This window comes from Clinocottus analis, unplaced genomic scaffold (assembly GCF_023055335.1).
Source record: "Clinocottus analis isolate CAN_PGR_092001 unplaced genomic scaffold, fCliAna1.0.p SCAF_17, whole genome shotgun sequence".
Classification (NCBI taxonomy): Eukaryota; Metazoa; Chordata; class Actinopteri; order Perciformes; family Cottidae; genus Clinocottus; species Clinocottus analis.
In genome coordinates, this window is record NW_027175898.1 from 5,579,995 (window position 1) to 5,640,942 (window position 60,948).

Sequence of the window (60,948 nt, forward strand, 5' to 3'; positions counted from 1 at the left end):
TGTTGCACAGAACGCTGACTAACTTCAATTTTCGGATTCAGACGCTGGATCGAAACTGCAATGTTATCACTTGTGAGAGTCAACAGTTGGCAGGAGGGCAGCTGGAGGATGAGAGGTTTTTTTCGTCAGATTTTAATGTAAACACAGCCCATATTTGCTGTCACATCCTCACTGACTTGTCTGTGACCCATATAACCCTTCCTGAAGAGACAGAGAAAGTGGCATGTCTGCCCCGGTGCATAAGTCTGGTTTCCCCTTTGCTGCAGTGGTTTCACTTCTCTCGTAACCTTGACAGGCCGCCAATGGTGAAAAATACGCCAGATAGTCATCATCCCCCCAAGGACTCTTTTCCTTTACCATGTTAGGCCTGGGGTCAAGGTATGTTTGTCTGTGCATATTATCTCAGCGTGAGACATTTAACACATTCGTGGAGATGGCTGAGTATAAATGTTCTCTTTTTTTTGTACGAGTGTTGTATCTTGGCCAGCATCTGCCCCCCATAATTATCTGTTTGCTGTGTTTTAAAGAAAGGAATCCAGGCTTTGACTGCCTGGATCAGTGTCAAGCCTGGCGATTAGAGTAACAAGGATGTTTATCAGCCCATCTGAAGAAGTGATCCATTGCAGGTCTTTCTTTTAATAACCTTCAGATTGACTCTTTTAGCATCTGTCTTCAATTAAGGGGCAAGTTGCAGATTCCCATGCGGGCAGTTCATGCTGCGGGTAACGCAGTCATCAGCTGTGGGAACCAAGTGCTCTCCATTTGAGGGAAATGGCAGCTATTTCAAGGACAGGTGGTCAGCTTGGTATGAATGTTCGCCTGTTGGTAGTGTTTTCTTTAGGATTAGAAATATAGCGGTGCCCCCGCTCTAGAAAAACAAGGATTTGGAATTGCCGTATGTCAGCAAAACAGTCGGTGAAAGTTAACGAGTTACGATTGTTGAATTCTGTCCAGATGTGTTAAGATGTGGGGTTACACTGCTTTATCATATCCTCAGTCCCTCCACCAAACCATTCTCAACACCGACCAACAGCTTTTGATAAGACTTTAGAAAAACATTGTAGACCCAGACGTGTAGAGCATGTCTAGGTTTTTGAGGCCATTATTCCGAGGCTTGCCTTTCATTGACCAAAGACAGATTAGTTTTGGTCTGGTCATAAAGCGGGGTTAGCACAGAGGTCATAGTAGGTAGGATTAACAGAGGATTTTTGAGTTCACTGAAACAAGTTCAAAACCCTCGACAAGAATACTACTCCTGCAGGCTAAACAAACTTGCTCACCACTTGAAAATCAATTAGTCAACGGCTGTTTGAGGCGATTGTTGTTGCGGTGCTGCATTGACTGAGCGTACATCTGTGTATCTCACACCATTGGTTTGCTCTCTCTTTGAAATCAATAATCTTGTTGCATTTTTGAGTGCAGTCAGATCCACGTCGAAGGAAAAACGGATGAAAATGTAGAAGAGCTTCTTTGTCAACTGTCAATTCATCATGAAACCATAGAAATTGATGATAGTTCATAAGTCCAAAGAAAAACCTGCATTATTTTGTTACGGTGGATACGATTATTTGTTTGTGCTTTGCTGTAGGATGAACAAAACAATATTTGTATGGCTACTGACTTTCTTGCCTAGTAAACCACCTCTCCTCGAGTCCAGGCTCCAGCTGCAGGGACCCTACAGTGAAGCAGTGATCCTAACGTGTGGATCCAGCTCTGTGACTTCCCTCCTTGCATTCCTGCACATCTTAATTGGCGAACCTCCTGGCAGTGGTCTCGGCTTGGCCTCGGCTGGCCCGGCTGTCAGCTCGGCACAGTGGCCAGCAAACGCACCATGAACAATGCCCATCCTAATCCCTGAAGAATTCCTGCGCCTCTGATCTAGCTGGCCGAAGAATGTAATGTTTAAAAGGCTGGAGGCTCACTAGGAATCACAGGGAGAGAAGTTCTCATGCGCAGTCTTTCATGTTAATTTATTGTGAGGAGCCAGAGAGGCAGTGATGTGAGAAACCGGCAGCACAGTGGCTCTGAAACGCCGCATCAGTAACAGCACCGCAGCCTGCCATGAGGGATCAGAACAGTACTTAGCACCAGTTGTGAACCTGTAATCCCACCGGGCCGCTGCTCTGATAATGAGAGACTTATTTTGATTTATTTGAAACACTCATGAGACAAATGTATACATGCAAGTTTTTGTTAAATGTACTTGTTTTAGTTGGGCTCTTGTTTAATCTTTCAGTAATGTTATGCAGCAGACATATTCATATTTATACTAGTGACTTATACTATATATATATATATATATATATATATATATATATATATATATATATATATATATATATATATATATATATATATATATATATATATATATATATATATATAGCTCAATAGGCAGCCAGAGAGGCTCCTTAATGTCAAGTCGTTACCATTTGCTTGGTCGCTGCTGAAGCTCTTGCGTGTGTCCATTCTTGTTAAGTTAGTCTGCTGTCAAACCATCTGGCTCTATTTCTACTGATTAGCATGAGCTCATGTCACTGCTGCCTCCACTTTGCATACATACTTCAGCCCCAGCTTTGTGGAAACCGCTTATAGCGATCATGGTTACAGTTTTTAACTGCTTATATGGATTAAAAATGCTTGGGACATAATCATTGCTATTTAAATAATAATCCACTTGTCTGCTTACAATGAGCCGTTGGGGTCTTTTCGTGTGACAAAATATGAGATTTAAAAAAATATATTTTACTGATACTGATGAACTGGATACTGACAACAGTTAGCTATTGATAGCCCGCAGTTTATTTTCAGGCCAGTTAAATATTTAGGATTGAAACCATTCTTAAGCTATGGCGTAGAAGCCCATTTGCACTATTGATGTTACTGTATTTGTAAACTGTAAGATACTGTTTCAGGCTATAATCTGACTATAATTTTAGGATATACAGCATATATAGTTGTATATACTGCATAGTACTCATTTTATTATAGGGTTAATGTGTGCAGTCATTTTTAAAAGCCTTTAAAATGCTTTTCTGTATTTTGAAACCTTCAATAAAATATAAAATGTATGTAATCAATATACAGATGTCAATTAGATTATAATTAGCATGAGAATGAAGACAAACACATTTCTAGTAATCATCTTCTTCTAGCGTTCAATCGGACCCAGACAGACGCGATAAGGTTTCTACTGGGTTTGCCAGTAGCGAGCGTGAGCCAATGGCTCACTCAGGAAGACAAACTTAAAGTAGAGAAACATTCGGGTGTTCTTCAATGTGAAGAACCTGGCCATGTCATACGTACTGTATGAAGTGCCTAAATCCTGTTTGACCCTTCATGTTTTGTTTTGTCAGCTCCCGAGGCCTGAGTGCCATGCCAGAGGGGTCCCATCCGGCTCTCCAGCAGGACCCAATGGGGGAAGGTGAGATCAATGTAATTATACTGAGTAGGACCCATGCTCCTGAAATTGCTGCCTATAAATTGACCAGTCTTTACGTTGAGTTTTTAATAAGTCTGGTAATTCCTAATGGTGTATCAGCGTACTAACACAACACAGAAGTACAGCAGAGGCACATGGAAAAATGCTGTAATTGGAGGAATAGAGGAAATGTAGAGGCTTGAGCTGAGAGAGCCGTGAACTCCCCTCCTACAGTCCAGACGGGCAGAGAGGCTCTTTGTGTGGCGGTGGAGCTCGGCCCACCACTCTCATGCAGCTGAAACCCCGGAGCACTCGCACATCAACCCAGAATGTGTCAGAATCTCCGACAGCCAAGATGGTCCGTCGAGCCAGCGGTGCTGACCCTGTATGCTGGGGACCGCTCAAATTACATATTATTTTAGTGTTCATTATATTCAGTCACAGAGCCACTGCATTGACACAGGGCCTCTTTGTATCTGGTTCCCCGCTCTGTTCCTCAACCCCCCCCCCCCCTAACACCGCACACACACCACCCCCCAACGCCTCCGCTCTTCTCCACTGAACTCATTTTGCGCGAGGCTTCCACTTTGGCTGAAGAATACCAGTGTGTCAATGGTTCCCTTTTTCCTCCTCGCCTGTCCCTTTGGTTGAGCTTTGGCCAGAGGAGGCTTTTGGCTGGGGGAGACGTGTGCCGCCCTCATGTAAATGTGTGTCTCTGTTTCTTCAAAAGGCCACTCTGCACATTCACACGGCTCATTTTGCAGCTCTGATATCCTGGAAGAAATCACTTTGGGATGACAGAACAGCAACTTACAGTTTAAACATTTTCAGACTGATTTTGTTGGAGTTAAAGTGTGACTGATCTCCCCCCCCCCTCTGCTGTGAGTGGACGGATGGTAATTGAGGGGCAGGGCTGCTGGTAGTGTGTTATCTCCATGAGGTGCTGAGTGGATGTGGTTAACGGGCAGGAGGAATGCACATGGTGAGAGGAAGCCTCCCGCTCTGGTCAAGCTAAACAATAAAAGGTTTTGTGGTGCCAAGCTTCAATGCCATAAAGCGTCAAAGAGTTTTGAAGTGAAAAGAAGCACCAGCATCCTTTGGATGGCACTCTGCATTATATTGTTTGTTGTTATTCTGCACTTTAAATTCCCTTTTGAAGAATTGAATGAACCTAAAAAAAAAGACCCCTCATAACTTCCACCTAAGCGAAGCTGTCATCAGCACATGTCAATCCAATGGCATCAAGGCATCGACGACCTGAGGCCGCATGAAGCATCCCTTTCAAAGATAAGAGTTCCCTCTGACCTACTTAACCCCAGACAGGAATGTAGCTGTGTGAGCAGAATGTACAGCTTTAAAGGGATTCTGGGGGACGGACGGATCATCTCCATTCACTGCAGCTTTTCCAGACCAGTGGGCAGAGGGTTGAGGATATAGATGTGTGATGGCAGGGACGGTCGCGTCTTTGAGTGGAGCTCCAGAACTCGTTCTATGCTTCATTGCCTGTAGCGGTAATCACAGCCTCAGGTTAGCCAGCAGCTAAATCCTGCTCTAGTGTTGAAGTCATGCTCTGGCACTCACTGAAACCCCTTATAGTCAACGTACTAGTGCAGCAAGTCATTACGTAACATAGCTGCTATTGTTCTGAGATTCTACATTCAATGTATTTAATTGAATTGTTCCTCCTAATCCTAACAAAAGAATGTATTTCAATGTAAATTGTTATACAGCCTCCCACAATGGCATTCCTCCTATAGAGGTCTTCGTTGCAGGTTCTCTGCTTTAGGTGCTCCTGTTCGAAGGCCTATTGGAAAGGCTTTTGAATCAATACAATAATTATCCATAACTATTTAATTCAGTTGACAAGTGATACTGCAGATGAGGCGTTAAACACATTAATAGTTTAATAATGTTAATTGTATGCTCTTGTAAACGGGATACATGTAATTAATGCGGTTTCCTGTCATTTATTATTGCATAACAAAACCATATCCGTTTATTAAAGCATACAACAGACAAAGAAGTAAGTGCCAGAGCAAACTGGATTTTGGCTGCTGTGTCCAGTAAGTGTTAAGGTGTAACCATCGGAGGGACAGCGTCACACCCTTAATTATGATGCATGTAATAAACGGCTTGATGTGAATTCAATGAGGTGTTCCTATCTGACCCTCGCCACACTTCACTCAGCTGTCCTGCCACCAGCCTGCGTTGACTCTGCAGAAAGGCGCTAACACGACAGCAGTTTGGTTGTAGGCTGTCAAATTGGTGGTAAAGTTTACAATGGACTCACACCTCAGGGCCCAGATGGTGAGTGTTGTCCAGAGGAAATGTAAGTTTTGAATGGATCCAAGCTGTGCTCGAGCCTTAAGGGCTCTTAAAGGAGAAGGGGGGGGCTTGTTGATGGAGGAGCTTCCTAAGTGGATCATCACATGCCTATGCACTGAGGTCAGCTGGCACAGCTGGATCCTTCAAGATCCGTGGTCCAGCGCAGGCGAGTTTTATAGGATTAAATTTGAGCTTTTTGAGGACTTGTATCCTTTTTGGGACTTGAAGAATCCCGTCTCGCTGAAACATGTCACTCTTTAATGCCGGTGAAGGGATCTTGTTCCTTTCTGTTTTATATTGTTAAAATGTTGAATCCACAAGCATGTCAACGTTTATCTTACTTTATTTTCTCGCCTTTTCTTAATATTTCGCTATATACCTTTTGGTTGTCTGATATGAGAGTACATTTCTTCCATGCAGAACTTTGCTCTGTCAATCAGGGATTTTTGTAGACTACACAAAGTACATTTAGTTTCACTTTGAATTCCCCTAAAACCTTCCAGCACAACGTTTTGACCTTGACAGTCTATGTGGAATGCAGGTTCAGTTTTTGTATGTTTACTCAGCCTCTGTTGTCCAACGCTGTCTATTTACCAACCTTCAGGCTAATTATTAACACAGCATTAAAAGCTCCTTGAGAGGCCAAAGGCGGGTGTAAGTCAAACCATCTTGTACATATAAAGAGGTGTTTAAATGAGGAAACCCTTAAAGTGACATGAAGTCTTTCCTGTAAAGGATAAGAAATGAACCCAGGCCATCGGCCTCACTGTCTAATCGGCAGTGCTCTGGGTCATGCTGTTTGATAATGGTCTGTGAAGACTCAGGGACTAATCCTCGGAGGCACCCTGTGTGCTCGGTCCTCCTGCCCTCCCGAGGGGCAGCCATTCTCTGTTTCCAGGTGGGGAGGAGTTTTTCCCAAGGGGATCAGTGTAAGACGACCTCCCTGTCTCCCAGCAGCCACCGGGGGAGGAGTTGTGGAGGGGTGTTGAAGATGGAAGTACAGAGTGGATCTTGAGGGGCGGAAGGGCTCTATAGATGTACTGCAAACCACGATGGCCTCTTTATCCTCCGAGGGGAAACAGGGTCACACTGTGCACTTGGCTCTGACAGAGTGAGCAGATTAGCAGTCGCCTCAAGAGCCGGTTTGAAGATGTTGTTGGACATACAAATCAGCCAATTAGCAACAAGGATTGTTCTCCTTGTTACATGAGCAGGGAAAGTTTTCTTTATGGCAAATTCACCCAAAATGGTTATTACCCTTTGCTAGCAGACGTGACTATGTTTTGCATTCTTGTTGAGCTAGATGAATGTATGTTGCAAGAACAGTTATAAATGAACTCTTGAGACATACATTGGTGTAGCACAACCTTGTATCCTCAGGGAGTGGAGTAATGTATGAAGCTGCCGAGACAAGAAACAAGGAACGCTCTTCCCAGATAAATCTGAACACTGAAATGACCAATATTTCACAATGTTCACATCATTGATCATGAAGTTGCAGGTACAACCGAGCGTGGGTTTAGAGGAATAACTCAACATGATTCAAGATGTGAATCATTGTCCGCTGGATTCAAATTCATCTCCTTTCTGATACATGAGTCAGAATGAGTCAAGCAGGAGCGGCTGTGTGAAGTGTTACGAACAGAACAGGCAAAGGCTTGTTTGTTTCAGGGGGATGTTCTGTCCACAGGGCTTTCTGACACTTTTCTATGTCTTAATACTGATGCAACTCTGACTGGCTTTTGTTATCTGCTAAAAGTTTTCCCGTGGCGAGAGAAAGTCTGTTCCGGCTGCTTTAGGATAAGCATTTGCATGCTATACACATATATAGTCTGTGTTGTTCCTGTTTCTTTGCCCCTGATTTGGTTAGAAAACAAAAGGCCTCAAGCCAGACATAGCAGCACAGGAGCAACTTCAGCACAAACTCTGGGTTATTATTTTGTTTTTTGACTCGGGGCCCCAGTTATTCATCTGAAATAGTCATACGGGTGTGTATTTCTCCGAGACAACTTGTCGTGCACACTCGTCATTCGATGAATGTGTTGACACAGGAGTGGCCGGGATTGAAGAAGGTGACCTAGAAATCCTTCTGCAGGACACCTTGGTCTTTCAGGTTAGTTGCTTTAGTGGATGAATCTCAGCAATTCTATGTATGCGAGTATGGATGTTGTGTTACAATATTCTGAGTGTATATATAGTTTTACTGTTTGGAAATATTTAAAACATGTAGTTTAACTTGACATCATTATCAACATCTTTTGTTGGTGCTGAACATTATCCACTGTCCGCTAGCATTTTTAGATCGGCATGTTGCCGACGTGTTATTAACCTTGTTTGTCTCGAGTTTGTTTCTAAGTCAAGTAGACATTGTCTACACAAAGATGTTTTTACTGTCATCCTGTTGTGAGTGCAAAACACAAGTTCTCCAGGTACAGGTACGGGGCAGTTTCGGACTTTAGAGGAAAGAAAGCTATAGCGTGTCCTGGGTAGAATTTGCATAGACGCTGGTTTGCATAAACTGATCATCATCACACAGTGAGAAACAAAACACCGACGTCATAGCTGTATGCCCTCGTGTTCTCAGAGAAGAGGGCAAAGCTCAGCTGCAAAATATGCTGCTGTGGTGTGATCATGTCAGTGGACGCTACGGTCGGGACATACTGTATGTGACTGCGTTTTTAAACAAGTCTGCCATTACTCAAGCATGCTGAGACAGTTCATACGCAAGCCAGAGAGTTTTCTTCATCAAGGAATGCGTTGTGTCCCACACACCGGCAACATTTGACGGACACAGATCAACTCTGTCGCACATGCGTATGTAGTCTTTTAGGAAAAGTTGATAACCAGGTGCCGAGGTGTTCTTCTCAATGCTTTTATTCACCTTCTGAAGCACCTTATTAGGTACTGCATGTCATTCATACAACCATGATGTCAGAGGCGGACACGCTTATGAAGTGTCTGCTTTGTTAGCGGCATGATCAGCTCAGTCTGAAATGGAAACAAGTGTAGACTTTGCATTATTAGTTCTAGACTGATTAGTCATCGAGCCCCTCGGTGAGTGAATGCGCTGTCTGCTTTTTGCCCTAAATCACCTGTCATCACTGACGCCCTTCTCTTTAGCAGTCGTGCCCTCAAACTCACTGGTTTTATAGTCAAGTCAAGGGTCCCGGACTGGTAAGCTCTTTTGTTTGACTCCTTCTGAACATAAACGACCACACTAACATTACATGATTATTTGGTTACGTGTTGCATACGCCAGCGCTGCATTAAAATGAGCTGCTGTTCATGGGATTTGGATCAAAAGAGAAGGAAAAGTCATGCTTGTAGCATCAACGCACCTTTGTCTGCTAACCTTGGCTTAACGGACGGACAACTAGAATTCAAAGAATTACTGAGGGGGTCGGGAGTTTGTTTTTATCTGGAATTCCAGACATTTTTCTCAGCGTCAACATTAGTAATATGTTCACACACACAGACACACCATCACTAATGTAATTGGTTCACAGTCTCGCTGGTGACTTTGTTGAGGCTTTGAAAAACTGCTGAGAGTTATTGAGGCTTAGGTGTTGCCTGAAATGTAGTCCAAATACTGCACTATCTCTGTAGCCTTGACGGGGTTAATGTTTATGTCTGTGAGTTAACAACTGTACTGATGTGGTGCTGAAACAAAGGAGAGTGTTGTGTTTTGTTGAGGTGGTGTACTTTGTGAAATTGTGGTGTGTATATGTGAAATTCTATGGCTTGAGGGTTGAGGGTTGTATTGTGCAACCGTTATGTGTAAATTACAATTCAACATGTCGGTACACTGAGCTGTTGAGAAAGAAGTGGTAGGAATTTGTTTTTTAAACGGATACAAATACGCTGCTTACAAATTCTACATCAAAAAGGTCTAAACTATGTCGATATGAAGCAATCATTCCTTCATGTTGCTTTTATTCTGTCAATTTAATCAAAACCTGAAGCACTGACGGCTCACTTCTACATGCACGTTTTAGCTTTGATCAATGTGCTATATTGTGCTATTTTTTTAATTTTAGACACTATTTTTCACTTGTGTGTTCAGAGCAGAAACCGTTAAGACTAATTTAACACCGATCTCTTAACCCGTCGGGTATCAGTCCGTCCACAGATAAACACAGGGTTATATCTCATGGGCTCCTCTTTGTTTCCTTGAGACGTGAGACTGGACTTGGAGTTAAAGGAGACGAGACGAGTAGCCGGTTTACAGGCCAGTTTTACATCAGCGAAAAGCAAAATCTTCGCCAGGCGATAGATAGCGAGCGGATCTAGGATTGCATTTCATTCAGTGCCTGCCTCGTTGGCTCTCCACGCGGATCATTTAGCTGCGTTTAACCATAGCCTGCTCAAACTTGATAAGTTAATATTCCACTGACTTCAAGAAGTCTTCCAATACAAACATTTTGTCCTGTTGCCTACAGAGCCTATCGAGATTAATTTAATGCTGAAAGACAAATTGTTTAAAGATGTTTAAAAGTGTTTGTGTGCAGATGTTATATTTGACTAGCCAGTTTTGTAGAAAACAGATGGTTGGAACTAGTTTATGCTGCTCACTGCCCCTTGTACGGTGGTTTCTTTTTATAGACATTTCCCTGCACTTATTGCCAAAACATCGTTGGCATTTGGGCTTTAAAGGATTATTTCCAAAGAACCATTTTCCCTAACAATAAAGTGGCTGCTAACAAACGTGGTCTTAAAGCAGCCAGACAACTTACCTTTGCTCAGTCTCAGTTGCTGCTGGGAAAATTGCCTGAACGTGACAATATATTTAATTTATTATGTAGTGTGTATTCATTCTCCTGATGTTAAGCATCAAGGAGATTGCATCAACACTGCAAATGCATCAACACATGCGCAGCCAAAGAATACAAACAAACCGGTCACAGCTGACACACACAAACGCATACCGTATACACATGTACATAGATCATAAAATACAAGATTTGTTGAAACAAATAACTTGAAAAAAGCCTATTCATGCCTTCTTGAAGTTAAAACGTGACTATATATTGTGTATATTTATTACCAGACACTTAACAGTCTTCCCAGCTGACAACAAGGCACACATGGCTACAGATGTTTCAGAGATTAGTGATAAATGTTTGCAGATGCTGAAGAGGTTCTGCTTTTACATTGTCTGTGCAATAATGGTTTCTTTATGAGAAGTATATGAAGAACTTCATCGTCACTGGTGAAGAACAACCACATGGATGCATATTCTTCAGAGTTTTATTTGTCCTGAGCGACAGGCAGAATGGAAACACTTTGCAGTACATCGCGCCGGCCTACCTACGATCAGCGCGTTGAACAGAGCGTTTGCATTCCTTTGCTCGGCCTGTTTCAGTAAAACCAGCAAGTGGTGCTGCTGTTTTCCCAGAAACTTGTCGTATCAGCCACAGATAATGCCCGCCTGTAGAGTCAGTATCTGAAGCTGAGCTGGTGCTGGAGTCAAGTGGGTCCTCAAGTCTTAAGATAAGCCAGCTAGTTTACACGACCACTGTTGGAGATAAAGTTATGAGTCTGAGCAGTTATATAATAACTAGAAGTGAGAGACACATGTTCTTGATTTGTGCTGTTCATCCCCCTCCCTTCAGCTTGGCATTGACGGCAGTCAACAGCTTCATGATACTCTATTTGCTGTGAGGAAGAGGGAGGAGGTTTCACAAGCCATGACAGCAAAGCTCCAAACCGAATGTAAAGACCGAAAGCGGGAAAGGAAGTAGATGCCTCAATGCAATTTGTAGTGGCCTAGTAAGTAATAGCTCACCGCTTCACCCTCTTTACACCATCAACCCTGTGATTTGTCACAGTCCGTAAACAGAGTTTCTTTCGTGGTCAGCTCCTGCTTGCCAGCTCATCTGTTTCTCCCAGTGAGGTTTTGCATGGGAATTATGTTGTTGAGACGACTCGTGTGGATTGTGGAGCAAGTTGTGCAAGGGGGAGGAGACTCTCATGAGCTCAGTACTGATTCATGGAAAGTTTGAGGATGCCAAAAGGTGCGTGCGTCTGAATGAACTGAAAGGCTTTTTGATTCCTCATGTGAAGTCCAACATCCAGCTGCATGTTGCGTTTCTTTTCAAGACTTAATAAATCACTAACTTTGTGCACTTCCCACGTTCTCATGTGAAATACTTGTTTGCTGTACTTCATTCCAGGCAGAGATGTAAAAGGTTGTGTGTTCTCAATAAAACAGAACATTATATGTAAAATAAATCAGTTGAGTATGCTTGTTAATCGTGAATCATTGTGGTTGCAGCCTCTTACAGATTGATGAAATACCTTCAACATCAGGTTTGTATTTTCAGCTGACCACTGATTCACTAATGATGAACATATTAATGTTACAACTAGTCCACTTGTCTGGTGAAAGCGAGTGTATTTCAGGCTACATCTGTAGGCTATCAAAACCAAATTATGCTCTCCGTCCCCACCAGGCAATATCTTTTAATGTTTTGCTTAATGATGGTTTGTGCCTCGTAGATTTCCTTTTATTAGGCTCAAGTCAAATTACGTGACAAAGCTTCATTTCTTCAGCTTGGCAAAATGGTTTTGACCCCATTGCTCTGCACATATTTAAGGAAATGGAGCTCTCTGCACAGTGGCTTTACAGTGCTCCATTCTCACACCCCCATGACTTCATATATTTAGGAAACAGTTGTGAGGAAAATTCCCCATATGTCCAGGAAGGATGTGAAACTGAATATGGATTCCATGTCTCTTATAGTCAAACGCAGTTCAATCAAGACATACAAACAAACCGGCTGGTTCCCTTCCTCAAATTTTTTCTCTCTTCCCATCGGTTCCCCCCCTTTCTGTTTTTCCAAGGTTCAGCCTTCAGCAGTCAGGAGAACAAGAGGAAATGGCTGGGTTTCCATAGAACATGCAGTGTTTGAATTAGGCCATGTCAGTAACGATTTGAGCGAGGTCTTTTACTGTAAACCACTCCTCTGTGTCTCGGTCCGGGACGAAAAACACAGAGCTCTGAGCTGTCTTTTATTGATTTGTAGATGGAGTCTGTTCAATGTCCCAGGAGCTCTGAGGTCCTCAGACGGTGTTTTAATGCAGCCTTGCTGTTATTAATGTACTTGGTAGGACAAGTGATCGCTAAATGTATATTAGTTAGTTCTTCTGGTTTATAACTGCATTATACTACTTAATATTTTAGGGAAACCCTGATAGTAGTAAGTTAAATTAAATTCAGTTTTTTTTTTGTATAGCCCAAAATCACAAATTAGCCTCGGAGGGCTAACATAACATATTATTTTATCATTATTTGAGCACTTTATAGGTTGTGGTTGCATCCTTTACCATTGCCATTTTTAGGTGCCTGGGTACAGGGCAGATGGGATGTACAAAAAAGGAAATATGATTATTAGATTGTTGCAAAAGAGCATTGAATTTCCTTCAATAAAGTATCAAACTGAAATCAAACATATTAGGTTGAAGGTAAATACAGTGATACTAAAGCCAAAATGTGTTTTTTAAATATAAAAACACGTAAACCTTTTTAAGGCTTAGAAAGGTTTTGTAGTTTTCTTTAAGGATGCCAAAGTGACGTGTATATGACCATACTGCCTTTAAATGTTATAGGATGTTATATTTACCTTCCTAAATCCTGACACCTACCCTCTGTCTCTTACCTGTCCCAGAATCTCCTCAGTTGTCCTCGCCCCTCTCCACCAGTGAACATCACCGGGCAAACCATGTCTTGTGTCCAGACTACAGCCGGCTGTGCGTGGAGCTGTTTGACGGAGACGGTGAACGTCCAGTGAGCCTGGTGTCCACCCTGTCCTCCGGTTCATCCCGTGATAGTCGCAGCCTCTTCGGAAGCACCGTAGCCCTTCCTTCCTCCACCACTCCACCCATACAGAGTGAGGAGGACATAGACCTTGAGCTGAGCCCAGCTGAAAGCACCGGAGAGCGGCCAGCGGACCAGAGTCCCACCCTCACATGTTCCAGGGGCCGCTGGCAGGAGCGGCTGGAGCGCAGGGTGATCGGCAACCAGTGGAACAACAACGCCACCTCCAACAGGAAGGCGAGCGGAGAGACACCTCACATCCTCGCCGCGCCTGTCGTCACGCACGCCATGGCGCCCAACCCAAAGCTGACCTATTTGGACCGTGTGGTCATGGAGATCATTGAGACCGAGCGCATGTACGTCAGGGACCTGCGCAGCATCGTGGAGGTGAGCGGATGTCACGGTGATGCTGACTTGACTGAAAGTGAATATTCTGTTTTTGAAAGAACTTTTTACTGTGAGCCAAATCCAGAGAGTAAATCATCACTATTCTGTGTAATTAAAGCACATGTTTGACTTGGATTAACGTGCTGCTATGACTTCATGTCTGCAGCCCTCTTTGGAGGTGATTTACTGAATTTGGCTAGCTAGGAGCCAAAATGGGGGAATTGGACTCAACTGCTGTGGAGAACAAAGACTATCTGCTGCGGTCCAACTTCAGCAGCTGTTTGTGGCCACACACGAGTTAAACATCCAGGAGATTTTTCCCTCCTTTTCATTACAAGGATTCATTGTGAATTCCTGCTTTCTAAACAATATCGGTTAGTTGATAAAAATGCATGCTTCACATCTGGCAATTGTGCGCTTTGTTTACAGATTGTGTTTGTTCATAGAGATGAAGCCTTTCGTAGCAGTTTATGATCTGGTCATAGCGTTGTGTATATAAACTATTCTGTATATTTACAGAGCAGTGAAAGTTTACAGCCGTAGCCTGGGCTGATGGACTCATGGTTCATATCTGGAGTTCAAACACACGGTCAAAACCGGTGACACAGTGCAGGTCTTTCATGACAGAAATCATGGGCTTCATGATGTTAGCCAAAGATACAGCAGAAACCTCGTCTCCGAGATGTGAAGGATGAAAAAAATGGGTCTGGAAGGATTTTACCACTCAGCAGACCACTTACGTCGTATCACGTTTTCTACCTTTTGTAGTCTGGAAACAACTTCCAGACCAAGAGCTCTCTCTCTCTGGCCCTCAATCTTTCTCGGGTCCTGCATAGAAACAGGAGCGCTCTGCTGTCAAACAGTCTCCTCAGAATTTATGGTAATGTCTTTAACACGTGAGGCCTTTCTGAGACCAGCAAGCACGTCTCCTCACCTTGTCTCAGACTGTGCTGGTGTCTGGCGATGGCTGAGGGAGGGAGTGCTGCTCGAGTAAGGACTTGCTCCTGACAAACACTTCTTGGACTTCTAACTATTTCACTTGACAGGAGCAGCGGCCCATCAAGCAGCCGGTCGCACAGCTCCAGACTAGCCGGAGCTCTGAGGCCGTCCCAGCCAACACAAACACCTCCACCGTGGCACCAACTGGAGAAATAACACAGATGAAATGATGATAGGCTTTTCTGTGGTCTGCACTGTGGGAACACTCTGTCCTTTTAAGATTATAGAACGGCTTCCATCAAATTGATTGCATGCAGCTCATTTTCATTTCACACCAGGCTTTGAATCTGACGGACGTGTGAAACTCTGGCCTCGTGTTGTTTCTTCAGCAAACTGATTCAAAAGATTCCTCTTGATATTGACACTGAACTCCCGAGCAGCTGTTGAAGCTATGTCCCCTCTGCCTTTAGATCTTGTCTATCACTCACTCTCGAATGTCACCCTCAACTGTCCATGAGAACAGCTGTTTGACCCAGCTGGTCACATGTCTAGATACACCCCCACACCTGGGCTGGACACACACAGAATAGTGATACTCAACATTGTTGAAACAAGAATGTGGCCATTGATTATGGCGTTGAGAAAGACGTAGTTTAGCATATGACTTACACTATTCTTATGATATGATTGGACCCATATTGGTATGAAAAGGACAATACAGCCCTCAGTCTTTTTTTCAAATCTTTATTTATTGGGTTTTGATTGAACATAAAAATGCACAATCGGAGCATTTATTAAAAGTAACTCTTCCTAGTCTTTGATAAAACACAGCGAGTAGCGACTACATACATGGCACTAAATCTCTCACACTATACTAAAGGTCACGTGTCTGTGGTATTAACACTGGGGCCGAGTTTTCTATAGGAGACTATGAGACGCCCCGCTGACTGCAAGTCAGCATTGCTCTCACTGCGCTGGAATTCTCCATCCATGACCGGCTGCAGTTCATTCAGGACTGCGATGTGATGACTCTACTCTTAATCTGAGCTGCCCGACAGGCCTGCTAAGTGTGTGTGTGTGTGTTGTGTGTTGTGTGTGTGTGTGTGCACCACATTGTCTGGGAGGCTGGGTGTGTGTACAAGCTGTTTACCGGTATGCTCTTTATATAATTGCTGCATATGTGCGAGTTTGTCTCTCGGCATCTCACTCCTCCACTTGTTTGGAGTTGTTTGTTTGCCACTTAAGTGTGTAATTGATCAAGAGGTAGAGTAAAGCATCCAGATGTTGGCATATTTGGCTACTGTGTTTTTAGATATTTGTATCTACTAGTATTCCTGGGGTGCGGGAGGAGTCGGATGTTTGTGGTTTGGGTATCACAGACCCTCTTCACACCAAGTCACACTGACTTCTACTCACTGGAACGAACCCTTGGGAGGTTTCTTTAAAGATCAGTTGTTTGTGAATTACTGTGGTTCTGCTTTTTAAAAACAGAAAAGCCTTAACATCTTCTAGATGGTATGTCAAACACTGTTGCCCAACAACATCTGCAGCAATCAGCTGGTCAAACCCAATGTCATATAAAAACTTCTTAGAGGATATAACAGGAACATATAATTCCCTACATTTCTGCTCCCTCTATTGGGAAGAATTTGAAAATGCCTGTATGACGCGTGACTTGAAATGTCACCAAATACTGACCTTTTCCATAACATTCCATCTTTTATGTATAACTCTGTCTCCATTGATTTTTCCAGGACTACTTGGCTCACATTATCGATATGAGCAACCTTCCCATACAGCCAGAGCAAGTGTGCGCTCTGTTTGGAAATATAGAGGACATCTACGAGTTCAACAGGTAAGCCTCAAACGTATAATTGTTTTACGCTTCGGTATATCTCAGTAAAAATGATAACAATGCAAGGTGCAGGAACATCTTTGAAAAGACACTTTATTTGCATTTATACCACAAAAGACTAGTAAGTAGTGAAATCACTACATTTGTGTTCACTTTCTTTAATTTGGAAGAGTTTTTTTTATACTTTCATATGTATGTAAAAGTATATTCTACTGAAAGATAGTGGAAGAACGTTAAGAATGCATGCTTTTGTTTCTCTCGCCGTTCACATTTCTTTCCCCAACACAAAACGGATGCAAGAGAAACAAAGGAGGGACGCACTGACTCTACACTAAACACACTTTTGCAAATATCACACCGCCAGGGAATTGGTGGTGCTGCGAGCTTCACATTAATGTCAGCGAGTGCTCATTACTGACCACACTGCTTGCCAAAACACACATTAACATTCCTCACTCTTCTCACATCGAGGAGCCTCCCCTGGTAAGGCCAAGGCTATTGTACAGCTCCGGCAAAAATGAGGATGATTTGATTCGTATTACTCTTTAATGAAATTCTAACCAGCTGTACAAGACAGATTCTGACTTCAGATCCAAAGATGTGTTGCGCTCTTCTTGGGATAAGGCTTTTCTTCTTGTCACATTGCAGGTCAACAGTATATGCCACACATATCAAGTTGTTCTCGTCATGAATCGGTCATAAACATTGGGTTTCGGGGAGGTGCCTGTTCAAATATTGAAGGTTTTAAGTGTATAAGGGCTTCAAACAGTATGATGGAAGTATATGATGTACTACAATGTATTACCATGTTCAGCCATGTCTCATAAATTGTTGCAGCAATCTTGAATAGGATAAATACCATTTGTTCGAGAATAATCCAAAATACCACAACAAGACCTTGAGGAACACGATAGAAAAATCTATGCTGCAATTTGTCCTCAACTTTTGACATTTGGAGCTCGGATGGTGAGTTCTTAATTTGTGAAACCTACTCAGAAAACCTTTTATTGTCAATACAAGGAAAACCATGCATCCTCTGAATCCCCTCTCTCTCTAGTTTGTGGTTGTAAAGTTTCACGAGGCTGTGATCATCCTTGAGGTCACAGCACGTCATTTTATAAAGTGAAGTCAAGTTTCAGAAGTAGGTTTCACAATATGAATAATAGTAACTAACCTCATCACATATGAATACAATCGGGCTCATTAGATCCAAAAGTCTCAGCTTTCTACACCTATCCGATTTATGCACTTCCAAGAGGAACCCAGTTTGCAGAAATCTTGTTTAGAATAACATGGTTTTCCGGCCCAAACTGCATGGGATCAGTATAAAGCGGGCAGTCTGTAGCGGGGAGGCTCGTGTGTAGCCCTCCAACTCGTTTGCATTCACATGTTTTCAGGTGAGAGGTCAAGGGACTCCTGTGAATATGGCCACGCCAGAGTTACCCCTGCCAAAACTTGACATAACTTTGGAGCGTTATTTAGCCGCTTTCTTGACAAGTTAGCACGCCGTGGTTTGTACCAGCGGGTTCCTTTTAGCGGTTGTGGTGATAAAGTCTCTTATCACAGCGCTGTGGAGGAATTCTTCTATCAGCAGCCGACAAACAGGTGCTGCATGTTTACTTAATTTTAACCAACAGAGTCGTAACAATTCACTGCAGGTTGCCTCTGGGAAACCAGATGTCGTTGCTGGAAAGACATGTATTCTTCTACAGTCCCTCTTTGAGGAAATGAAAAAATATATTAAGTTGATGTTTTATTCGCCATGATGCAGAGCTCACATACAGACAAGGGCAAACCATCGGCGATACATACTTTACTGTACAGTATGTATAGTAAATGTCTTGATAGTGGTGACTTACGTTGCTGTTCTTGGGGTGTCATTAACATTAACTGATGTACAGCCTTTATTATATCGAGCGATTTGTATTCTTTCTAACACTGAACCCTCTTCCATCCTTAAATATTGACAAAGTAATGACGTGGTAGGAATAAATATTGATGATATGTTCAAAAGAAATCTCAACACCAAGATGTTGTCATGGTACCATGACAATGTTGACCTGTTTGCTTGTCGTCAGTTTCGCCACATTGTCTTTGATCTAAGTTATGGAGTGCTGCGTGAAGGATCGTGTGTGACTGTCATCATTTATTGTGTTATGTTGACAGAGCAGCTTTCGTGCAGAGCACTTGTGATGTTTAGGTTGTTTGTGCGGTTGTATTTTTCCACCGTGGCCCTCTGCCTTCATGGTTTTGCTCCTTTACTGATGCTGAGGGCCCACCATGTGAGGCATCACAATACCTCACAACTCCCATGTTTTGGTTTCCCAAGCTCTAAATGAAGCTTGTTTTTGACGGACTGTGGGCAAGTCAAGGATGTCACGCTCAATCTGAGCGGGCAACAAAGTTCATGTTTAACAGCGTATGCCGCCATCTAGTGGAGATCTTTCATAACTGTAAAATTATTTCTATGGGTTTACTTTGCCAATCGTCATCTCTCCTTCCTTCGGGGTTATTCTGTTTTTTTTTTGGTTTATTTTCCTTCCTCACCAAACAAATTGCTAAGAAAGTCCATCAACACTCAACGTTGTCCCTCTGTCGTGTTTCAGTGAACTGCTGCAGTCCTTAGACATGTGTGAGAGTGACCCTGTGGCCATCGCTCGATGCTTTGTCGATAAGGTGAGAGGAACCATCTTGCTCGTGTTGATTTACAGCGACATCAGTTTCTCACAAAAATAATAAAATGTTTGTCTGACTTTTGTTTCCTCAGAGTGAATACTTTGAAATATACACTCAGTATTGCACCAACTATCCCAAGTAAGTAGCGGAAACATACTAGTTTTAATTCCATCTTTGCTGTGGTATTTTCTCTGGAAGACGAATTTGACCTGATGGTTATGATTCTCTTCTGTCCTCCAGCTCTGTGGCAGCACTGACCGACTGCATGAGGAGTACAACTTTGGCCACGTTCTTTAGGGATCGGCAGGCTGCTCTGAAGCGCTCCCTCCCTCTGGGTTCTTATCTGCTAAAGCCGGTCCAGAGGATCCTGAAGTATCACCTGTTGCTTCAGGTACTGAATGTTCGCTGCAGTCATTTTGTTTCAACACAACTTTTCCTTTAAATTGCATCTTGTAGATTTTTGTGGTTCTGTTTTTAACTATATTTACAAATAGATCGTCATTTTATAACTCATTTTTATTACACAGTATGTTTCCTGTGACTGGTAAACATTTTCAACCGAAGAGTGTATAATTATAAAGAGCTTTGAGACTAAATTATATTTGGTGTTTTATAAGAAAAAAGCAACATTTAAATCTAAAAAAGATTGATTTGAACATGCATCTTTCCTTGGTTAGGGAAGGATCTAAGTAGCTCTGACCGTGTCAGAAACTGTAACTGTCCCTACTCTCTTGTAAAGGAAATTGCAAAGCACTTTGACTCGGACGAGGAGGGCTATGAGGTCATTCAAGAGGCCATAGACACCATGACCGGCGTGGCCTGGTACATCAACGATATGAAGAGGAAGCACGAACATGCTGTCAGAGTGCAGGTCAGAACGAAACACCACGCATGTCGAAACCCCTCTGAAAAGGCGTATTTATGTCTTTGAGTCAAACATGTACTCAGTCAAGGTCAATTTGCAAGATTAGCAGTTGTTTACACCCTGACTTTCTGTTTTTCTCATGTACCTCTACTGTCCAAAAACTCTTTTGATGGCCAAAGGGCCCAAATTAATTGCATTGATTTATTCCCCATGTTTGCTTCTATCTCTTTCATATTTTATATCTCCCAAGTATTTCCAAGCAGATATTTTCCAAAGCAAGTCCATGAATCACCACGATATGGTATTGACCTATAGTCTAGTGCTGAAGTGAGAGCTACAGCTTTTAAAGGATTTACTTACTTTGAATCCTTGACTGATTGGCCAGATTCTCTTCCTGGTGTTCATGAGGATTACAAATGAGCTCTGGCATATGGCTGACCTTTATTTTCTTTCATGCTAGAGGAACATGACTGTGTGTGACTGTGTGTGTGTGTGTGTGTGTGTTTCATGGGCATCTCCAGGAGATACAGTCTCTTCTCATCAACTGGAAGGGTCTTGACCTGACCACATATGGAGAGCTGGTGCTGGAGGGCACCTTTCATGTCCTGCGGGCGAAGAACACCCGTACACTCTTCCTCTTCGAAAAGATGCTTCTCATTACCAAGAAAAGAGGGGACCACTACGTCTACAAGCTCCACATCTCAGTATGGTTTCTTTATGGCTTCATTTTTTCATTGATTAGTGATTTGATAGCTAAAGAAAATGGAGACGAGTTGGATGATGCTGGTGCACAACAGAAAGACCAGATTTTCAGTTAAAGGACCTACGATTTATATCATTAAACATCTATTTTTATGGATTAGTAAATTGGATTACGCCTCTTGTACATCACTACATTCATTGTTGTTGCAGTGCTCCACCCTAATGCTACTTGACAGTGCCAAGGATCCCCTGCTCTTCAGTGTCATCCATTTTAAGCATCCCAAGCAACCCCATACAGTGCAGGTAAATGGAAACTGGGAACACCAGTTGTGCTGCAGTGATGTCAACCCTTTGTCCTTCTGCTGCACAATTATAGACAACACAATATTGCATCAATTGTGCAGCCATATCCCGCAATGGCTGATGTGTGTTTTTTTTATTGTTTCCCTTGTCCTAATTTAATAATAATGATCCTTTTTGTATTAACCAAACCTCGTTAATGCCAGTGGTTCACACTGTAGTCTGTCTTTATTCTGAATGCAGGCGTGCATCTATCTGGTGCATCTTTATTACTCTCAATGACTCTTTTCTAAATGACTCTAAGTGCTTTTTGTTTCAGGCCAAGTCGGTAGAGGAGAAGCGTCTATGGGCCCATCACATTAAGAGGCTCATTCTTGAGAACCACAACACCATCGTCCCACAGAAGGTAAACAACGTCGCACCGCAGAGAGGACTTTTCTGTTTTTGTATTCTGCTATTAAAGAATAGCCTCATATCTAATCACAATCATATGTTTTTCGTCAAAGGCAAAAGAAGCCATCCTGGACAATTCTATCTGTAAGTGTTACAAATACAGGTACAAGGTCATGCAAGGCCAATTGAACTGTTTCCATATCAACCAAAGATGCTTCTAACAAAAGAGGAGGGTGGTTCGTTTTGCTGTTGAAATAACTAGTAGCCCAAAACCCAGAACAGTGCTTTTGAAATTGCGATTGAGTGTAACGAGGTATCCTGTTGCTCAGACCCAGGGAAGTACCACTACAGTCCCGAGAGGCTGAAGAAAGCAGAGACCTGCCAAGCTGATGACTTCCATCTTGGAGGGTGGAATGGGAGACGGAGATCAGGTTAAAAAAAACTACTCAGTCTATCTGTCTGTGTCTTTTTATCATGTCATATTTAAATAGTATAATAGGATAGTATTGCTGAAGATTAATTGTCACTTCAACCTTTTTTTCTTTTTAGAGCCTGCAAAACAAATCATAAGGAGCACAAGAGGTTGGTCCACCTCGATGGGTTATTTCTTTATGGTCACTGAATGTTCAGTAAGGTTTTGGCAGCCTTAAGGTCGTAGACGGTGTCCAGCAGCCCTGCACACCGCTCACAGAGAGGAGCAGCCCACATCTCTGTTGCACTGCTGCTTTGTTCTCCCTCAAAGACATCCGCAAAACAGATCAAAAGACCCACTCCACGCCTCACTCATAATGAGGTTAATTATATGCCACATCGGTGTAAGGCTTTGTCATACACAAGCTTTTTTTTCAACAGTCAAACTCAGCCTTGTCTTTGGATCCCATCTCCCTTCTCTCGTCTATTCTAATTGTCCGTTATGAAAGAGAAACCTCTGAATTTGTGTCCCCGGTTCTCTTTGCTCGCAGTCCAGATACATTTTCCTGAAGCAATGTAATGAAGAAGCAATTTTCATGTCAACCACTGCATCTCAGTGAGGGAGTAGGTCATCACATCCTGGCTAATTGCATCATGTCCTGCTTCAGCCTCTGGGAGGAATATGTTTCTGATTGGTATTTATCTAATCAGGCCTCCCTTTAGTCTGGGCCAGACTAACTGCTGCCTCGCTCGATCCATGCGTGTGTAGGCAGAGCTTGTGTCCTGACCGTTATTGTACACGTGCATGTATTGTACACATTTAATAACATTTGACTTGTGGCATGCTCTTTTCGTAGATGTTGACATTCTCTTTTGTTTGTGTCTCTTCTCTGTCTTTGTTCCCCTGCAGCTGTTTTGAAGGTAAGTGCTGAAATTCAAATGTGGTCTCTTTTTTTTTTATTAAACTTTGATAAGCTTTTTCACTCTGTTGTATGAAAGCAGTTTTTAGGTCAGTGTGTTGTGGTGAGATATGGTTTATCCAGTTTGGACTCAGCAGTTCAAACTTTCTATTCTAATTGCAAAAGAACTCAAACCAAAAATGAGAAAGTAGGAACCTTATCTTCCCAGAACATACTTTGACTTACCTCGTAAGAATCACATCTCACCTAAAGCTGAAGCGGCTTTAGTGATGATGCCGTCCCATTTCCAGCCTTGCAGTCACATCATGGCTCTCGCACTGGCCTTGCAATAACAAACCACATGTCTATGACTTCACGCTACAGCACGCAGACAGTGAGGGTGCACTGCTGGGGGAGAGGGGCTCCCTTCAGCCGGCCACTAGCGTCAGTACGCTGGCCTCCTGCCTAAGTGAGTCCCAGGCTGAGAGGCCATGTGTGGAGGATCTAATGCCCAGAACGAAGTCTCTGGAGCAGCTAAGTCCTACTGACAGGGACCCCAAACTGGACTCTCCACCCAGTGAGGGGGTGCTGGAGCCGGAGAAGGCAGAGGAGGCGAAGGAAGAGGAGGAGGGGGAGAGTTACAAGGAAGATATACTGATGGGAGACGACCAGGTAGCCGACTTTGCCAGCTCAATGCTGGCAGCCATCTCCTGCTGGCACTATAGAGCCAGGGCTTTGCTTTCTACTCGCTTCACAACGGTGAGGGTTTCTGCCACCCACGGGTTTCCTATTTCCCGCTCCATTCCACTGGCTTACCAATACTCTCCATCACTCTTTCTCCCACGCTGGCTCTCGCCCCTCTCCTTGTTTTATTCTTCATAAATAGAACAAACTAACACCTGCTACCATTTGCACTGTGCACATTGAATGCCTCAGGTTGGATTCCTTCTATTGAAGTGCATGGACTGAAGTTCTCCTCCTAGAACGTATGGGCGAAAGTCAAACCGGGTGCATGTCTTTTGCTTTTATTGTTCTGCTTTGGAGTTGGACGTCATCATCCTGTGCATGCACCGTTCTCCTATTTTATGTTTTCCTCATTGTTGTAGTTACAGTGTGCAATGTTTCATGATTGTGTTTATTTTGGGATGTGATTGATGCTGACGATTCTTCTGTTGCAACGATGGCTGAATTTGCATTAGAACCAACTCGACTTCAAAGGTTAACGTAGCCGTCTAATTAACGGATCATTACAATTGCAAAAGCTTTGCACTTTGATAATCATATTTCCCCTCTGAATATTCAAGTCTTTGTTAACGTTAATTGTTATAACAGTATTGTTTCTGAATATTAATTAATAATCAAATAATAACAATAAAGACGTTTATCATAACCATTCTAGTGGATTTTTCAAAGCTGACCTTACGACACATTAAGTCTCTTGGAAATGGTTGCCCACTGTGACAGAGTCTTCTGCTGCATGCTGCCTCACAGTGGGACCTCCAGGATGAATTAGAATACACACTCTCTTTAATGCCCTGCTTCGCTCTTCCAGGATGATCCGATCGGAGATACAGCTGAATTGAAAACTACACCAACAGAGGAGGTGAAAGCTCACAGGCAGGAGGACAAACATGTGGCTGTGAAAGAAACTGCTGCCACACAGGTACTTAATAAAGCATTGTGTAGATTTATACACCCATCCATTCATTTTCACACATGTCTCCTTGGCTCCTTCTGACATTTATTCACTGTGTTAGAGAATACCCTTCTATCCTCATGCACTTAGCATCGCGCGGTTTGTTTTTAAGCATATTTTCTAGCCATTGTATACTTTGAATGACACACTTTCTGTCTATTTGCTGTTGTTATAGTGTATTGATGAATAAGAGGAGGCTTATTCAATATATTTCAGTTTTAAGTGCCCTTTGCTATGAGCACAGCATTTCTCTCGGTGTAGTGCCCAATGTTTATATGTAGTCCCGGAAATGAAAAGGCCACACACACACACACACACACACACACACACACAATGCTGTGGTCTGTGGTCCGCAGTCCCACTGAGAAAAGCGACGTTGTATTTTGGAGCAGTTTTTACTTGCTGTCCTGCATCTGAGCTGAATGTAGGTTGCTTGTCTTCGTATCCTTATCTCCACCACACAGCTCCAAGCTACACTTTTTGCAATTGCCAGCACTCAAAAAAAGGCAAGCAACACCTGAAAACAAATTTAGGTTAATGTCTGACGAGGGTGACATCAGAGCTATGAACCGAGTCACAGACATCGCAATGCTCACAGTTTAACTCACGAAGGGTAACAGAAATAGGACAACAAGGAGACAATCGCAATTAAGCAGCAAATACAATTACAATGTCGCCTTCATTTTGTACCAGTTTCATTCATACATACATATATGCATTGAATCGGTCACTGTAATAAAGCTCAAGTGGGCCTCATAAGGAATAAGACATGCATAATAAATTGTGGGTGCTTTATATTAAACTGCCCTGGTCCATTACATTAATGAGTAACGGAGAGTGCCGGCCATTGTAATGTCTTTTTTACTCATGACGTCCCACTTTGCAAACACTCCTATCATGTTTCAGGTGAGTGTGGAGGAGCTGTGTCCTCTAGACTGTGTCCCTCAAGCAAGACAGAGCCATCAGCTGCAAGCGCATCACTCCCAATGCCCCGAGTCGCCCGTCTACCCTTTGCAACAAGGAGCCGACACGCCAGAACCTCAGGATAACTCAAGAGAAACTGCGGAGGAAGAAGAAGGGGAGAGCGATTCCTCTGTTCTCCAAGTGGGGGAGACGAGTGGACTGACAAACGGAGAGCTCTCAGAAGAAGACGAAGAGGCGCTTTCAGACGATAAAAGCATCCTACCTTCCTCCGTGTTGGACCAGGCAAGTGTGATAGCTGAGCGCTTCATCAGCAGCCTTTCGAGACGGAGCAGTCTGGTCTCAGAGGACTTGGGGTCCCTCGCGTGCCCCTCACCCTCAATAGATTATGACGTCTTCAAAAGCCCTTCAGCTTGCATGGATTTAGAGCAACAGACTCAAATGCTGGCCAGCGCTTCCCCAGAGCCACAGTCGATCTCCGAGGCTGATCTGTCAACGCCTGCACCCGATCCCGCACTGAACGCCCTCGTTGAAGAGGAACACATGTCCACTCTTTCTAAACAAGATCTCCTCCTCATCCGCAAGATCAGAAGATACTACGAGCATGCTGAGGACCAAGATGCTAACTTTAGCATCAAGCGCCGTGAGAGTCTCTCCTACATCCCAGCAGGTCTGGTCCGGCACCTGAGCCGACAGCTAAACAGTATTCCTCAGGACCAGGCCGTCCCAGTGCATAGGAAAGGCCTCTCTCGCAACCGCCCCACTTCCTGGTCAGTATTTGACCTTCCTGGCTTGGAAAAAAGTCGAAACACTGTCTCTCATCAGAAGACTGAACCACAGAGACCAGTGGCAGCTAAGGCTAGATCCCAGAGCATCACAGATGCCTCTACCACAGAGGAAGAGTTCAGAAGCTCATCGGATATGCTCAAGGTTTGGAAAGACATGGAAATGGAGGAGGACAGCCAGCAAGTCCTGCAAATAAAAGAGGATAAAGTGAACCACTCAAGATTAGAAACAGCATGGGATGTCAGCTCAGACACCTCAGATGTTATAACCAGTGAGCAACCACCTCCTATTTTAGAAGAGTCTGAACAAGGCAGTGCCTCAAATGACTCCTCCATCTCATCGCCCACCACTACTTTTCCGGCAGTAGAGGGGGGATCCTGTCAGGACTCTACGTCTCGAGACAAGAGCCGCGTCAGCCATGGCCAACTACCCAAGCTAATTAGCTTCCGAACAAGCTTGGATGAGGACCAGATCCTACAAGACATGGGCAAGATGAAGAACAAGGTGTTCCAGCTGGCACGTCAGTACAGTCAGCGCATCAAAAGCAACAGGCCAATCGTCTGGCCGAGGAACCGAGAACGAGCAACTCAACAGGGCTTCAAGAGTTTGCCTGCTGTCCGTGAGGAGAAGATGCAATTGAGTAAAAAGGGTAAATAGGATGCAGTAACTTTCCTCTTAGGCTCATCTGTGGAGAAAACTGAAAAGCATTTGATGTCTGTTTTGTTTTGTATGTGTGCAGGTAGACCCAACCTGAGGTTGCCCTTGAACACTTGCGATCAGTCAGTCATCCATGAAGAGGTTTCTCCGAGCCCGGTCCAGACCCCCAGCTCTGGACCCAGCTCCCAGAGCACAGTTGCCAGCCCACAAAGCCCAGCGTCGGAGACGATGACCTTCCACTGGCCTGACGTACAGGAGCTGCGCACCAAATACACAGACACTCCCCGCTCTTCAAAAGCAACCCGTGGCTGCACCGTCCAAAACGGGACGCCGGAGTGCAGTACAAACGGGTGCAATGGGTGCTCTCACAAGTACAATAGCTCCTCTGACCTTCGCAACGCTCTGACAGACAGTCCAAGGACAGAAACAGGATCCACAGAGAGGTGTCATTTGGTAGAGGACTGGGCCCAGCCCCTGCTGTGCAGGTGGAGCTCCCTGGACCACATGCTTGGGTCTCTTCCCCTCCATGAAGTACAGAACCTTCAGGAACCTGTGCGGACCTGCTTCCCGACAAGGCAGCTGTCTTTGAAAACAAGAGAAACTGGCAAAGACAGGGACAATGTTCTCCAGGAGGACCTAGACTGTACCACAAAGTCCGCTGCCCCATGTTCAGGGAAAATGACAGAAAGTAATCTCGTGAAAAGCTTACGAGAGAAGTTCCAGAGCTTAACCACGAGCTCATGAACATGTGAATTATGTAATGTTTTTATCAGGGACTATCACATGCAAACCAGTTTTGTGATGCTTCTCAATGTTTTAATTGCTCTTCAAAAGAATGCAACTTGTTGTCTGCACATTGTTTTCAGTATGGGGCACAAACAAGGTGATGATTTCTGCAGCAGTGAAACATAAAGGGATATTATTGGTCATTGCCATGATAAGAAAGCAGATTGTCTTTTAAAAAGGTGCATTGCAATATTTGTACATTAGTATTCGTCTGCACTGTACAATACACGTTTTTGTAAAGACCTGTATGTAATTGAGGATTAAGTTGTACTTTATAATTATTTGCATCATCCAACCACGGTGATTCTTGCTATAACTATAACTATTATCATTTCACTACGTAACCTGTCATCTGGAGTTCCAGGGGAAAGCAAAAAGGAGCTCAAGTGCATGTTGTTGGCGAGAGACCTTTGTTGTTGGTAAGGTCTCTAACCGCACACCAAAGACTATTTTTTTTTACATTTATTGACTTTCATGCGATCACAGCAGTAATTTGCTTACACGTTTACTGTAGCTGCTTCTAAACATGTTTCACAAACTATCACTGGAGCTTTATTTTTCTCAATAAGCTGTATATTGTCTTTAATATTATTTATGAAACTGCATATTTGGGAGAGTTTGGCCTCGTGTAAATACTGACCCGTAGCAGCCCTTTTTACTTTTCCATTCCAGAACATACTATTTCATACTTGAAGTTTTCCCATATTTTCAATAAAAACAGAAATGGTAAATGTTCTAATAGGTCGCCTCTTTACGCTGTCACGCATCTCCAATACATCTCATAGTTAAATCTACAACGTCCATGACCCACGGGTTAAATGGATTGAATAATGCTTCCATAAGACTGCAGTCTTTCTGTTTTTAGAATATGAAAGTTAAGGCTATTGTGAATCAAGCAGCTCCACTAAACTGCTTCTTTAGTCATGTGATTAAAAATATGATTGATGTAATCAACGGCTGGAGACCGTGGGTCCTCAAAAACCTATTGTCTTATGAGCTGTAATTGTTTGTATTCCTAACTTCATGGGAATCGCATGTTTCAGGAGGCACACTGGTATATATTAAGTAGCTTAGTATGAAATATGTCCTTCTGTATTTCTTCTTTATCTTACACACCACAGCTTATGGCAGAATGAGGGGTTGCGACTTAACTTCTTTATTTTTAAATCTACAGAATTGAGCTCTATGACTGCAAACAAACCAAGTGGAAGTAAAGTCAGTGTCCACACACGACAAGGGTTGACATGTTTGATTACTAATCATTGAGGTGAGATGTAATCAGTCCACTTGACCTTTACGTGCTATCGGAATCAGTCAGCTCGCAGAAGTGTTTCATTAAGTATGAAGTGGACCCTTTTGCATGAGTCTTTAGTAATTTATGATGTTATAATCCGTCTCTTTTTTTAATTGACTGCTCGGCCTTTGAGCCTAATGTTAGTGAGCGCCCTGCGGAGCCAGCGCGCTGTTTCCCTCTCAAAGGATTCATCTTTGCGTCAAAAGCTGCGTCAAGTCAGCCATGAATAGAGAGACGTCCACCGGAAATCAGCGGGGCAGTCCTTCAACATAAAGGCGCAAATACTCCTCAGTACTCCCTGTCAACCTATTCTCATCGACTAGTGGTTTTATTTTGAAACACTGACCAGAACATGCAGCTGTCTGTGTGACTAGTAACTTGACACCAGTCCGATATACCGAGCAGCGGCGTGTAGTCCAAGACGCACTTGGAGACGCAGAAGCCAGCGACACCAGATTTACTCCAGAACAAAATATATAACCCTTGTTTTGTTCTTCCTGGACTGGCACACACACATATATATAACTGTTTAAATACAAATTTGTTTTGTCTATGAAGAATGGGCTGCGCATTATCAGGTCTGGCAGCCAAAGCAGAGTTTGGAGAGAAGACAGAGGAGGAGGATGCTGCTGATGCTGCTGCTGCTGCTGCTGCTGCTGCGTGTCCCAGCGAGGATCAGATTCAGATGATCAAGGATTCATGGAAAGTTATCCAGGACGATATTGCAAAAGTTGGGATTATTATGTTCGTCAGGTAAAACACTTAAGCCTCTTCTGTACTTTTGCACTAATGTTTGCATGTCAATAAGTCAAAATTAATGAGATCATTTGTATATTTGTCTGATTAGAACAGCCGGCTCGATAATGTAAAGCTAAAGAATCAGGAATAGCGTCACCATCAAGTCAAACTGAGTAGCTTTTGAGTATACTTTTGTTGATCATTTGAATTTGATGAATGTAATAATTGAGGATGTTGCATTAATAAGACACGCAACAAGTCCAACAACAATTGTCATCTTCCATTTCTTGTCTAAAAGGCTCTTACTCCTGATCATCGCAATGCACAGCAGAGGAGAAACTCTGCTATCAGTTTGACCTTTTCAGACAGCTTTGATTCTCTGTGTTCTGGCTCGCTGAGTGAAAGGTGCTTAGAAGATCTTCTGTCCTGCATTGATGATGACATGATGCGTGACCTTTTCAAGATGGAAAGTGTACATCAAGCTCCCCTCCACCTCCAACACATCCCTCTTTTTTTCCCCTCTGACCCACAGCTTTACATTTAGTGCTCAGATCACCCCTCCTCCCCTCTTATCACTTCATATCATGTCTTAACAGCATTACATAATGATACACAGCCACGGGCCAGCCCGAGTGCTATACAATTAAAGGCTGGAGCCATCAGGAAAATGCATTTAATCAATTAGGATGACGACCTGCGTCCGGTGAAACTTCTCTGACCTATGACAAATGAAAGTGAATGAAGAGTGGCGGACATTCAGGCTGCAGCCTTTACAGTGAAGAGACGACGGGGCGCATGGCTTGAAGCCCAACTCATGCCCTGTGTCCCCTGGCTGACCTTAACAGTTGATGAGACTGACCTTAGGGTGTTAGCCTGGAAATGCGTGCGCCACTTGTGGGTCAGGGCCAGCTGAGGGCGACTGAACAGTAGTTACAGCAAAACAGCAAATAAAAGAATTATCCATTTTTCATTGTATTCTCGCTCTTAATTAAGAGACTTGTTTCTTCGGCGGGGGATGCTACTCAAATTTAAACTAAACAAGATACTCTTAAAACATACGTGGGACCAATTCATCAGTGGCGAAATAGTTTCAACAACCTCTGAACAGCGCCAATTAAAATTCCACTTGAGTTGTAGTGCTGCATTGTCTGATGAATGTATACATGTGCGCCACAAGAGAGCATACAATGCTGTCTAAACAGTGGAAATAAAGCTTGTGAGCAGGAGGTATGCATTGTGAGAAAGCACATTTTCAAGCCACTGGAGTGCAAACATTGCAGCGTTACACAATGAGTTGATCATTGAATCAAGCCTGCACACTCAATACTTTCAAATTAATAGAGCACGAATATTTCTGATTTAAAGTAACTACGAGAACAGACTTTTCATTTTGTAATTGTCTGCAATACTAGTTATAACATAGTTAGATTATACTTTGAAAGGATTAAGCCAAACTATGGATTTGCAGAAATAGAAAATGATGTACTAGTAGACATGGAAACACACATTTCTTAGTCAGGTCATTCAAACACATCCAGAGGCCTGTATAGTAGACACTCACCAACATTTTGTTGTGTCCATATTGTGTCTTTCTGTGGTATTATCTGCTAGTCAGAGGGGGCAGAGCTGCTCATATTGTGCACCATCACATTTCTCCCACCTCCATCCACCAGTCTGGAAGCACAGGTTTTAGACATCTGCATTTATTCATGAGGACTCTGTTCTGTATGTCAGGTTTAGAAATATGTTTTCTTCTCTCACTAGCAGCGCTGGAGACCATAAAAAAAAGAGATTAAAATAGAATACGCTTCAGTTTGACCTGCCACACCCACAAGTGCTCATTTTTTCTGCCATAATTATCTTTTTTTTCCTTTCCTTCCCATTTCATAAAACCAGAGTTAGCATAAGCCTTGCATCCCATTGGGAGCGCAACAAAACTCCCATCCAGCTGTGTATTCCAGCTGTGTGTTCTGGTGGCACATGCACAGGTACCTCAGCTGGAGGGCTCTCTGATTGGATGGCAGGAAGCATAAACTCTCTGGTCAAGGGAATTGGCAGAGGTTTTCTAAAGAAAAGCAAAGCTCTATCAAGATCAGTGGCTCCTGGGTGAAACTGAGGGTACGGGTCTGGCTAAGAATCTCACTGATCCACCGTGGTTAGTGATTGCAGCTGTTGGGTGTAAAAACAAAACACAAAAAGTGGACAATGATGATGAAAAGTAACACAGTAGGATCAGAAAGTCACAATTGGATCTTTATTCAAAGTGAGAGAATGGCTGAAGGAGGAGTCGGATGCCTCCAAACGAAAGTTGATGAGCTGAAAATCGCAACTTCACCCTCAGCACTGTGACTAGAGGGTTACAGTTGTGCGACTTTTGGGATTATGTCATGTTAGTTAGGACACTCGGGGGGAGGTTTGTTTTGGACTGGGAATTAATGAGCCGTGCACTGTTGTTCTCTTGGTAACAGGTTGTTTGAGACCCATCCTGAATGCAAGGATGTCTTCTTCCTCTTCCGAGACGTGGAGGATCTGGAGAGGTTGCGGACCAGCCGGGAGCTCAGGGCACACGGCCTACGGTCAGCCTGCACTTAACAGAGTGACACATCAGCATCATCCAGATCAGAACAAACCAGCCAAAAGATAGCGTAGCAGAGAGTTGCACGCACACTGGGCAGGAGAGCAGACTGATACGCAGCACCCTCTTGTCTTACAGTAAAAGATCAAAGTCCGCCATTCATTTATGGGCTTGTGTCCGGGTGATAAACATCACAGCTGTTGTATAAAATAGGACATGGCATTATTGTACATTTTCTTGGTGTCAGCAAATTAAAAAAAAAGCAGAATATCACACAACTCGTCTGTTTTAACAATACATGATTAAAAAAAGCATGTTGCACACAGAGCAGTGTGACACATATCACACGGTAAGTGACAGGGCGAAATGCCAGGTAGATGTATCATTAAAACGTTGCTGCCACTCTGCTGCAGACAGAGCGTGTAGTATTATTACAGCCACTTGTCTGGTGGTTCCAACGAGCATCAGGCCTCTGTGTGTTGTGGCCAAAGCAGCCAATTATTGCATGAGGACCTGAAGGTACAGAAGCGAACATGGCATTGCAGGAGCGGCGCGTAGACAAAATGTGTTTCGCATCCCAGAATGAACAGGCTGCTCTCTAATTCAGTGATAAGGCCAAAAGGCCCTTCATCCACACTCGTGGACATAAATGTCCATGGTGGTAGCGAGACAGAGGGACGAGAGAGATACAGCAACTCCAACCTATTGTTCTATATTCATCTTCAAAACTGTCACGCACACACTCTGCGGTGATGGCAGACACACTTGCAAAAGCAACAAAGGAAATTGATCCTGTGCTGTTTTGTGCGGGGGAAATAAAATGTGTTTTCAGGGGGATAAAGAATCAAGTGTGAGCTAGATTAAAATGATATGCAATAAGTTGTGTTTATCTTTCTAGGCAAATGAGTTTATGAGATAGAAAATGTCATCATGCAGTTTTTCAACACTTTGTTGTATCAATCGATAGTTGTCCACTGCTAATTCACCATAAACTGTCACATCAGTCAGGCGGGGTGTCATTTTTCTTTCTTCATCTCTTTCAGGGTTATGTCTTTCATTGAGAAAAGCGTGGCTAGACTGGACCAGCTGGAGAGACTGGAAGCTCTGGCTCTGGAGCTGGGAAAAAGCCATTATCATTACAACGCCCCACCTCAGTACTACAGTGTAAGAAACGTGTTCCCAGCGGTGCTTAGCACAGTGTTTTTGTGATGCTTTGATTATAGAGGACTACACATATTCTAATTTCAACTACTACAGTCGCTCTTTTATCAGACACACCGTTTTACTGAGACTAAATCTGAACTGAAGCAGCTGAATGAATTGAACAGCAAAATGGACACACACTCACTCTTGAACATAACAATAATAACAATGGAGTGGCACGCCAACTGATTATCGGCCTCTTTGCCACGGCGTAACAGAAGCACATCAGTGAAGTATCTCCCATCTTTTTCTTTACAGTATGTCGGAGCAGAATTCATCTGTGCCGTGCAGCCCATCCTGAAGGAGAGGTGGACAGCTGAGCTCGAGGAGGCATGGAAGGTAAGAGTGCAAGTGTTGAGAGAGACCGCCACAGCGACCCATTCTGAGTGAGCGCCGTGTGAAATGGGCTTGATGTGTGCAACCAGCATGTCAGTTTGTGTCCGGCCTGCATCAGCGTCATGCTTCATCCCGTCTCTTTAATGAGCCATGTAACATGTCAGAAAGGAAGCAGTGCAACCAGCAAGCTTGACTGATGAGGAATTTACTGAACCAAACATGAGCACATGGTGAAAATGGAACGGGGCTCTGTCACATCATGTTATGTCACTTCAAGATCGCTTGTGTTATTAATATAGAGACGCTGGAAAAACATTGTTCCTACCCAGTGTTCATACACAATAGAGACTGAGCAGTTCCTTCAGTGAATTTAGTTTGTGTGGTAACGGTAATGGACAGCATCGGTATCACAATTTTAGAAATAGTGTGTTTTTAGTATTATGTTATATCTTTATAATTATAATTACATATATTTCAGTTTACGATTCTGCACATCTTTCTGCTTCAATTAGTGGCCCCTATGGCCCTCTAGTGGTTTCATTTAGTGAGTTTGGATTTGATTTTCAAGCCAAACATTAGGGTCATTCTACTATTACAAGACACTATTACTTATCAAAGAATTATAGCACATGTACAATATATGTACATGAATAGTTATTCAAATAACATAAAATGATCTAGTAAATTATACAGTGATAACTGCTCGAAGCCTAAATGTAATCCAATAATATTTTTTTCTCACCTTTCACCATTTATTTAATAACTTAAAATATTTCTTGCGTGAACACAGAATGGCTTTTATCAAATGTTTTATTCAATAACTTCTACACATATATTGCAAATCTTCCCTATTTGATATCCTTCAACGTTGGTGCCTATTTGTGTAAACAATATTTAGTAGCACTGTATGGTACTAATACACAGACTGACTAGTATCTCTAAGGCCCGGGTTGGATAATCAAGCACAGGGCGCGTACATACGATGGCGATAATGCAGCAATGTTGTCAGCATACTTCCCCTCCACACAATGTAATACCTCGTTGAAAGAATGAAAGTCCTTTACCCATGGGGACCCTGACCCAGTTCAATATGTCTCTTGTGTGATCCAGACCCTGTTCCAGTTTGTGACCAGCCTAATGAAGCAGGGATACAAGGAGGAGAGCGACAGACAGCGCCACCTCGCAGTCTCTCCAAAGGAAAGGCCGGACAAGAGGAACACCGCGCTATGAGGCGCTTCTTCTTTCAATGACAAGTCGGACTGTTTTTACCAGTGCAGCACAGAAATGTGTTAATGTATATAGTTTATTTACAGTCTCCTTTTCTACAACACTCATGTTTAAAGCAGTCATTGTTTGCCACTTAATCAAAATGGACAGAAATAAACTTGCAGTGACTTTCAACAGAGCACTTTATTTCTCAACTTAACTTCTGCTGCAGTCCTCTTCCATGAGATCAGGAGAGCATGACACAAACGGCTGACAACATATCAGCTAGTTAAACCTGCCTTGCAATTGTGATTAACAAAAATTACATATAAAATGTGGTCTCTGTATTCATCAACAGAAACATGCCTTTCAATAAAAAAGAAACGTAACATTTGTCATTTCATGAATTAGAAATCAAATTCATATTTAAAGACATTAACTGAAACTACACGTTTTGTTCAGGTTCAACAATTTAGGATGGCCGACTCTATGCTTGGTATGAAACAAAAATATTTAGATTCATTGTGCTTCAGGAGGTAAAATATAATTCATCGAATAAAGTAAATTTTCATCTCTAATTTTGAGTTGAATACAGTAAAACTGGTGTTAAAAAATACCTGAAATCAGCTCCGATTTAACTCTGTGTTTGAAGCAAGTCTGCAGTAAATGCATTGCTTATTCAATTAATAAACAAAATAATTTACAAAAGATACAAACCTCAATTAATTCTTCTTGAGACTAGGTCAAATTGAAACATGGCAACAGAGCTCACAGGTCAGCAGTAACATAAATATGGACTTTTAACAATTAAATAGGATGAAAGGCGGGCAATCATTGGGCTCCATTGATTTGGCTCCAGAGGTGACACAGCCGTTGATGACCTGGTTCCAAAGCAGAAATGGTGGCGATTCAGTAAAGTTGACTTGATTCGTCCTGTACGAGTTAGGAGAAATCCTCAGGTTTTCTGTTCCAGAACTGCCAGGGATGAGACATTACCATGCAAACAATGGCACAATATCAAAGCAGTCACCGGGTGGATGAACAGCGATTCTGAGGCCTCAGGTGAATGGGTAGAGAGCGGGGTGCGGCGACAGACCATGGGGAGGCCTTTGTCGTTCCCTAGGATCGTACAGGTCAGTTTAGGTACCCATGGTTATGTTACAGAGTCTGTTTCTCATTGAGTGGCTTTGGTTTTCTTGCTTTTGCTTTTCTTATCTTTCTTCTTAAGTCCATCCATGTGCGCTCTAAGGAGATTGGAGTATGCCTGCAAAGAGGTGTTTAAGTTAATGATTCAGTTCTCACAGCTATGAAACACAAGATAATTGTAATAACATCAAGGAGATCAAATCAAGACAATCGGCATACAGTGACCAAGGGCAATAGATTCGAAATACCAATGAAATTAAAAATACAAAATTAGCTCAACATACCATTTGAAACTTGATTACTTCTTTGGTGCTGACCTGAAATAGCAAGAAATAAAAGTCAGATATTTAGCTGTTTTTCACAAGCTGTTAATGCTGAGATCTATTTGATCAAACAAACACATTGAACAGTGAACTCACCACTGTGCTAATTTTCTTCTTGCCCTCAGAAGCTCTGATGAGACATTTGTTATCTGCCGGTTCAAATGACTCTGTGTGGCCCTTTCGGGGTACTGGCTTGGTCCTCCCGTCATCTGGAAAACAGAAATACATCCCATTCCAGTGGCTTACATGATGAAAGGGGAAACTTTTAGCATGTTTTACATGTTGAACTTGAATGAAACTCAAGAGGTGCTTACACTTCTTTAATGTGATGACCACACTGCCAGATGTTCTGCACTTCTGGAACAGCCGTGTGAGCTCTGTGAGAAACTGGACACGGGCGCATAAACAAAAAGTGAATCTATGCGAATGATCAATTCTTTCAACACAAAGAGGCAACATGTATAAAACATGCTCACCACAGACATTGACCGATTATACAGTCAGTTGTATTAGGGACACCTTGCCTTAACTATTGCAGTCTTGAACAACACCACTAGAAGAAAAAACAATCTTCATGAAGGCTATAATTAAATACGTATCTAAAATAAAATCAACGGCCGAGGCGTTTACTCTACTTCGGATTAATTTCGGAAGCCTGTGGTAATGTTTAAATGTATTGCACTGATTTCCAATTCTTAGTGCTAAATATGACAAACATGTCCGCCTTTTCTATGAGACTGCATTAGTTAAAGCACGCTAAAAGTAACGCCACCTAATAATCGGGCAGGTGACTAAGGTTACAGGTTGTGAAAACGACGTGGCAAGTAACGTTAAGATACGACGTTACAATTTGATTAACGTGACAGACTGGAAACGTATTATCTTAACGTTTGCGTTACTTTAGTCTGCATAAGGAAACGCTAACTTAGCATGATGATACGTTACTAAACGCTAACTTAGGTCCAGGTTTGGTGTCAATATACGAGATGAGCAGTTCTACAGAGAGTTACGTCACCAACGTCTGCGTAAGGATCTTAAAATGCTGGAAAGTGCAATAACGACATGAGCCAGATTAAAACTCAAAGCTGAACGCGAAACCAATCGTTAGCTTCGACCAAATGTTAGCTCGCTGGCTAATGGATCGGTTTGGCGACTTACGTCAACTGTCTGTTAACTACAGAGCTAAACTCAGGCAGACCGCGTCCATTTATAGTTTATGATCCACAATGTCGACACATCAAATCATTAACAATGCGCTTTTACCGAATCGTTTTCAAGCAGCACCATGATATTAACTCCAGCTTTAGCGTCGGCTTACTGGTCGCTAGCTAACCACTGTAGAGGCTGTAAAGCACACGTACTACGTCTCACAGCCGGAGCCCCGCCCCGCGCCACGCTGCGGAAACACGGGCTCACCGACAGCGCCCCCATGGCCCGGGAGGGGAACAACAGGCCAAGATTACTCAATCACAAAGCGTTGAATGAAACATTGGTACATATATTTTCTAATATTTGTTAATTAATTAAGCATGACCTATAGAAACAAAATGTTATATCTACTGGAATCATTTCAATATAAGTTAGCTATTTTCACGTAATGACGTCAATGAAAGTAGCTCTACGTGTTTCTGAAGAATCCGATCTCGGAATTGAAATGTTTTGTTGTAAAATATTCATAAAATATCAAAGCATAGTTTGCCATAAAATAATACTATGTCATAGATACTATGTAATACTATGTCATCGAAATGTCAAAGTATAGTTTGAAAAAAACAACTTATATTATGGTGTTTAAAAACAATTAGTAATATTATAGTATGTCTACAAATGTCATAAAATAAACATGACATATGCTGAAAAAAGGTCATAAACATCCACAGTATAGTATATTGGAAAAATTGATTAGAAAGTCATAGTGTGTCGAAATATACATATTTATAGTACGTTGAAAAAGAAATGTCATAGTATATGTTGAAAAAAGTCATGGTGTAGCACGATTTCCTTTCTGAAATTCAACTGGGTTTCCTTCCTTTTCATTATATTGTCAAGTATTTTATCAGCACCTTATCAAGGTGAGCTACTCCTTGAAGTTTTTCAGTTTGGTGTCCAAGCTTGGACAGCCATAATTTTATCGTTTCAATTGAGACTTTTGGGTATATGACTATCATGCTTTTGTTAGAGCCCCCAGACATCTTTCTCTGTCTCTCATTGTTGCTTAATGTTGCACTTAAAGCAGTTCAGCATACTTACTGAAGGTGATGTTCTTGCACAACTTTTGCAATTTTTTGAGTTGCATCCACATGATTGATTGTCCTCAAAAGTTCTTAACTATTATCCGGATTTTCTCCCCAAACAAATCATTCATGCACAAACCTAGAATCTACAAAAATACATCAAATCAATGTATTATAACTTATATTGAATACAAACTGAATCACAAGAGAAAATTAAAAGAAACATATGCAAAGAAGTTTCAGTTTTTATTCAGTTGAAACATATTTGTTTACATACACAGATCAGACATTTTGCTTTAAAAAGATAACCAAATAAATGTCCAGTCAACAATAAGTTACAAAGAGCATTGCTGTCAGAAATGACAAATCCAAGAGCTTCAAAACTGGGTTATTCACAAATTTGATTGGGTTCACTTTTGAATTAGGATATTTCATATAACAAACTATTTTACCTATCAGCAAGCGATCAGCAAGGCCAAAAACAAACCTTGAAGTTGAAGACAATATGTATAATATCTATTATGACTATTGTAATGGCTTTCTCCAACAATTCTGCATAAGGACAATTTGTTCATCAAAAGTATTTAAACTATAGACATTTAATAATGACACCGTAAATTCATAAACTATACATTCAATAATCAGCTAAACACTAAAATCCCACCACATACACGATAACTCAATCAACCTTATTTATAAGTACAGTACATATTATTGCATTTCATCTGGTGTACTTTAAATCATTGATATTAAGACTTCAATCATAAAACGTTAACCTCACTTTAAAGAATATGATTTATATTACTTACATTATACTTTTATAAAGAGGTTTCTATTATCTTGACAATGCACAATCTGGGTGGTGGCCCAGGTCAGCAATGTCCACAGCAAACTCAGAGTACCAGTCTCTGTCAAAGGCTGCCCTCAGCTGACCCTGCAGGGCCTTGGTCTTCCATATAGGATGAGGAGCATGCTGGGAAACCACCAGACCCACTCCAGCTGTGGTCAGAAAGTAGTCCCCTGACCAATTGGAGGTACCTAAGGGAGAGCACAATATTATCTGGTCAATTAAGAACCAATTCACAGGCAACAAACCGACTCAACACATAAATGTTCGACCTCAACAGTAATTATGTAGGAATAGTACTCCTGAAGACAATCCGTCACTCACCAATGTAGGCTGCTTTATCAGTCACCATGTATTTATTGTGGTTCACTCTGGTATATGGAATATCAGACTGGTTTCCCACAGGCACAATGTACAGTTTCTGAAAAGCGAACAGTGTGCAAACAAAAAAAAGAAAATTCAGAGGCAAAGATCGGCAGAGTTTTCCCCCAGCAGATCCATTTATTTAATGCTGTGTCTTACTATTTGGATGTCCATATCCTGGTGAGGGTTGTCGATTGAGGCCAGAGACTTCAGGAAGGGCAGCATGTTTGGATCAGAGTCCCGCCCACAGCTGATCAGCATCCGTATCTTCACCTTTCTCTCGAATGCAGCAATCCTGATGGCTTCATCAATGAAAGGCCAGTACCTGTTCAAGTAAAGAATAAAGTGGGGAAATAAGGCAAAAGAGGCAAATAGTTTAATGGAAAACACATGGTTTATTCTGAGGGCCACCTCTGAGGCTTTTCAAAGCGTGTGGTGGGGAAGTACTCCATGACAGCTACATCGACATAGTGTTGGGCCTCTGAGAGGATGGAGGTAATAGCCTCCAGGTCCTGAGTCCTCGATAGAGGACAGAATGATGGTGGAGAACCCTGGGGTTGAACGCAAACATTCAATGATCAGACCAACAAAAACATTGAATACACACAAGCTGACGTCTATGGTAACAGTTTGAGGTTTAGAGGTGGTTGAAACTGTAATACGCACACTGTATGGCCACTTCTGTTTAATGAGAGACAGACCTTTATTTATCAGAATAACTGTCCTGTAAAAAGGAAATGAAACCTAAGAAACTCACTGTGAGGTACAGCCTGCTGGAGACATTTTCAGTTTTCACCAGCAGGGGGTGTTGTTTGTTGATGGCTGTGTCATACTTTGAAGGCCAGGGCTGTGGGAGGGAGCTGTGGGATTGTCCCATATCCCAGTATGACTGGAAAATCTTATGAAGGTCCTTTGCTAGACTGGAGCAGTTATAGACAACAACTCCCAGTTCCTTTACCTAAAAGTTAATTATGAATTAATTTGGAGGTGCTTTAGGATGTAAAAAAAACACACCTATAAGCATCTGTAAATTTAGATTTTAAGTTACCTGCGTGAGAGCCCTCCAGTCCATGTTGGCGCTTCCAATAAACACATGTTTTCTGTCAACTATCCAGAACTTGCTGTGGAGGACGCCTCGTGTCAAGCGTCCAAAGTTCACCTTCCTCACCTGAACTCCTACAGACAGCCAAAGAAGGAACTGCAGTGAAGGGAAGTTGGTGGAATCAATGCATCACAGATCAAAAGATCCTACCGAGAACAAGAACAGGGGAGTCACTTCCAAACCTTTCTGTTTTAAGATCTCTAAATCTGTGGAGTTAGTTGGAACGGTGGGAACACTGGTCACCACTCGGACAGATACATTCCTGGAGGGCAGTTCTTCAAGATCTTTCAGGATGTCCCTTCCCTGCACACACACACAATAATATAAGACTCTTCCAATAACAACATATCAAACAAAGAATTGTGTATGTTTCCATGTCGCTTTCTATTTGAGTATATTTACTCACAGGTATGTCAGAGGGAGACTTAACGCCAATGTCTTCCCCAGTTAGAGTCCAGTAGAAAGAGGCAACTTCCACTTTGTCCTTTGCAATGGAGATGAGATCTTTCCAGACATTTTCCAGAGGGATCCCAAAAGTTGCATTGGCTTTGTATTTCACCTGTTGAGGGATGCTCTCCACCAGCACCATGCTGAGAGACAAGCAAAGACATGGCGGTGGGAACTCTTTGGAAACTAAACGGGTGAATGTTATAATTCAGAGAAACAATTTCTGAATCATTAACTATTAAGTTAATGTATGAAGATTATTACAATATTTTACTGTTGTATGATAAAGATTTATGTTGCCTCATTACATAGGTCTAAAAAAATAATCATTACTAGGTTATCATCACACTTATTGTTCAGTTAAGTCTCAAATTTCCTGGTGATAACTTATGATACTCTTTAACAGGGATCAAATAAACTAATCCCCAGTTTACCATTATGTTAAACAGAAGCAAATTATGGCTGAATAACTACATTTTCTCGTATTTAACATAATGTAACACATCTTCAGAGGGATTATTACCTGCACTGGTCCGTGAAGGAATCGCTCCCCCCATCTTCCTCAGGAAGTGTCTCATGCTCTTTGGGGGCTGGTGGTCTATTCAGCACCGCGAGGGCAAGCAGGACCCCGAGGACTGTCAGGCATCCCAAAACCACAGCCCATTTCACACAGCTAGTCCACCTCTAACCACATGAAGGTAGATAGAAAAACAAGTTCAAGAGGACAAACAATTTGTCGGACCAAACCAGAGGGAATAACTTGGGAAATATTTGATGGAGGCTTACCCATTTGTCTGAATCATAACTGTCATGAAGCCTGCTATACGAAGAGGGCATTCTTCCTTTCAAATGGTCCTCATCTATTTATCTTCAAAAAGCAGGAAATTCTTATCTCAAACATAAAATTAACAATTCTGATCACACAACAGTTAAAATGCCCTAAATCGCAACTGAAGATTGGTTTCCAAAGTATTGAAAGTGAAAGCAACTTACACAAAGCAGATACTTTTCAACTAGAGCTCAAACCAAACTTGCTTCGTCCTCTCGCTGTCAGCCCAAACTGAGCTGAAGTGGTGCATCTGCTATCGAGTAGATCATATCACAGTTCCTGTTTTTACTTTCATTTCAAGTTTTGAAACATAAATTTGTTTGAGACCAAATAAAAGTGGAGTATGTGAATAAAAGGAATCACAAAAAGACAGCTTTACTCATCCAATTTATTTGAAAAATCTGCAATCACCGCCTATCAAATTAAACAGAAAAACAAACATAAATACCAGCTAACAAGACAGCAAGACTACAATCAAATTATAACAGGTAAAAAGAAGGGGAAACATAAAACTGAATATCAAAAAAGGTACACACATTTGACAAACAAGAATTACATTTCAGCTCCCAAACCTGCTGTAGTTTTGACTTAGATGGAGTAAAGCAAAGGTGGAAATACTGTCCCACAGAAGAAGAATAGCAGCAACACTTTGAGCAAGTGATGTCAACAAGACAAACATTCAATTTAGCTTGACTTTGTAAACAACCACTGTCCCACACAGCTCTGTGGCACTTACAGGGACGTCCCCGTTACAATCACATGGACAATCTGGACAGTGACAAGAGGAAACATCCGCCTGCTGGTCACCTTCTTTCCTGCTGCAAGCTCAACAGCATCAAATGTTGACAATCTATAGCAGGAAAGCAACAACTTTCAGTTTGCAGCATAGCAAGTTGAGGGGACAATGGTGTACTACATTAGTGCAAAAGACAAGATTGAGAGGTAATTTGTAGGAAATAGATATCTTTAGATCTTTACACAGTGAACAGAAGGTCACAAACTGATCGTCAGATTTACAGCATCACACAATTGACTTCGTCAACTTCACTGATAAAATCACATTACTTCTCTTGTCATGTGAGGACCCATCAGAAGTGACCATGTGACTCAAGAGGAAATGTATAATGTGAGCACAGTGCTCCGAGAGCTCTTGAGCGTATGACTTTTATGATTGTCTTTGGCCAAATCTCAGAGACAACTGTGCTCACAACAAAAACTAGTTTCTAGCCCCTTAGTGTGTTTGACACAAATAAAAATCTACTTTTCAGAAGGTAGAGAAGCCAGGAACGCTCAAAAACTCGTTTTATAGCCACTTGAGTTTGTGGTTACCAGGTGACTAAACAGATCTCTCCTACCAGTCAGACCACACATTGCAAAAAGATGTCCATCTCCAGCTGGACAAAATGCAGAAGTCTGGACAGAGTCGACACAATGGGAAATGTTAACAGAATAAATACTCAAGGAAATGGTTGATAGCAACTGCGTAACATGGCATTAATTGGTCTGGCACTAGAGTCTACTTACAGAGTCACGTTGTCTCGGTTACAGGGTCTCACAAAAGACCCCTAATAAATATTTTTTACATTCTGCGATAAATCTTGTCCACAAAGATAAAAGTGTCAAACAAAGACAAAAACACAGAAACACAAAGAAGAGCAATGGGTTGACTGAGAATACAAGAACACAGTACACTAAGATCTGCTGGTGTGACTGCAGTTCTTTAAACCCAAAACTAATATGCATGAATTAATATTTCCTCAAAAATGTGATTTGTCACTAAACACAGAAACATGTTTTCCTGAGATGATTATTCTCAGGCCGGTTTTCAAATAAACCATCATGGTCATATCATTGGCAAATAAAGAGATCAACCTCTCACACAGAGAGAATCAAGTACAGTTTGGAGGCCTGTGAAAGGTGAGGTTTATTTAGGTATATTGGTACTTCCTTAAAAATTCACCTCATGTGTCGGCCTCCCGCTGAGCGCAGCCTACAGGCGTTTAGTGCAGGCTTCACTGTGAGTTACACCACTGCGTGTGTGAGGTGTGTACCGCTCATAGTGTATTCGTGTGTGTTTGGGTGTACGGGAGGTTACACATCCGTTTACAGTCTCACTTCCCCCCCTTTTACTTTTACTGCGTGCACAATGGTCCGACACCTGCGTTTGGGGAGTGACAGCAGACTGTCAGCACCTGGTGGAACCGGTGCGTTTTTGTCCTGTTTCAGACCAAATATCCCGCTCTTAGATCGCCCGGTGTCACGGCTGCTCTCCTGACGTTCTCACTGGGCCTCGGGCCGCCGCCCCGTCTGGAGACAGAGTGGATCGTTCTCCAGTCTCGTGAGGCGGGAGGTCTGGAGGGCCGAACTCCAGATGAGGAGGAGACCACAGAGGCCTTAGTGTTGTCAAACTGCCCGCTGGGCTCCATGACCGTGTTAAAGACTGGAGGGGAAATGACATGAAAAAGGTTTTTCACAGATGAATTGTCTTCACAACACAAAGGTATTATGAAAATTGTTTTATAGAGGGTCAAGTTGACTCACACTCAAGTTGTCGTTGAACCCTCTTGAGTTCTTTCAAGATAGTTGTTATTTCCTGAAATACAGATGTCCAACTTATCTCAGTCAACCAGCGTTATTTTAACTTTAATATTGACAAACGTAAGACACCAACCTTGTTGGAGGTTTTGATAACAGGAACATCATAGTCAGAGTTAACTTTGGCCTCGATTTCCTCCCAGATATCCATCCTGTCCTGGAACAGGACCCTGCGTGCATAATGCCCAAATGCACTAGTTAAAACATTTTAATCATACGGTTCTCCATTAAAAAGGGGACAATCTACACATCTCACAATGGAAAGATTTAAACACCAACGGTTTTATCTGCATCTAATCTGTTCAGAAGATTACATCTCAGTCCCATATTGTCAGTGCTGACTAACTAAGGTACTCTAGTTTAATAAGATTATTGGCTCAGTGGCATCCTGTTGTCAGACAGACAGGATCAATAGTTTTTCATCAAACGCAGACTAAGCATGGGTCAAAGGAAGTAACATCTTACTTAATCTTTTCAGCAAGTTGCTCAGTGTTTTCTCTGATGGCCATGGTGATCTGAGACACTGGATTCAGCATCACATTGTCCAGAATGACCTGGAGGAACAAAAGTAATACTTTATAAGTGTCCTAGCATCACAGAGGTTTGTAAAAACAAATGAGATGGAGCGGCATTTGTGTGAGACCTCATCTCTGCTCTGAGCTTGCTGCCTGGTTTTCTGTTCGTGGTCACTCTGGTCGGGTTCCCTCGAAGATGTAGAACTTGGTGGGACCCTCTGGTAGTTTAATCCAGCCTCTGGAATACGATGAACCAGCTGCAACACAACCAGGAGTTTTACAGTAAAAGACGAATGTTCTTCTTTGGCTGATTTACCATTTTAATTTCATGCATTATAACTACACAATATGTGCATAGCCAAAGTAGAAAACTGTACTATTTAAGAATCTGCAACAAAAATCACAGATACTTCCTCTTTCAGCGAAAGATCAGTGATAAAGAGGACCAAAAAAAGAGCACAGTCCTGTTCAGTTTTAGTCAGCTGATGGAGTAGAGTGTATGCTTCAGCGTTAGATAAAGCTGCAACATGTTCCATGTACCTGTTCATGAGCGGTCACTGTGGAGACCGGCGCACTACTCTCCACTCCAAGGTTTTGTGGATCCCCATCACCTGCCACGTCATGGATCTCTCTGGCCAAGATAGCTAGGTCTTTAGCCAAGTCTTGACTCAACCTAGCGGGAAAGAACACGTCTTAGACAGATGTCTGAGGTGTAAGAATTTGCCTTATATTTACATTATTCTGCAGAAAGTGAAATCCTTGATATCTTAAGGCCCTTTAATGGAAAATGCAGTACATAAAATGCTAGAGGCTGCATTTGTGAAAACATTTAGTGTAAGGCAAAAAAGTAACACATCAATTCATATTAGCTGGTCAACCAGATTTTTTTTACTTGTACGTAATATTTCTTACCGTGCTATTTCGGAGCTGTGGTTGGACCAACCGTGTGAGGAGTCTCCGTCATTGTTCTCCTCTTCAGAATCTCTGTTGCGAGGTTTTGGCCGCAGGACGACCATCGGCTGAGACCGCGGATGATTCCGCGGGCTATGGGAAGCTGAAGAAGGTTGGGAGCGTTTGTGTTTAGGAGTGCTCTGGTTTGAGTCGTACTCCTCGTCTGAGGTAGAGGCATAGTCAGAGCCTTTGTGTCGTCTCCTGGAGCCTTGGCGTTGTGAATTGGTTTGAGTTACGGAGGATGAGGATAGAGAAGTCGGGAAAACAGGAGAGAAAAAGAGAAATACCATCATAGAATACTGCCGAGAAAAACACCACGAAGAAAATATCACCAAAACCCTCCCCAGACCAAGAGACAGAAACGTTGCTGTGGAAGTGCTCATTTGTACAGCTAAATTGTAATCAGAAAGAAGGCTTAGGTTTTTTATTTTGTGTTTCAGATTTAAAATCATTCACAAACTGAAATGAGTACTTTCCACAGTGCAGCAGCCGAGAACCAGACAAGTACCATGTAGTAAAGACTGGGTTGTTTAGCAGAAACCAATTGGTACACGGCGAGAATTTTAATCTTCATCGTCACCAGAGAATCCTCACAGATTTTAATAAACTCCCTGAGAACACTGTGCAGATGATGGCAGATCAAAGTTGATATAAAAAGGTCTTTTTCTACAGCCCCCTTTTTTTTTTAAAATTGCGCAAGCACAACGATGAACGCTCCCGTTTACGCCTTCCACCTGTGCACTGAGCCAAAATACCATACAGACGGGAAAAGTGGATTTCAAAGTCAGGAAAATACCAAACTGCCAGAGCGGTCTTTGTGCCGGCGGTTGTGCTACCACAAAAAAATGTACCATTAGTGTAATTGATGTAAGTGACAGTCCAGAGTCCCAAAATAACACTTTCATGGGGGAAAAAAAGCTGCTGTGTAGAACCCAGGTGTTACCTCCTGAAACACGTAGCTTATAGACTGAGGACTGACTGTATCAAACCAATTCACCACTGTGTTTGACCAACAGACCATGTAATGCTTCATTCCAGGCACGAAGCAATGTTTTTACTAGGTTTAACTTGTGGATTTACTGGTCAAGATAAGTTCCACTCCATTAAATTATACTCACTTGAGGTGCTTCCAGTGTATTTGGCACTGCTTGAACGTCCTCGAGTGATGGGTGCTTTGTTGAGCGGTGCTTTCTGCTGCCTTTCTACAGGCTTCGACGCCGGTGCAGAACTCCTTCGAACTGAGCTGCCGGTGGAAGAGGCCTCAGTGTCGCTGGGGGTGTTGAATGAGCTTGTCCGCTTACGAGGCATCGCCAGCATATCCAGCCTGGAGAGTTTCTTGGTTTCTTGCGTTTGCTGCGCTGGGACATTGCCTGCCTCCTGGGACAGCCTTTCTGTCTCCGTGCCCTCATTGTCTGAAGCTTCTCCCAGGCGAGCGCGGCGGAGCGTGGACGCTCTGGTGGGTCTTGGGGCTGAAAAGCTGCTGGCACGATTCAAGACCTGAGATACTTTAGACGTCTTGCCGTCCTCTTTCTGAAGGGGCACGGTGTATTTTCTCCGGGATTGGTAGTTGTTAGATTCCTGATCCGAGTAAGGTAAGCTCTGAGGGTCGTCGCTTAGGTCTGTGGACCCACATCTCCCAACACTACGTCTCAGTCCAACCGGTCTCCTGACAGACTCCATCTTTTTGTTGCTGTCTTCTCCCTGAGAGCGCCGCTTTTCCGATGTAGTGGACTGGTGACTTGGGTCCTGACTAGTCATCCCGGGTGAAGACTTCTCCCTATGCAAGCCAGTGAGAGAGGGGGTTTGAGGCAGTATGTTTGGCCTGGTCTTATTGCTTTGTTGGCTGACTGTGCTGGAGGTATCGACATCCGACTCTGCAGAAAAGGAGTCCATTATTGGAGACGGTGTTGTCTCTGATTGTCCTGCTTGGAGTTTGGCCTCCAGAACCGCCAGAACATCCTCCGTCTCTTTGAGATAAGAATGAGTGTCCTGATTACAGGTTCCCTGGAACGATTCAGGGTTTAGGCCTCTCTGAACCGGGCTAGAGATGTTGGGCAATCTGGCATTGCTAGGCCGATCCTTGGTGAAGCTCTCTTGTCTGATCAATCCACCTGCAGTGCCCTCTTTGGACTCTGGACTTAGGACTGGAGCCGACACACTGGGCTTGACTTTTCCAGAGTCCTGGTTAGCTCTCGGTTTGGTCAAGGTGGATGTTGAGAAAGTTTTGGTTGCATGTTTTATTTCAGTTTTAGAGGTGCTGGGGTTTGAGTCCCCAAGTTCAAGTTGGGACTCAGCCTTCGCTGAGTTAATGTAGAACAATGTCGACTTGGCTGGGTGTCGATCCTCATTCTTCCTTGCTTCTCCGTCTGACAGCGGTCTCCTCTTTTCTATGATGGAACCATCATCTGACTTGCTGGCATCACTGAGACTGTCGGGCTCTACGTCGTCATGCACCGATAGCCTGTGAAGGCTATCCTGAGACCTGGAGTCAACTGTGCTACTCTCTCCTACATTAAATGTTGAATGCGGGTCATAATGAACATGAATGCTGGGAGTCGTAATGTCACTCTGCTCGCCCATTGGCAACTGGGGCAGGACGCGTCGAGTTCTTGAACCATCAGAGTCAGTGCTGTCGTGGTGTGGGCTGACGGTGGCCTTGTGGATGATTGTACCTCGTGCTGAAGTGAAACAGTTTATTGCATATTAACCACCCACTCGGAAACGGAATATCATTCATATTCATCAGGGTGTCTCATTATAATTTCAAATAAGTTCATGTCTCGTCAGGTGTTATTTACCCGCTTCTGACAGCTCCATCTGGGACGAGACGTCAAAGACGCCAGACGACGGGCCAGATTCGGTGTAGCTGTCTGCCAAGCTGGCCCAGCAAGACATCCACTTAGGAGCCCCCTGTAACACTGCATCTGCTGGCTGAACCTGAATGACATACAACTTATTCAATATATTTACAAAATAGCGGAAAATTGTAGTTACTAATAATATGATTTTCTTAGTAAAAAAAAGAAGTTAATATGACAAACAGCAATACCAGATATCTTCTGTTTCATGGGTAAGTATGTAGTAACTGTGATAATATATTATATTAGGTTATATAGAAAAAACTAAAAGAAAAACCCAGAACGTGAGGAAAGATGAGGCGAGTATCGAAATCTATAGAGGTACAGCAAAAAAAAATAGAAGAAATCCCAAGAAGGCAAATCAAGACAGCAATACATGTTGGTTTGTGAGCTTAAACATTATAGTTACTGACCCAACACATTAATTAACTCTTTAGAATTGGCAATTACAATTATTCCATCTAATCATTGAGCACACTGAGCAGGAAGGGGTACCTTGACCAGACTCTGTCCCTGTTCTGGAGCTGGCCTCAACTCCCCACTGCTACTCTGCCTATGCTGCTCTCTGCTCTCAACATTAACAGGTCTAAATGCTGATGAGGTTTCTGCTTCACTCTGGTTGGTTCGCTCTGGGCTCTCAAAAACACCAAAAACCTGTCAGGAACAAAGCAGTGCAAGTTGATGATTGAAGGAAAGCGTGACTGCCAATGTCTACACTTTCTTTGTGATTGGGACTTTCTACCAAGACACTGGGGAAATTGCAAAGCAAACGTTTTTCCTTTAAGCAACATGTTAGCCACATTTACATGAGTTGAATGGAGACAGTAACTTGCCTGGTCAATCTTGCTCCGTGCCTCTTCTAGTTCTTTATCTTGAACCTCTTCTTCAATGGTGTACGTTCCTGCGTCACTCAGATTGTCTTCCTCTTCATTCTTGGGGCCAATATGGGGGCTCTTGACCTCCACTCCCTGAGATGGCACAGGCATCGAGGGTTCCTCGAGGGGAACAGGTTGGTGGATAGGAGAGGAAGTCTTAGGCTGGTATGAAGCTTTAGATGAAGGGGGACTAGTCTTTGATACAACCACTGTCTCTGTTTGAGCTGTTGAAGGGGGACTGGACTTATTTTTCTCCCAAATGCCAGAGGAGACCTGCTTTGCTTGTTTAAAAAACTCAGCAGTAAATTCCTGGGCGAGTTTGGATCTCCGGCCCACACTGCTAAAGGGTCTTACAGATGCAGCGGAAGTGGAGCGAGAAGAAAAGCTGGTGCTGATCCGTTCCTCCGTCTTCTCCTTTCGTAGAGAGCCAGCTCTCTGGAAGCCTGTGGAAGCAGGGCCCTTCAGGGGGATAGTGTATTGTTGAGTTGGTGGAGTAGTGGAGGATGGAGATGAGACTCGTCTCTCCCCAGTTGGGCTTGAGCCCTTCCTTGCCTTCTCCCTCTGGACCCTTAGGCCTGAGAGTTCAGGTGGAGAGGTGTTATTAGTGAAAGACTGGGAGCGCTTCTTTCTTAGGTTATCGTCAAAGAATTCAATAACAAAGGCTTGGTGAGGCTCAGCTTTGCTAAGACTGGACAGGGACTGAGATTCTGGCGGAGAGTAGGACAAGGGCTCCTCAGAGTCGGGGGAGGCAAAGCGTTGAGGCGGAGAGACTCTCAGGGGTTGTGGAGACACCTGGTACCCAATCTGAGGTTCTGATTGGAGGAAATCCCTTTCATTGATTGCAGGAGCTTCTGAATCACTGTGAGTGCCATCCTTATGGTGGTTTTCTGGTGACGGAAAAAACAAAAGTGAGCTTTAGAGCGAGCACATTATTGCAATCAAAGCAGGTGTAGGTAAAAAAGTATAAGTAACTCACCCGTGGTGATCTTCATCAGTGATGGGTCACTGTTTGTGCTAAACATGTCTTCAGCCTGTGACCTCTTCCTCATCATGCTAGCATTACTCTGGACCAGCCAATCAGCAACTTTGCTTTGTGCTGACATCACCTCAGCGGGCGTGGTGACGGGCTCTGTGGAAGATGGCTTCTGCTGCTGGCGGTAAGAGAACTTGGTCACATGGTCCTTGATCTTCATTTTACCTGGCATGCATTCATCAAATTCGATGGTGAAGGAGGCATGGCTTTGGACCACGGGAGGTGTGGAAGAGACAACCCCGGTGGGATCTGGAGTGTCTTTAGTGGGAACCTCGTTGACCTGCGACTCAGGTTTCTTGGCAGGTCGCTGCTGTAATTCCTTTGTTGGGATCTCAAAGTAGCTGGGCTCCTGGCGGTAGGAGAAGATGGACTTGACTTGATTGTCGGACAAAGAACCGTTGACCTCATATCTGGACACGTCTTTAGCAGGCTCTGTTGGAATTTAAGGTTGTTGAGGACAGCAAACACAGATACACAGCAGGCATTAGTGATGGTTGTACATGCTTTAATCCACCGAGTGACTAAATGACTACACCATTTGACTTTTTTTTAGAATAGAAACATGTGCATGTTTTCTTTGTGTTTGAAGTTCTTCTTCAGGCTCACAATTATAGCTCAGTAACTTAAACTTCCTTAGTACAGCTAATAGAAATGATTGAGATGACTGTTGTACAATTTCTGAAAGGAGCCACAAATAACAAGGATTCCAGCAGTTAGACTGAGAAAACAAATCCACGAGTTGGTCTTTGGGTGCCAGTTGGACATGGCCAAATATCACTTTAGCAGCTCAGAGTCCAACGGAGGGTAGCTGAGTGGGAATAATCTGTTTCAGCCTGGGCACAGTGCGGCAAACGATCACCCTTCCACCCCCCTCCAGAAGCTTAGAGGGTCATAATCCATCACGAGGCAGACAGGCAATGCCCACACTGGCCTGGCACGGTGCGGCCTGGCTAACAGTGCACAACCAGCGGCCAGAGACCTGCCTTAGGCTTCACACCATCCATCTCCAGAAACCCACAAACGGCATCAGTTATCAGTGCCATAGAAAAAAACTGTCATTATAAATTAGGATCTAATTCACAGATACAGGACGTGCCAATGCAATTATACTACAAATAATGCTTTAAAAGATATAAACACTTCAGTGTGAATACTTTAATTAAGTCTGTAGTTGGTACACGTTTGTAAAAATATAAGACTCATTCTCTGACCTGAAGACTGCTGTTCTGGCAATTTTCCTCCTCTGTTCTTCTTTTTCTTGGCTGCGTCCTCATCCTCCCCCCACCAGGACGGCTGCCCATAGAGAGGAGTAGGCTTGGATATCGGAGAATCTGTGGAAGCTAACAGGCAAAACACACACCATTAGGCACTTAATAAACTCAGGCAAGAAAGAGCCCAACAGCTGAATATATACAGCCCCAGTGAGGCAGTGAGTTTCTGTGAGACATGATAAAACAAGGTTGTGTCCGAGTTTGGTCTTGCAACAACAAAATATACCGGTAGCCTTTGGGCTTTTTACAATTCTCCCACATTCCCATGACAGAGAGATTAGCGAGGGTCCAACTGTGAGACAAGCGGTATCACACAAACCACCAAAACATAATCCTTCTTGTGCAAATCAGGACAAAACTAATCCAAATCTTCAATGAAAAAAAACTACACAAGATATTGGATAACAACTTTATCAAACCTGAGGTTTCTTGTTAACAGTGATACTCACTTTTAGCATATTAACCTTTGTATACAATGGCGGGGCTGGTTAGTGTGATGCTGCTACTGAACTGGTGTTTTGCCAGTCCACTCAATCTCTCCAGCCTATATGGCACTAATCAGATAATCCAGAAGCCGCTTGTTGGCCTGATACATAGGCTAAACAAGCTCTCTGGATTTTAATGTGGGGGCTTCACAATTCTACGCATCAACAGCACTTCACTACTGTTGCCTTGGACACACAATAAGACACCAACACTGTGACGAGAGAAGCAGAAGGGCATGTTACCAATTCCTTTCCCCTTACCCAATCATCTCCTTTTAGCTAAAGAAAACATGGGCGAGCATCAAAACTAAAGTGGACTGTGCTCAGTTGTTCGAGCCATAAAGAGCATTTCTGTCAGAAAGCTGAACTAGAATAACCTAATAAATAAGGCAAGTTTCCCAAAGTCCTATTCAACACCTATTAAACTGATTGGAGTTTCACATTAGTAGGATTTGTTTCGGAAAGCTCTCTTTTTTTAAATGTATTTTTTTAATTCATCTTAATAGCAGTTCATAAAATCATGGATTAGTACATTTTAAATGATGTAGTGCGAATGTGTAAAGCATCAAGCAAGAGGTCAACTCTCCATGTCATCCCCTTTAATAAATACTAAATAGCCTCGGGTCCTGCCATAGTAAAGTAGGCCTGGGTCACACACTGTACAAGTGAAGTGTTGTGCCCTGAGGACAGCTGGAGGATTGGACACAAGCCACATCCTGTACATCTGCATAGGGAAACAGGCCACAGCACACAGGAAATAAGTGAGAGAATGTGTACACAAATAAACCCCAAAAAACGAATTCAAACATCAAGTCCAGAGAACACCAAAAGAACCAACAATATAACAAATTCAGCCAATGGAAATCTGTTTGCATGACGTCAACTTAGATAAGCAGGCTCAGTTTGTGCAGGACTTTAATTTTATCACCGAGAGGAAAATATCAGTTGACATTTCTTCATGTGTAAGTCTAAGTGTGGAACACAACAATCCGATCCTTATCTTATTTGTGAAATTTAGTGAGACAGATGATGCTCGTTTTGTTATAAAATTGGTGGATTGGGTCACGACAACACTGCACAGGCTGCTCTCATACTGCCAGCAGTGACTGCATGCCGGCAGTAAACACAGCTTCAGTGAGCATGTTCAACAAAGAGTATACAGTCACGGGTTTACAGGATCACTGTAGTCAGCTTATCGCTGCAGGTGATACAACTGCCCTCCCATTACTAACCATTGTTTTAGAAAACAAAACGTTTTCCAAAGTTATGCAGTTCAATGATGTATTTGCATGGCGCGCAGTGGGATATGAGCCAAGTGCTGGAAAAGTCCTATTTTAAGCACCAGTTGTAGTTTTCCCCTCTAAGCTTACAGGGGCGTTTGTGGAAAAGAAAACACGAGAATTGCTAAATCAACAACAGCTGGAAAAGGTTTTGTCAGTGTGAATGAGTTTCATTCAAAAAAAAAAAAAAAAGCTTTTGTTGAACTAAGACTTCTCTGACGGTTCCAGTGTTGCCTTTACTGTACAACTGGATTGACTCAGTACAGCTCAGGGCAGAAAAGCAACTGGAAACACAAGCCGCAAAAAAAAAATCCATCGCTGGCTACATGGACAGACGTGCCAACTTGACACCAAAAACCTGCACACCTTTTTATTTCTCCAACCACACACGTTCAACCACCACTGTCGTGTTTGGGACCACCCCACCTCTTGTCAGCCGTTAGGAATGGCGGTGAGAGATAAGACTGCTGGTCCCCAACTCTTCACCCCTGCACTTGTCTGGCAAGCCTTCAGTCGACCAAGGCTGGGATGTCGAGATCTGTGCCTTTACTGACATCATAGGATAACGGCCTCAGCCTCTTAGTTCTCACGGCATCCTAATCTCACAGCAGGGAAGCGCCTAATAAAAGACGCAACAACCGCCTTATCGAGTGATCGACAGCCAATGTCACGCGGCACACGGAGAAGTAAACACTTCCTCACGTGCGTGAAGGTGGTATTCAAATCCACGTCTAGAACAGTAGTTCCTCTCAGGCAACAAAAACAATTCACCTACTTCGGAATAAACATAACCTGCTGCCGTCCTGCTCCATATGTTATGGTGGAGTATGTGTTGGTAGGGGTGTTTACCTGTGAGAGATTGGGCTTTTCGCTCAGCCTTGTCCAGCAGTTTGGAAACATTGCCTTTGCTCTTCTCTGAGCTCCGGAGCTGCTGTTTTTCCTTCGCCTTCGCCTGCAGCGCTTTAATACTTAGCTGCAACTGGCTGGTGTACTTCTCATGCTGCACAAAGAGACAGGGGGAAGCAGGATGTGATAAGACCTCTGCCAACAATCACTACAGTCATATCTGTCCTCAGACATACACAGTGAGAGTGTGACTATTCACCAGAGACTTCTGCTCAGTGTTTGTATTTGTTAGTGTCAATAATGGATACCACACACACACACATTTACAAACATTTGCATGTTTCATCCGGCAGAAAACAGTGACTACATTCTAAAGTTAAAATTTTTAACACATTAAAATTCCACATAAATAGGTGATAATTAAATTCACCTAGGTATAAGCGTGTGTGTGTAGGTGACTAAACTATGGAATTGGCTATTAAACTCTATGCAACAGTTTGGGGCCCTGTCATCTGCTCCAGCTGTAGCCGTAAACTGGGTTGTGTTTATTAAGGTGAGGTCAAACAGCAAGTGCCAATTTTGTCAACAAGCTCTGCTCCAATACTCAAACACCAGTTCTACAATTTGTTTCAACGCACAGAGCTCATAAAGATGACGGACAACTGTTGACACAGAATCTGACCATCTACAGTCACACCCACATGACATCACATGGATACCTCTAAAGGAAAAGCTGCATATTGTTCAGTTTAGTCCATTTGTTTGTAATCCTTTCTGATATTTTATTGTTTTTGTGAAAATTGGGGGGAAAATTAACAACAGATTATCTAATTATGAATGTAATAGATGAACACTTCACTTTAATTATTAAAGAATCCAGAGCAGGCATATGAGCACTGCTAAACCGGAAAGGTACACAGTCAGTACTACTTACTTTAAGCGCTTCCTCTGGGACCTTGTGTTGACTCCTCTCCAGGATATATACATGAGCATGTGCAGGAGGAGTTAAAGTACTCACACATACGTACATCTTTGTAAAACAATAGAACACAAACACAAACACACACACACACACACACACACACACACACACACCTGAAGGAAAAACCTACAAACTACAAATCTTCAGCAGTTAGTGTAGTTCTCCTTTGCTGAACTTCCTGTTAGGCTTTGTTTCCCCCTCTCTGGCCCCGCAAGGAGGTCAAAAGTAAGTTATACTGCTGCATGCAAGGAGGAAAACAGATAAGCAGTACAGACCTGTTGCACTTCAAACAGCTTCTTTAGCGACCCACTCCTTGAAACGTGCAACATCACATGCCACACAATGGTCACAAACATTTCTATATGTCTCTGTACTCTAACCCCACCACCATGTTATCTTACCTACGTTTCACCATTTATGTCTTTTCTGTTCTAGGGTTCAAAGGGTGCAGGAGAATTTCTGTTCACAGTTGACTATAATCTAAAACCCGTGACTAAAAAACCACAGGAGATTAACATGCCGATGGAAGCGAAAGATTGCGGTGGGAAAATAAAATGTCAAAAATGTGTAGCGGTCACAGAAGGCGACCACTAGCTCATTTCAGTGTAGGTCTCTTATCAGCAACTTAAACTGCGCCAACTGGAGAACAGAAACTCTGTATTACATAAATCACACAAGTCCCGAAGTTAAACCAAAAACAAGACAAAAATTTGAACGACCAATACAAAAAAAAGGATATCATAGCCAAAACGAATGATATCAGAGAGCTTGAGGGTGATGTACGTCTGGTCTGGGATTCTTAGGTCATTCACAAACGTCTGCAAAATAAAGAAAAAGAGAACATCAAAATCAAATAACTTTCACTGGTCATTAGTGAAGTAAACACATTGACTCACAGGTCACAGGCTCTCTAATTCCTGGTGGCCCGCTCCCAGACACTGTAAGGTGCTTTGTCATTGGCTCTTTTCCCATTGGAAGTTAATCCACAGGGCACATTAAAACTCTGATGAGATTATGTTGTTATGCAATGCAATGTCTGTCTCCGATTTTGTAGAACGCTTCATGGCCAGGTGGAAACACACAACAAGTTTTTGGTTGTTGATCAATTATGCTTTTTTCTTGTAACAAAAGGCGAGACAATGATTCAAGAGTTTATGATTAGATCACAAACTGACATATGCAGTGGGGGTACGCGGGGGGGGGGATTGGTTAGATTTCTGTTACAGGTCCTAGCACTGTTCTGCTCTGATTCCTTTGGCTGCAGTTACCAAAGGTCAAAAGAAACACTCTTGAGAACAATGAACGGTTTCTCCCACTGCTCAACTCTGGATTTCATTGGGATAAGAGTGCAGTGAAGTGGCAGTGGAGCGGTGAAGGGAGAGAGAAGGGCTGGAGAGAGTGAGATCGAAAGAATGGAGAGGGAAAAAAGGGGGCCAAATCCAGCAGGAAAATCCAGTCTCCCCCGATGACCACAGTTCTACCAACCGTCCTCGTCTCACAAAGAGAGGCATTCTGTACTCTGGTGATGGTCATCGGGGAGCCCAGGGCAAGCTCCTTCATCACAGACCATCAGACACAAGAGAGAGACTCACTCACCCCGTTCAAGCTGCCCAGGTCCTTCACCATGTGCTCGTCTGTGTTCTCGTCATAGTTGAGCACGGCGTGCTGCTTGTCGACACTACGCGACTGCAACAAAAGCAAAGCAAAAAGTCACGAGAGATGAAATGATTAGTCGATTGATGTTTAATCGTATTGGTAACTTTTCAAGCATAGACATCAAACGTTCTCTGTTCCTTCAATAAAAGGAAGTTACCTCTTTACTTGAGACAAAACCAGGCATCTGAAGATATAACTTTGTGACCGCTTTGACATTCCATGAACTAGCCAAGCAAATAATTGGTAGATTAATCCATATGGAAAATAATCATTATCCATCATTATCATTGCTTTTTTTTTACATTACAGTCGTAGCTGGTCCTCATTACCAAACACAAAGTTCGTAATAGCTCAAGTCAGTGACGTGTGACATCCATCAGAGGAAACATGTGCTTGTCTCTAAAAAAGGCTTTCTATCAATTATGCGCAAACTGTAAAAGTGATTCAGACCTGACTCTCTTCTCTAATCATCAGGGACTCTAGGCCTCCTTGTCACAAAGATCACAAAGATTGAGGGTGACAGCTAAACTCATTCACAAAATTAGCACCGTCCTTCAATGGACCGTTTGTCGGGCTGAATTAAACTCTTCCACATCACCTACTAACTAGAATAATCAGCATTCACAGGTTGTTTGAACTGTCTGTGTGGCATCTTCACTCAGTGGACTTTCAGCAAATACTATACTCCATAGAAATATGATTTTTATTAATGTACAGCAGCATTAAGAATTCAACATTTCTGCTTCAATGACCCTTTGCCTCTCTTATCACAGAGGAAATGTTTGCTCTGGCGCTAGGAAACCAGAACTACATCACTGGACGAGGCTAAATGCAGTCACTACTATTATAGGAGTCATATGGTCCAACTACTGGTCACGGAGATACAGACATTGATCCGACACCAATTGTCATGGAAAATTCAAACATCAAGTCTAGGCCCTCGGCTACGCTATGTAATATGACTTCACCTACACTCTGGCTTTCACGTCAAACAGGATTCTCATGTTACAGACACTCAACTGTGATTTGAAAGTAAAAGAATGCATTGATCTTTAAAACAGAGAAACAATTGTGGTTTGAAGACAATTTGTAGACGAAATTGACTGTGCCAAGGCAGGAAACAGTGCTAAGCACTTAAGCTGAGCGACAAGAAAGTCTTCATCATTTCAGACTGGGAGAGGCTGAGGTTTGTTTTTTTGGATCCGGCGACGCCTAAATGTGGACATGAGCAACTTTTCAATTTCACAAACATCTGTGGTTGGCAGGGTTTCTCTGACTCAGTAGAGTATAAACAACTGCTTCTGAGGCCGCATTCCTCTTTCACTGGAATAAATGCGGAGTGAGGAGAAAACGGGAGGGAGAGGATTTGACAACAACCACAGAGAAATTCTGTTTATAACAAACACTGCATGGAAAAAACAAAACCAGTGGAATGCTTTAGCTGCTGCGTTTTAAGTCATTGTTAAAAAGACTGTCGGGGGCAACTTTGTGTGGAGGCACTGTGTCACCAGGTTACACAGTTACAAATGCACACACACACAAAGTGTGTAGGGAGCCTCCCACTTGTGTTTCACATGTTTCTTGGACTAACTGACCTGTCGGTGAAGAGTAATACTACTATAACTACAACAGACTATAATGAAGAGCAGTTAAGAGTTCATTCGACCAGCTGCCGGTGTTTGCCGTGAAAAACACAGACTTCTCTCGCCAAAGTGCACACACACACACACACACACACACACACACACACACACACTTTTCACTCCAAAACATACATAAGACACACACCTGCAGCATTAGCTCGCAGTCGTCCCTGCCAACAAAGATCATCTCTCGTGGTAACCGGTGGCGAGTGCCAGAGCTGCTGACCAGGAACCATGACGTCACACTCATGTTGCTGCTGCGAGTCAGGCTCGTCTTAGCATCCTGGGAGGAAACAAGCACAAAGAAATATTTAGAAGACTAAATGTTAACATTTTAGTCAAAGGGACCTGTGGTTTGTTGAATGACACTCACAATGTGTGTTCAAAGAAGATAAAAGAGCATTAAATAACTACTCAATCAGTGGAGAAGTCATCTTCATCTCACCTAAGTTAGAGCTGTTGGGCCAACGTATTCCAGTATGTGTTACTTCGCTTATAATGCAATTAAATAACCGATGTGAACATAATGTGTGCCTTGGGGAGTAAACCACGTCAGAGGTAGCCAGGTGTCCAGGTGTGAGTGGAGGATAATTAGCATGCTCACACGACAAAACCATTGCTGATTTTCTTCTTTAATAAAAAGACACAGCACGTATTGACGCCTTCATAACCAGTGCGTGTCCCATGGAGCATGCTGGGAAACCTGTTGCAAAGTGGCGCTGATGAGTAACGTCGGCTAACTACTCAAACTTCAGGTGCTCGGGTTTTTTACTCCACTTCCTGTAACCTTCGCCAACAAAACATTACTGCGAGATAAATATTAAGCCGAAGTATGATTTTCATTTAATTAACACTATTAATGTCTTGTGACGTCTTGTCATAACTCACACCTGGGCTACTTGAGCCCGTAGGTGACGGTTGTTTAGCGGCTAACATTAGTGAGCATCCGGCTCCACCGAAACGAGCCTTTTCCACCGATTTGATCCCACAAGGACGTCATTTTACCTTTAACGGCTTCTCCGTTTTACTCCAGAGTGAAGCCAGCGTTTAATGTCCGACAGCAGATGAAGCTCGACGACCGACATGTACAAAGAGCGCACCTGGTAAAACTGGACAGGTAATGCTCGATCACACCCTCGTCTCCCTCTGGGAATGACAATCAGGCGAAACTCTCCTCCGACGCCTCTTCTGTCGACACGGTGACGTAGCTCGACAAGTCAGTCAAACGCTCAGGAGTTTGAGCTGAGAGGTGGAGGAAGCAGGAGCTCTCACTCTGTTAGTTTTCCGGGTGCAGGAAAAACTTAACGGCCTCCTGTAGCTCGTCGTAATTAAATGTTCGTATTATTTAGTTAGTATAAGTATGTATCCATCTATATTATTAAGTTTTGTTTTTATGTTCTGTGACAATATATCTAATTTATTTATTTTCGTTTGTTCTAGGGAATTGTGGTTTAGGTGTGTAGAAAGTAATAGAATAAGT

At 42.9% G+C, this 60,948-nt stretch overlaps 5 protein-coding genes across 6 annotated transcripts; 2 read left to right on the forward strand and 3 right to left on the reverse strand.

Moving 5' to 3' along the window:
- The first annotated feature begins 3,358 nt into the window (after window positions 1-3,358).
- On the forward strand, window positions 3,359-28,105 carry LOC137788088 (pleckstrin homology domain-containing family G member 3). The gene is made up of 18 exons (XM_068580915.1): window positions 3,359-3,424; window positions 13,414-13,949; window positions 16,643-16,743; window positions 19,350-19,419; window positions 19,511-19,557; window positions 19,660-19,810; window positions 20,159-20,290; window positions 20,806-20,988; window positions 21,197-21,289; window positions 21,606-21,692; window positions 21,793-21,823; window positions 22,009-22,110; window positions 22,229-22,261; window positions 23,001-23,011; window positions 23,374-23,748; window positions 24,542-24,652; window positions 25,592-27,041; window positions 27,132-28,105. Exons 1-18 carry the CDS (start codon window positions 3,376-3,378, stop codon window positions 27,791-27,793), a joined length of 4,224 nt encoding a protein of 1,407 aa, XP_068437016.1. The 5' UTR covers window positions 3,359-3,375; the 3' UTR covers window positions 27,794-28,105.
- A 1,471-nt stretch (window positions 28,106-29,576) lies between these two features.
- xgb (x globin) lies at window positions 29,577-35,407 on the forward strand. The gene is made up of 5 exons (XM_068580346.1): window positions 29,577-29,882; window positions 32,336-32,443; window positions 33,486-33,606; window positions 33,904-33,984; window positions 35,092-35,407. Exons 1-5 carry the CDS (start codon window positions 29,689-29,691, stop codon window positions 35,209-35,211), a joined length of 624 nt encoding a protein of 207 aa, XP_068436447.1. The 5' UTR covers window positions 29,577-29,688; the 3' UTR covers window positions 35,212-35,407.
- Window positions 34,774-38,013, reverse strand: srp14 (signal recognition particle 14). Its single transcript, XM_068580347.1, has 5 exons — window positions 37,920-38,013; window positions 36,971-37,043; window positions 36,753-36,865; window positions 36,618-36,650; window positions 34,774-36,451 (listed from the first exon to the last, which is right to left on the reverse strand). The coding sequence occupies exons 1-5, from the start codon at window positions 37,941-37,943 to the stop codon at window positions 36,362-36,364; spliced, it is 333 nt and encodes a 110-aa protein (XP_068436448.1). The 5' UTR covers window positions 37,944-38,013; the 3' UTR covers window positions 34,774-36,361.
- A 1,712-nt stretch (window positions 38,014-39,725) lies between these two features.
- Window positions 39,726-42,486, reverse strand: LOC137788057 (5'-3' exonuclease PLD4). The gene is made up of 10 exons (XM_068580874.1): window positions 42,436-42,486; window positions 42,173-42,333; window positions 41,609-41,792; window positions 41,385-41,505; window positions 41,149-41,276; window positions 40,858-41,058; window positions 40,512-40,651; window positions 40,260-40,425; window positions 40,062-40,158; window positions 39,726-39,928 (listed from the first exon to the last, which is right to left on the reverse strand). The coding sequence occupies exons 1-10, from the start codon at window positions 42,484-42,486 to the stop codon at window positions 39,726-39,728; spliced, it is 1,452 nt and encodes a 483-aa protein (XP_068436975.1).
- Window positions 42,487-44,372: 1,886 nt separating this feature from the next.
- On the reverse strand, window positions 44,373-60,695 carry cep170ba (centrosomal protein 170Ba). 2 transcript variants are annotated; one of them, XM_068580236.1, is made up of 19 exons: window positions 60,569-60,695; window positions 59,614-59,751; window positions 57,766-57,855; window positions 56,907-56,987; window positions 56,122-56,178; window positions 55,191-55,341; window positions 52,517-52,645; window positions 51,249-51,737; window positions 50,231-51,159; window positions 49,893-50,051; window positions 49,338-49,476; window positions 47,658-49,217; window positions 46,501-46,747; window positions 46,129-46,261; window positions 45,717-45,845; window positions 45,539-45,627; window positions 45,150-45,243; window positions 45,020-45,071; window positions 44,373-44,918 (listed from the first exon to the last, which is right to left on the reverse strand). In XM_068580236.1, exons 2-19 carry the CDS (start codon window positions 59,716-59,718, stop codon window positions 44,701-44,703), a joined length of 4,851 nt encoding a protein of 1,616 aa, XP_068436337.1. In that variant the 5' UTR covers window positions 59,719-59,751; window positions 60,569-60,695; the 3' UTR covers window positions 44,373-44,700. The 2 variants fall into 2 exon arrangements, with proteins under 2 accessions (XP_068436337.1, XP_068436336.1); XM_068580235.1 differs by having other exon boundaries at window positions 60,474-60,693.
- Window positions 60,696-60,948: the final 253 nt, after the last annotated feature.

Bases quoted from the DNA above. Each gene is read 5' to 3' on its own strand.
- xgb (XM_068580346.1), top strand. From the start codon at position 29,689: ATGGGCTGCGCATTATCAGGTCTGGCAGCCAAAGCAGAGTTTGGAGAG. The intron at 32,444-33,485 runs GTCAGCCTGCAC...CATCTCTTTCAG, and splicing joins CTCAGGGCACACGGCCTACG to GGTTATGTCTTTCATTGAGA. The intron at 33,607-33,903 runs GTAAGAAACGTG...TTTTCTTTACAG, and splicing joins CCCCACCTCAGTACTACAGT to TATGTCGGAGCAGAATTCAT.
- LOC137788088 (XM_068580915.1), top strand. From the start codon at position 3,376: ATGCCAGAGGGGTCCCATCCGGCTCTCCAGCAGGACCCAATGGGGGAA. The intron at 16,744-19,349 runs GTAAGCCTCAAA...GTCGTGTTTCAG, and splicing joins GACATCTACGAGTTCAACAG to TGAACTGCTGCAGTCCTTAG. The intron at 27,042-27,131 runs GTAAATAGGATG...GTATGTGTGCAG, and splicing joins GATGCAATTGAGTAAAAAGG to GTAGACCCAACCTGAGGTTG.
- cep170ba (XM_068580236.1), bottom strand. From the start codon at position 59,718: ATGAGTGTGACGTCATGGTTCCTGGTCAGCAGCTCTGGCACTCGCCAC. The intron at 46,748-47,657 runs GTGAGTATAATT...CACAACGCCAAG, and splicing joins ATACACTGGAAGCACCTCAA to GCTCCAGGAGACGACACAAA. The intron at 45,244-45,538 runs GTAAGATGTTAC...TTATGCACGCAG, and splicing joins CAACTTGCTGAAAAGATTAA to GGTCCTGTTCCAGGACAGGA.
- LOC137788057 (XM_068580874.1), bottom strand. From the start codon at position 42,486: ATGCCCTCTTCGTATAGCAGGCTTCATGACAGTTATGATTCAGACAAA. The intron at 42,334-42,435 runs GTAAGCCTCCAT...TCATGTGGTTAG, and splicing joins GTTATGATTCAGACAAATGG to AGGTGGACTAGCTGTGTGAA. The intron at 41,059-41,148 runs GTAACTTAAAAT...ATTAACTTTTAG, and splicing joins ACTGGAGGGCTCTCACGCAG to GTAAAGGAACTGGGAGTTGT.
- srp14 (XM_068580347.1), bottom strand. From the start codon at position 37,943: ATGGTGCTGCTTGAAAACGATTCG. The intron at 37,044-37,919 runs GTAAAAGCGCAT...GCCCGTGTCCAG, and splicing joins TGCTGCTTGAAAACGATTCG to TTTCTCACAGAGCTCACACG. The intron at 36,452-36,617 runs GTATGTTGAGCT...ACCTCTTTGCAG, and splicing joins AAGTAATCAAGTTTCAAATG to GCATACTCCAATCTCCTTAG.